We start from the raw sequence: 72,036 nt of genomic DNA on the forward strand, positions 1-72,036 counted from the left end.
TCCATCAGGGTCCCCTCACAAGTCCCTATTCCAAGTTGCAGGCTCCCATTCGTTTCCAATCAAGGCCCTCACTTTAACAGTAGACACCTGGTAAGGCTGTGAATGCACCTTTTGTTGCAGTTCAGCAACTCACATGATAAAAGCTTGTGTCTGTTTTTCCACAATTTCAGCTCTTTCCCTGCAGGAGATAAGGCTCTCACTCCGGGCAATCCTAGCCAATTTGAGGCTCAGTATCAGGTTCTGAAACCAGGAGACAGAATGCTTGAGTTCATCATTTTCTTTCATCACTTTGTTTTGTGAACTTAGGAGCAACCAACTAGGTTCATTATGTTCCTTTGTTCTCCACATATGGTCAAAGGTATTATGTCTAGAGTCACCAAACTCCTTGCCTCTCATGATGATGAATCAGGAGTGTCAAAGGCATTTATTTTGCATAACTCTCTAAACAGTTCATACCAAGGACTATCAGTGTTCTCCATACTATTAGAAGTAGAGTCCTTAGCATTTTAGGGAATAATCATATCAAGCAGCCAACTCCAGGAAACATGAAACCAATGAAATAACTCCATCCTTAATATTGTGTTCCTCTAGAACCACTCCTGTTACCAAAATCTGTATTAGTCAGGGTTCTCTAGAGAAACAGTACTAATGGAATAATACATATATTCTATATATATGAGATTCTATTAAGTATTAACTCACACAATTACAAGGTCACAGAATAGGCCATCTGCAGGCTGAGGAACAAGAAGAGCCAGTCCAAGTTCCAAAACTGAAAAACTTGGAGTCTGATGTTCAAGGGTAGAAAGTATCCAGCATGGGAGAAGATGTAGGCTGGGAGGCTAGGCCAGTCTAGTCTTTTCACATTTTTCTGTCTGCATATATTCTAGCCTTGTTGGTAGCTGATTAGATTCTGCCCACCCAGATTAAGGGGGGGTCTGCCTTTCCCAGCCCTGACTCAAATGTTAATCTTCTTTGGCAACATCCTCACAGACACACCCAGGATCAATACTTAGCATCCTTCAATCCAATCAAGTTGACACTCAGTATTAACCATCACGAGAATGTTTCTTACTAGAATATATAGCCTTTTCTTCTCTTTTTAAAGTTTATCTTATATAATTTATTTATTTAGTTGTTTATTGTTAGACATGTAGGTAATTGCAATTATATATAATATTATGGTCTAAAACAACAAAGGTTAATTTCATTAAACTCTGGATTAACAACCAATTTACAGAAAATATAGAAGACTGAAGATAATCTTGAGATTGATCAAAAACAAAAGAAAACAAAACAAAGTCCGCTGAGGACAAAAAAAAATGGTTTCATGATAAATTTTAATAAATAAAAAGAGAGAAAACATTTTTTTTTTTTGAGATGAAGTTTTGCTCTTGTTGTCCAGGCTGGAGTGCAATGGCGCAATCACGGCTCACTGCAACCTCTGCCTCCAGGGTTCAAGTGATTCTCCCGCCTCAGCCTCCCGAGTAGCTGGGATTACAGGCATGCACCACCACGCCCGGCTAATTTTGTATTTTTTTAGTAGAGATGGAGTTTCTGTGTGTTGGTCAGGCTGGTCTCGAACTCTTAACCTCAGGTGATCCACCCACCTCTGCCTCCCAAGGAGCTGGGATCACAGGCATGAGCCACCACGCCTGGCCAAAAGGAAATTAATTAAAAAGTCTATGAACCAATATCAATTTCGACCTTGTTTGCATACTGATTTCAAAACATATTAACAAAATATTTATGGATCCCATGGACATTGAAAGAACACTAAAGGGATAATATAAGCAACTCCATTTACAAAACGTAGTAAAAAGAAAAATGGACCAACTACTTGAAAGGCACAAACTGCCAAACACACAAAAAGAAATAGAACATCTGAATAATCCTTTACCTATTAAATAAATTGAAACAATAAGTAATAACCTTGAAAAAAACACAAAAGCACCAAACCCAGGTAGTTTCACTGGTAAATTCTACCAAATATTTAATAAAGGAATACATCAAGGCTCCACAATGTCTCCTAGAAAAAGAAAGCAGAAGAAACACTTCCTAACTAATCAATGAAACCAATATTAACTTAATTCCAAACCAAACAAGACATTAAAAGAAAAAAATAGAGATCAGTGTCTGATGGTATCAAGGATGTGAAAATCCTCAACAAAACATTAAAGGCATTTCCAAAAATGTATTAAAAGAATTATACACTACAATGAAATGGAACTTTTTCCATGTGTAAAAAACTAGTTGAACCCTTAAAAAATCAATCAATCTAATCTACCACATCAACAGACTAAAGAAGAAAACTAATAATCAAAACTAATGAAGAAAAATAATTTATTACTTATGAAAAAAGACTCTCAGCAAAGTAGGAATGGATGGTAACTTTCTCAGATAGGGTACAAAAATAGTCCCCTCTTTGATCACTTTGATTCAACATCTTGTTGGAAGACCTAGCTAGCACAATAAGAAAATAAAAAGAAATAAATGTTCACAGATTAGAAAGAAACAAAGCTGTTTATTCACAGATAACATGAATGTCTATAAAGATTATGTTTAAAAACTTTTACAATAGCACTAAAAAGAAATGAAATACTTACATGTTTAGGTATAATTCTAACAAAATAAGTACAGGATCTGTATATTCAAAATTACAAAATTGCAGTAAAATAATGAGATACTGTGTGCTCATGATTTTGAAGACAGTATTGTTAAGATGTCAATTATTCACACATTAATCTTAATTATCACAATAGTTCAATTACATTGAATGTTTATATGGATTTTTGTGGTTTTTCATTGTTGCTATTTTGAAGTTCTCATGCTCTAGAATTAATAAGCAGAAAAAGGCATCACTGGAAAGGCCTGCATAATAAATTATATTTACTAAAGAGTTATTGTGCTGCTACACAATAGGAGGACTATAAATCTAACTTGAGAGACTCACTGGTATATCACTTAACAATGATCTAATTGTTAATTCAGTGGAGGATTACAGGAACCCACTAAAGAGAACATCCCTAAGAATTTAGACTTTTCAGGAAATTTCAGGAAATATTTCTCCTCCAAAAACTATCTAAAATATATATTTTTTGTATTTTGGATAAACCATAAAGTATTTATCCTTGTTTCTATCTCTGTGTTCTGAACTCAGAAATCATTGGAATTGAAAAGAAAATAAACAATTGAGAAGATCAATGAGGAAAAAAGCTTATTTGAAAAATCAACAAAAATAACAACACTCAGGCAAGAATGACAAGGCAAAAAAGAAATACAAATTATTAATAGCAGGACTAAAAGAACCAGTGATACTTACTTGACAAGATTTGGCTGTTTCCCCACCAAAATCTCGTCCTGAATTGTAGCTCCATGAATCCTCATGTATCATGGGAGGGACCCAATGGAAGGGACCCTTTAGTGTTCTTTCAGTGTCTATCACATGCCGCTTTTTTCCCTGTTTATTTTATACCAACCCATTGTCCTAGTTTCTGCACTCAAAGAAGGCAGAAGTCAAAGCCATTGCTGTTGTCTTTGAACATGCTGTCTACTGAAATTTTCTCAACATCCTGTCCTAAACTCTTCCTTACTATAAGAATATTATTTTATATCATTATTCCCTGTGAAGGATTTCTTAATCTTTGAAGTCAGATCTTCAAAATATCTCACAGTAGCCTGTGCTTATTTTTATGTGATTAGTAATTAGTACTGTTACTATATTGTAATTATAGTAAGTATGGCAAATAATTATAGTCATTAATTGATTGATATATGGAAAGTGTCCATTCATACTTTTATTTCTTCATTAAACTAAGAAATATTTATTGATCACATCCAGTGTTAATTCATTATAATGTCAGTATACATATAACCCGACTCCTCATTTCACTCAATTCTACTCCTCAAATGATGTTGACAACGACTGTGTGTCAACCTTTTAATCCTCTGGTAATTCCTAGACCAACTCTTAATAACAACATTCTCTACATCAATTAATTTTCAAGTATCTCACATTCTGATAGCATCTATTTCCACCTACTCCCTCTAGCATCCAAACTGTGAAATTCCTATACTTTCTCCATATCTACAACGCTTTTATCCTACCTCTTAACATGCATGCTCTTACCTCCCTTTTTAATCAAGATAAATTTCTTGTCTAGCCACCAGGCCAACTCCTCTGCATAGTATGAACTCTCTTTCTTGACTTGTGAGGTTAGTAACAAATTAAACTGTCTGCCTAATCAGCACAGCACATTCAGCTAAGCATGTCTAGAGGAAAACACACAACCAAAAAGACTGGTCTTACTTAAAATCATGACCTTGAACCTCAGGTAGACACTTAAGCTTCGTTTTCTGAGTTCTTTAGGGTTAATCTTTAGTTTTCCAGTTGACTACTGCACACCTACTCACTATTTACAGTTTTAGCATCATAAACTCTTCCATTCTCATTCTTAGCTGATGTCCTTATTTCCCATTTTCCTAAGAAAGGAGAACTTACACAGATTTCCACCATCTTCTTCTGTTAATGACCAGCATCTGACCAGACATACTCTGTCTTGTTTCCTCTGATGAAAGGTAAACGCTTCCTCCTGTCTGAGGTCAGTCTTTAATGTATGTACTAGATTCATACCCCTATCAAATGCTTAATATGGCTCTAGCAATTCTATGTTCCAAAATATATAATTTTTTTCTCCAGTAGATTATTTCCAGCGACATAAAGAGATACTGCTACTAACACATTTCTCTGTTCCTCTTTGTTGTAAGAATAGTTGAATTGAATTTTGCTTGATGGCTCACGTTCATCTTCTATTTTCTCTTATATGCATTTCATATCCACTGTACTGATCAGTTTCAGGTGTCAACTTGACTAGGTGTAGGTCATCTCCATTACCCAATCAAGGATTACTTTAGGTGTGGTGAAAGTTGTGGTTTTGTAGCTGCAATAAATGTTGATTTTAGGTAAGGGAGATTATCTTACATAATTGAGATGAGCTTGATTAAATCATTTGAGAGGTCTTACCAGTAGAACTGAGGCTTCCCAGAAGAAATTCTGCCTGTGGATTATAGTCTCAGCTCCTGTTGGTGAGTTCCATCCTGCCCTTCCTTCAAGCCTATCCTATGAATTGTGGATTTGTCTAGTGAGTTCCTACGATTACATAAGCAAATTCCTTGCAATAAGTCTTCTACTGTGCAGTTGACTCTTGAACAACACAAGTTTAAACTATGGAGGTCTATTTATATGCAGATTTTCTTGTGCTTCTGCCATCCCTGAAAATTACGCTTCATTTCAGTTCTCACCTTTATAGTCTTATTAGTAGTATCTGTCATAGTCAAAAAAACTTCCCTTTGATGCAATGTTTTTACTTATGTTTTCCCTCAATTGTCTAGAAAGATGGTGGTTGACACATCTAAAAAAAAATTAGCCATTCTAATGGGTGTGGAAAAATATTTCATTTTGGTTTTAATTAAATTTTTGTAGTAACAAATACTTTTAATATATTTTATGTGCTTTTTACCATCTGTATATATTTGTTAAAATGTCTACATGTATTTTTTCTATTTTCTGTTTGGATATTTTTCTACAGAATTGAGTTTTGAGACTGTATATATCCTAAATATTGACACTTTGTCAGCTCTGTGGTTTGCAAATATTTTTCCCCACCCTAAATGTTGCTGAATTTTGTCAAATGCTTTTTTCTACACCAGTTAATCAGATCATGTGATTTTTCTTCTTTTAGATTACACTGATTTTCAAATATTGATCCAATTTTGCATAGCTGTAATAAAACCTACTAAGTCATAGTGTATAATTCTTTTTACATATTACTGAATTTTCTGTACTAATATTTTGATAAGGATTATTCACGAAGGATATTGGTACGTAGGTTTTCAGGGTTTTTTTGTATGAATTTTGCATGTGTTTAGCATCAGGATACTATTATCTTCATAAAATGAATTAGGAAGTATTTTCTATTTTCTAAAAGGGGTTATATAGAATTGGTGTTACTTACTTCGAAAATGTTTGGTGGTGTATTAGTCCATTCTCATGCTGTTAATAAAGACATACCCAAGACTGGGTAATTTATAAAGAAAACAAGTTTAATGGGCTCACAGTTCCATATGGCTGGGAGGCCTCACAATCATGGTGGAAGGCAAAAGAAGAGCAAAGGGACATCTTATATGGCGACAGGCAAGAAAGCCTGTGAAGGGGAACTTCCTCTTTATAAAACCGTTAGATCTTGTGAGATGTATTCACTATCAAGAGAACAGCATGGGAATAACCCACCCCCAGGATTCAATTACCTTCCACTGCGTCCCACCCATGATATATAAGGATTAACAGAGCTGCAATTCAGGATGAGATTTTGGTGGGGAAACAGCCAAATTATATCAAGTAAGTATCACTGGTTCTTTTAGTCCTGCTTTAATAATCTGTATATATTTTTTTGCTTTGTTAGTCTTGCCTGAGTGTTGTTATTTTTATTGATATTTTCAGATAAGCTTTTTTCCTCATTGATCTTCTCACTTGTTTATTTTCCTTTCAATTCCAGTGATTTCTGCTTGTCTTTATTATCTTTCGCTGCTGCTTGTTTGGGGTTTATTTGGCTCTTTGTTGTTACATTGTAAACTTGATTTGATACATTTCTTTTTTAAGGTGTGCATTTAGTGTTAAATATTTCTTTCTTAGCACTTTTTTGCTTTGTTTCACACAGTTTGACATGTTGTATTTTAATTTTTATTCAGTTCCGTGTATTTTTTAAATTTCCTTTCAGACTTCTACTTAGACCCATGGATGATTTATAAGTATATTGTTTAGTTTCCATGTGTTTAGATATTTTCCTATCTTTCGATTATTGATTTCTAGTTTGATTCTTTTTTTTTTTTTTGAACACACTTGATATGGTTTCGCTGTGTCCCCACCAAAATCTCATCTTGAATTATAGTTCCCATAATCCCCACGTGTAATGTGAGAGATCAGGTGGAGATAATTGAAGCATGGCGGCAGTTTCCCCCATCCTGTTCTTGTGATTGTGAGTTAGTCCTCATGAGATCTGATGGTTTTATATGGGGCTTCCCCCTTCACTGGGCACTCATTCTTCTCCTTCCTGCCTTCATTAAGGAGATTGTGTTTGCTTCCCGTTCCACCATAATCGTAAGTTTCCTGAGGCCTCCACATCCACGCTGAACTGTGAATTAATAGAACTTCTTTCCTTTACCCAGTGTCAGGTATGTTTTTCTTAGCAGCATGAGAACAGATCAATATAATACTTTTATTTATTTTAATTATTTTATATGTTCTGAGCTTATTTTATTGTGGAGGGTATGATGCATTTTGGTATTCGTTCCATAGGCACTTGGAAAGGATGTATATTGTGTCGTTGGGTAGAATGCTCTATAAACGTAGATTGGATTCTGTTGCTGATGGTGTTGCATTCTTCAATGTTGTTGCTGATATTCTGTCTTGTTTTGTCACTTACTGAGAGAAGCTTGTTGAAATCTCTAACATAACTGTGGGTTATCTGTTCTTTCGGTTCTATCATTTTGCTTCAATTTTTGCAGTTCTGTTGTATGTTGCATACACATTACATTTGTTCTGCCTTCTTAGATTGTGTCTCTGTGTCTAGTAATTTTATTTTCTCTGAAGTCTCCTTTATTTAATATCAATATAACCACGACTGCCTTACTTTGTTTGCATGATATAACTTATTTCATCCTTTTACTTTCGACCTGTCTATATTGCTATATTTGATTTGTTTGTAAACAGCATATAGTGAGGCCATATCCTGAAATTTATTCTGCTATGGTCTGTCTTTTAAATGTGTATTTAGACCATTTTTATTTAATAAAATTATTGGTATTCTAGGGCTTAAGTCTGAAATTTTATTTGATTTTTCTATTTGTTTTCTCATTCTCATTCTCTGTTTTACTTCTCTTGCTTTCTGGTGGATTGCTTGAAATTTTTTAAATAATTTCATTTTGATTATAGTGTTTTTGAATATACCTATTTGTTGTTTTTGTAGTGCTATCCCTAAGTATTACATTTATATGCATAACCTGTGAAGTCTACCAGTGTAATGATTTCACCAGTTTGAGTGAAGGATAAAAATTGTACTTCTCTTTCACCCTCCTAATTACTATGTAATTGTTTTTAATACTGTTCCTACATGCATTCCAAACCTTATTACACAGGGTTATAATTTTTTATTCAATCATCAAATAAAATTCACAAGTCACAAGACAAAGAAAAAAAGCCTATTTATTTACCTACATTTATGCTTACCATGTTATTTTTTTTCTTTCCTGGTGTTCTAAGGTTTTTGTTTTTTCTTTTCTTTCTGTTTAGACAACTTCTTTTAGCTGCACTTTTAGCTTAGATCTGCTGGTGACAAATTCACTTAGTTTTGCTTCATTTAAGACTGTCTTGATTTATCTTTCATTCCTAAAAAGCAGCTTTACTGGACATACAGTTCCCAGTTGACCAATGCTTTTCTTCCAGCACTTCGATATATTGTTCCATTTTATTATGGACTTCATGATTTTTGCCATTCAATTTGTTTTTTCCACTATAGGTAAGGTATTTTTTTTTCTGATTGCTTTCAAGTTTATTTGGCTTTAGTTTTTAAAAGTTTAAATATGATGTGCGTTGTTGTGAATTTCTTTGGGTTTAACTTCCTTGATAGATACTCAGCTTCTTAAATCTGCAGGTTTATGTCTCTTGCCAAATGGAGAAGTTTTATCTACTATTTCTTCAAATATTTATATTGTCAGCCTCTTTCTCCTCTCCTTCTGGAACTTCAACAGCGTAACTATTAGAACATTGATAATGGTCTCACAGAACCCTGAAGCTCTGCTTACTGTGTTTTCACTCTATTTCCCCCGTTCAGATTGGGTAATTTCTATTCTTCTGTATTCAAGTTTGCTGATTCTTTCCTGCATCCTATTGATTCTGAAGTTGAGCCCCTCCATAAGCTTATCTTTGGTTACTGTGTTTTTCACTTTATTTCCTATTTCCATTATATTATTCTAGACATATTCTATTCATTGCTGAGATTATTTTTCACTGAGGCTTTCTAGTATTTGTTTCCAGTGTGTTCATCATGGCTGCATTAAAATTTTTGTCTGACGGCTGATATCTCTATAATCTCCATATTGCCTTCCCTTGATTGTTTTCATTAAGTTTGAGATCATCTTGGTGTATAGAAAACAAGACAAAAAACAAAAACAACAACTGTTTTTCTCCCATACTCTCACTCAACACAGAACATTTCTGGTCACCAAAATGTGTATTGGAGTAGGGGGAGATTTTCCACACTAACCAGTTTTTTTTTGTTTGTTTGTTTAATGGAGTCTCCCTCTGTCGCCCAGGCTGGAGTGCAGTGGCGCGATCTCGGCTCACTGCAAGCTCCGCCTCCCGGGTTCACACCATTCTCCTGCCTCAGCCTCCGGAGTAGCTGGGACTACAGGCGCCCACCACCACGCCCGGCTAATTTTTTTGTATTTTTAGTAGAGACGGGGTTTCACCGTGTTAGCCAGGATGGTCTTGATCTCCTGACCTCGTGATCCGCCCACTCGGCTTCCCAAAGTGCTGGGATTTTTTTTTTTTTATAAGCATTAGTGGATAATTTATTATTGACTTACATGGTTTGGCTCTATTATCCCCACCCAAATCTCATCTGGAATTATAATTACCACCTGTTGGGGGAGGGGCATGATGGGAGGTGATTCAATCATGCTGCGGACTTCCCCCTTGCTGTACTTGTGAGAGTTAGTGAGTTCTCACGAGATCTGGTTGTTTGAAAGTCAGTAGCACTTCCTCCATCTCCCCGTCTCTTTCCTGTCCTGCCATGGTAAAGAAGTGCTTGTTTCCCCTTCGCCTTCCACCACGAGTATTTTTCCTGAGGCCTCCCAGTCATGCTTCCTGTTAAGCCTGCAGAACTGTAAGTTAATTACATCTCTTTTCTTCATAAATTACCCAGTCTTGGGTATTTCTTTATAGCAGTCTGAAAACGGAGTAATAACATTGATTCTTAGAGTTATAAATAATAATTACAAACATATTCAAGAGATACAAAAATGATTAAAGTGAAATTCACAGATTATTTCCATTGCCTAACATTTTGACACACATATGTATCATATATACACATACACATATACAATATACATATTTATATTTCACACTTATCTTACACATAAACACAACTTTTATGTGTACACTCTAAATATCTATGTATAATATATCTGAGGAAGAAAAATAGGGAATTAGGATAGATAAGGGTTGAGGCATAAGTAAGCAAAAAATAATAGGTGCAGCCAGTTCTAGGCAAAGGAATAGCAGGTGCAGCCAGTTCTAGGCAAAGGAATAGCAGGTGCCGCCAATTCTAGGCAAAGGACTAGCAGGTGCAGCCAATTCTAGGCAAAGGACTAGCAGGTGCAGCCAGTTCTACGCAAAGGAATAGCAGGTGCAGCCAGTTCTAGGCAAGATTAGGCAGCATACAGGCCACATCTTCGCTCTTGTGATAAGACAGAAGTTTCCCCTTCAGCCTCTGTTGGGTTGCAGGCCCATCTTTCATAGGGTATAACCAATTGGAGGCCACTAAAGGGCACCTAGGGGTGTTGCCAAGTTATTTTGACTTTATAAAAACCCTAATTGGAGAGGCTCTTGATCTGCTTGCTACAGCCGCTCCCACTCTGTGAATTATCTTCAATAAATCTGTGCTTACCTTTCCTTGCTCCATTCTCCAGTTTCTTTGTTTTTCCTTGCTTTTTTCTTTTGTCACTTTGTTTCTGCATTTTGTTCAATTCTTCGTTCAACAGGGCAAGAACCTGGACAACTCTATCCAGTAACATATTTATGTATACCTAATACATCACAAATAGTGCCATAATGTGCATCCTGTTTTTGAACTGCAATTCACTTAACAGTAACTCAGGAAGGGGGAGGTGGAGGACACAGCAAGTAAGACTGAAAAAGTATGGCCAGGAAGCTAAATAAGAATCTAGAGAATAAGGTTGTGTAAGACAAGAATTGAAAGACTTTTCGGAATGGATAATTTATTGTCAAATGCTGCAGAATTAAGAACTGAAACAAGAACTAAGACCTATTGACTGGATTTGGCAATTAGACTAGATGTGACCTCTGCTAGAATAGCTTCAGTGGCATGGCAGGGTGGGAACCTGATTGCTGTGTTGAGACGCAAAGAGGGGGTGTTAATCATGAACTGTTTCTGTGAGAAAGTCCCTTTGAAAAGACAGGGGAAAAACATACTCTTTTCTCCACAGCCTCATCAACATTTGTTATCTTCTGTCTTTTTAATAATAGTCATCCTAAAGGTGTAAGGTGATATTTTATCGTGGTTTAATTTGCATTTCCCTGATGATTAGAGATGTTGAGTACTTTTTCATATGCCTGTTCACTATCTGAATTTCTTCTTTTGATACGTGTTTATTTAAGTACTTTGCCCAATTTTTAATTCAGTTATTTATACTTTTGGTACTGAGTTGTGTAAGTTCTTTATATATTTTGGGTATTAACTTCTTATTAGGTGAATGGTTTGCAAATGCTTTTTCCAATTCCATCAGTTGCCTTTTGATTTAGGTGATTGCTTCCTTTGCTGTGCAGAACTTGTTAGTTTCATGTAATACTGGATATCTATTTTTGCTTTTGTTGCCATATCCAAAAACATATTGCCAAGACCACTGTCAAAAAGCTTTTTCCCTATGTTTTCTTCTAGGAGTTTTACAGTTGCATGTTGTGTTTGAGTCTCTAATTCATTATAGATTGGTTTTTGTATGTGTGTGATAGGGGTTCAATTTAATTCTTTTTTTTGCATGTGGATAACCAGTTTTCCAAACACCATTTTTTTTTTTTCTTAAGGAACTATACCCATTATGTGTTCTTGGCACCCTAGTAGAAGATACATTGACCATAAATGTATGGGCTTATTTCTGGGCTCTCTAGTCTTTTCCACTGATTTAGATGTTTGTTTTTATGACAATACTGTACGGTTTTGATTACTATAGCTTTGTAATATGATTTGAAGTCAAGCAGTGTGATGCTTCCAGCTTTATTCTTTCTTCTTAAAATTGCTTTGGCTATTCAGGGTCTTTTGTAGTTCCATGCGAATTTAGAATTGTTTTTTCTATTTCTGTATAAATTGCCATTGGGATTTTGATAAGGATGACATTGAATCTGTAGATTGCATTGGGTAGTGTGAAAATTTTAACAATTTTAATTTTTCCAATCCATGAACACGGAACGTCTTTCTATTTGTGTCTTTTGAAAAATTTCTTTTGGTAATGTTTTACAATTTTCAGGGTACAGGTCTTTTATTTCTTAATTTCTAAGTATTTCCTTGTTGTTATTGTTGCTAATTTAAATGAGCTTGTTTCTTGGTTTTCCGTTTCTAAAGTTTGTTGTTAGTGTATAGAAACACCACTGATTTTTGTATGTTAACTTTGTATCCTGTAATTTTATTGACTTTTTAAGTTAGTTATAATAGTGTTCTGTGTAGAGTCTTTAGGGATTTCCAGGTATATGATCATATCATCTGCAGAAAAGGATGATTTTTATTTTTCCCTTTCAATTTGGATACTTATTTTTTCTTCTTCTTCTTTTTTTTGGGGGATTACAGGCTTGAGCCACCAAGCCTGGCCCACACTAACCAGTTTTTAAACATCATCTGATTGCCCTACAATTTAACTCAATTCTGACACTCTCTACTTGGAGGTAGCATCAGATGGAACAGATTAACGGCTCAGTCCCACAAGACTGCTTCCCCACTTCGGGGGCCAATCACAAGTCCAGGTTATCTGTGTTTCACCAATCAGCTAGTCATTGAAGTTTTCCACAACCCCTTCCTCAGGCCCAATCATTTGCTAAAAATGACTCACTGAACCCAGGAAAACACTCCACCCTTACCCAGACGATAAAAGGATACATTTCAGAAATAGAAGAAATAGATGTGTAAGACAAGGTATGGGGGGAGGAGTGGAGCGCTTCTCTGTCCTCCCTGGGCACACCACTCTCCATGTGTTTGGCAACCCAGAAATTTTCCACGCCCCAATCTTTTATTTTTCTATGGAGCCCTCACTGCATAGGGTATAATTGATTAAATCATTGGTCATTGGTGATTGGTTCAAGTTTTAGCCCCTCTCCCGTACCTAGAGTCAAAAATGGGACTAAAAAGTTCAAACCCTTTAATCAAATGGTTGATTCTTCAGGCAACACACCCCCATTCTTAGGCTATCAAGGAGGCCTCAGCCATCAGTCATCTCACTAGCGTACAAAAACATCACTTTGGAGATTCTATTGGTTTCAGGAACCATGTGCCAGGAAATGGGGTCAAAGACAAAAATATTTGTTTCTTATTATTTATCACAACATAACTCCTGATTTGAGGTACTTCAAGTAATCTTTGATTGAAACGTGGACATTTTCATGTTAGTTATGAGATTCTACATTATATTTAAACCATCTGTTTGAGCTATTTTTTCATGTCTGCAACAGGTGAATGAATGTCTCATTAATGCGTGGTGGAGGTAGACATCTATTAATAGGTTCCCAATTAAACCTTTGTTGATGCTTAATGGGAAAGAGTTCCTCATCACTGCCAAGTAGAGGTGGGAGTTCTGGCTCCCCAGTGCCGTTTACTCTCATCTTGCTGTGGGGGTGGCTTCATTGCCATTCTGAAATAGCAAAGGTCCAGACTCCCCACCAGGCTGCCTCTGGTGTCATCCAACAGTAGAAAGAAGAGCGTCATTCCTGGCCTGTGGGGATAGAAATTTTGGCTCCCTCTTTGGCCTTCTCTGCTACTACCACGGAGAGTGTCTACGGGCAGTTCTTCACAATTTTACAAGGATAGAAATCCAGGCTCACCAATTAGCCTTTGCTGACATGTAGCAGGTGGGGGAGCACAGCTTTTCCTGATGTGCTTGGGTATGGTACAGTGCAAATGGACTAAAAGTTTTCTGTTTTGCTGTGTTGCCTTTAACCTAGGGTTTGATTATAGAGAAAAGGATTTAGTTGGAGTGCCTGTTGTCATTCCCAGATTGACAGCTTCTTTGACTGTAAGTCTGAGATATATGAAGAAAATAAACAAAGAAAAAAATAAAGAACTGACAACTGTGTCATTCTTGGCTACCTGGTTCCCTTGCTGGCTGTCTTCTCTACAACATTTAGCATTTTGTGTGTGTGTGTGTATATATATATATATATTAGATAGATATAGATAGATAGATAGAGATAGATAGAGATAGATAGAGATAGATAGAGATAGATAGAGATAGATAGAGATAGATAGAGATAGATAGAGATAGAGATAGAGATAGAGATAGAGATAGAGATAGATAGAGAGAGATAGAGATAGAGATAGATAGAGAGAGAGATAGAGCTGGAGAGAGAGATAGAGCTGGAGAGAGAGATAGAGAGAGCTAGAGAGAGAGAGATAGAGAGAGCTAGAGAGAGAGAGCTAGAGAGAGAGAGATAGATAGAGATAGAGAGAGAGAGATAGAGAGAGAGATAGAGAGAGAGATAGAGAGAGAGATAGAGAGAGAGAGATAGAGAGAGAGAGATAGAGAGAGAGATAGAGAGAGAGAGATAGAGAGAGAGAGATAGAGAGAGAGATAGAGAGAGAGATAGAGAGAGAGATAGAGAGAGAGATAGAGAGAGAGATAGAGAGAGAGATAGAGAGAGATAGAGAGAGATAGAGAGAGAGAGAGAGAGAGATAGAGAGAGATAGAGAGAGAGAGAGAGAGAGATAGAGAGAGAGAGAGAGAGAGATAGAGATAGATAGATAGATAGAGATAGATAGATAGAGATAGATAGATAGATAGAGATAGATAGATAGATAGAGATAGATAGATAGATAGAGATAGATAAATCTCTCTGTCTATACAACTGTATCTTTTTTTTTTTTTTTTTGAGATGGAGTCTTGCTCTGTCGCCAGGCTGGATTGCAGTGGCACAATCTCGGCTCACTGTAACCTCTGTCTCCCGAGTTCAAGCGATTCTCCTGCCTCACCCTCCTGAGTAGCTGGGATTACAGGTGCGTGCCACCATGTCCCGCTAATTTTTGTATTTTTAGTAGAGATGGGGTTTCACCATGTTAGCCGGGATGGTCTCGATCTCTTAACCTTGTGATCCACCCACTTCAGCCTCCCAAAGTGCTGGGATTACAGGTGTGAGCCACCGCGCCTGGCCTATTTTATATTTATATAATAACCATGATTGCAAGTTGTAAGTTGTGGGAGGAATATGGAAAAGTACATCTACTCCATTTTCCTGGAAATGGAAGTCCCGTAACTTCATTCTGAAGTTTTAAAAAAAGGAAAAACAAGAAATACAGACATTCATCTTACTTCAACTTTTATATGTAGACATCAGAGCAATAAAAGATCTTCCGTATGTCTTACATTTATAATCTCATTTATTCATACAAGTATATTCTAAAAGATATTTTTATTACTACTTTGTATTTTAGAAAAATGATGTTTACAAAGATTATCTTATAGTAGGCAAGTAGTAAGAAGAGGAGACAATTTGAATCTGGAGAAAGTGACCTTAAATTCTGTTTTATAACCACCACATCATGCGATATTTGTAATTCAAATAGTGGGTATATTTTAATCATGGCACTTATATTTTAATAGCAAATCATAAAGTTGAAGAAATAGAATCAGTGACATTTTCTTAGCATACAAAAGAAAATACTTCTAAGTACAGAAATTCTAAGAGAAACTCTTTGAAGATAAAAATTTTTAATAAAAATATTATATGTAATGTAATTGCATTAGAGCCACATTAACTGATATTATTAAGCCTATCTTATTCTCCTAGAAATATATAATACATTTAAATACAAATGAGTTAGCACAAAATAAGCTTTTAATTAATGAATAAAGGTTACATTAAAGTGATATTCCATATATATTTTCATAAAATACATTTGCATTATAACTAAGATGTATTAGAACCTCCAATCACCATGCTATGTAGTGCAATATTGGAATTTCATTTTTCAAAATATAACACTTTTCAATTACTCATATAATTACGTTTACTAAAAACGTTAGTGACCTGTTTCACCAATAATTTTTTCTAAATCAATTTGGTTGACAAGGATTATTGTTTTCAATTTATAGGTTAAAGTTGTTTTCAATGAAAGCAAAATTAAATAATATAAACCACTAAAGTACAAGTCTTTAAAAATTAACTTTTAAAAAGGAGCCGTAATTTCTCTTTTCCTATTTCTGATTATTCTAAAATGTTGGTAACTCTAGTAAACAGTAATAATGATTAGTAATGTTCCCTCATATAAAGTCAAGAAACCACATTTTGACCTTTAATATTCCTTTTATTCTATCCCTTAGTTTTCCTTCTTTTCTTTCACTGTACTTACTTATAATTTTATAAAGTGGATAATTTTAATTATAAAAGAAAAAAGAATATATGTACCTTATACCTTTTGACACATACATACAATTTGAAACTAAAACTTATCAGACACATAAGATTGTAACTATGGGAAATAGCAGTGTTATTTTTAGAAAGGTGAGAAATAGAAATTTCATCTGAACAATAATTTTATTAATTTTGTGATCCTACCTAAGCATGTTCAATAATAGCTTATGCATTTGCATTTGTTCACTAGTTTACCATGCATTGATAGTGTCAGACATAATGCTAGTTGCTGGGGATATAATTATTAGCAACACATATTTCCATCTCCAAGCCTACAGATGATTTTTAGTCGAAGAAGATTTTTAGTCTAATTGTATTCCAAATTTATTTATTTAAAATAATAATCAGAAGGTTCAAGTATGAATGTATATTAAAATACAGCTGGAGGGTGTTTGTTTTAAACAGGAATAAAAGGCATGCCATCATAAACCGTCTTTTCATCTCTGGTTTCTGTGTCTTTCACAACCTGGAATCATTCCATAGACATGGTTTCTCCAAGTTGCAGAAAAAGGGTAGCCACAATCCCACTAGCTAAACACTCTCCTGCCCTAACAGCTCTGCCCCTTACTTCTTCCCCTTCCTCCCACCCCCCAAAAAAGAGACAATTTCTCTACCAGTGTCCTTGCTTCAATCTTTGTTAAAAACATGTAGTCAGGACCAAAGATTCAGAGACATGTCCTAGGATAACTAGCCTGACTCATGCCATAAGCCATAAGCTAACCCCGCTCAGGGCCAACAGCATTTGGGACTCAGCAGTAATTGGACAAAAATAGGCAAGAGCAGCTCCTAATCTCCTCATAGCCCTGTTTTATGGGGGCCTGATGTTCTCTACTGGATATAAAAGATGTACTAGGGAAATAATAATTTTCCATTCTATTTGCTGTCATAATAAGTAAATGTAAATAGACTCATGTTTCCATATGTAAAACTCCAACATCACTACATTAATTTATCTTTACGTCATAAACTATCAAAATCACTGTCATCTGCAAAAAAAAAAAAAAAAAGGAATTTCATTTTGCTCAGTTACTAGTTCCAGTGTGTCAAGTGCAAGAGCTCTGTGTGAAATGGTGAAATGTATCATTCTCCATACACCTGTGCCTTGGTTTTCATGTGGATCTTCATTATCCAGAAATGCATGCAAAATATTTCTAACTACCTGAGGCAAACATCATGACTGCTGTGTATCCCATGGGGTATTTGATTGTCTGATCTTCAGCCCAACCTAGGATAGCTGGAACAGATAAAAAGGAAGTCTGAATAAAGATGTGAAGAACCATTAGAAGAGCCAACCTGAGCCAAAGTGTGTCCCCTTCCTCCAAAAGCTATTGAATACTGCATAATGAAACACAAATACACCTGTCCTTCACTTTTCTCTATCAAATACCCTAAAGGCACCCAATTGGGTGTGTTACCTAGAAAACAAAGTACCTAGAAAACAAATACCTAGAAAACAAATTAAGGTACAACCTTTCAAACTTTTAGTTTCTAATCATTTGAAAACTTGCATGTCAGGGCTAGAATGGTTGTTGCTACTTTTTGTTCCCTAACTATGTATTTAAATGCCCTCCTGTTAATAATTTCTGTTCATCAGAACACAACTGATTATAAAAAATAATGAAATTCAACTCTGGTTAACCTTGTCAAAAAGGAAATGGGATTTTACAAACCTGTAAAGTCCAGAGATGGATTTGGATTCCAGATTGTTACACTGGATCTATCAGTGTAATAGTGGCATGAAGGCTCCTCTTCACCTCACCTGGCTTTATTTTCCTGTAGATACTCACCAGCCAGAAGGCCAGACAACTGACAGCCCCAGAATAACATTGCTTCTAGTTCAGCTAATTCTTTCCCAGCAGTCCTACATCGGTATCAGGGAAGTCTCTGATTGGTCCTGTTGCTACCACATTCCCGAATCCCAGTCACTGCAGGCTACACAGAGTATGATTTTCTGTTGTGGATTCATAACGTACATGACTCAACAAAGGGGAAGAAGACAGGATATTGATGGTGATAGGCTGAAGACAGTCAGGATGGAAAAGCAACTGGTACACGTTAGAAAAACAGGATGCTAGGCAAAGAAAAAGGCAAAAATAGAAACAAAAAAGCATAGCTATTAAGTTTGTGCAAAAGTAATTGTGGTTTTTGCCATTTTTAAGTAATTGCAAAAACCACATTACTTTTTCACCAACCTAATAATATCCACATCAAAATAAGTCAAAAGTTATGGCAGAGGTATAATTCTATGAGTGTTTATAAAGTCATAACTACTACAGCATATAAAATTGATCTTGAGGGATAAATATCTTGCTAGAAAGAAAAGGGAAGTGAGAAAAGAGGACATTTAAATTTTGAAGGAAAAGCTTGTATAAAAGCATAGAAGAAGGAAGGAATGTGATGTAGTCGGGGAAAATAAAGCAGCTTTGTCTGAGGGGCGATGGCAGAATGGGAAGATAGAATATAGGCGTGGCAGCTATATTTAAGCCTGGAGAAGTCTTCATTGTTCACTAATTTAAGAACGAGTTGTCATAATATATAATACATGATTCGATATGTTCTAAGTGATGTATTGGAAATATGCAAAATAATATTTATGAGCATCATGTAGTTGAAGATACAGAGCTCCAAAACATTTCAAATTTAGAGAACAGTCAGAGAGAACAAAATCTATAGGAAATCATTGAGTTTCTATCTTCATTATTTCATTAGCAACACATTCTGCTAAATGGCAAATGTTTTAACACCAGTTCATCTGGCTGAAGATAAGAAGATTCTGCACATGAAAGTGAAGTTTATTCTTCAACTTGTTCTTGCATACATGTCTTATTTTTTATTTTACATTTAACTTTTAGTACTTGAGCTTGGTTTCACACAGTTAATTTTAAGCCATGCGATGGAGACATGACCCTTTGATCAGAGATAGAATGTGAGGAAGATGTATGGAAAACAATGAAATTATAAACTTGAATGATCCATTGCTGAAAGCCTTTCCTAGCGGAATTTCAGAAACAAGCTTGTCAGCTTGTTTGTTCCCATCAGTGTCTTCTTGATAAAATTATAAAAATATTTAACATAGGCATTTCTCTCCAGCTAGAGTAGATAAAGTTCTGTTTTATTATAAAATGGAGACACAGAATAAATGTTTCATTGCTACTTTCTATAAAATTTGAATGTGAGTATTGATATGTATATCCCAGAATATTTGTTAAAATAAAAAATGAAAGGCTTAAGAAAATGGAGATGTGTAAGTTACATAGTGTTAGAGATTTTTTTTAACGGACATTTTAAGCTTTCAAGTCTGATAAACTTTTTTTTCTTTTGGTCCTGCACTCTCACTCTGTCTAGCTATGCAACAGTAAGCAAAATATTTCACCTCTATGAGCCTCAAGCTCTTCACAAGTAAAATAAGGAAAATAGCAACTCTCTCATAAGCCACTGTGGAAAAAAAAAATGAGATAAACCATACGTTGAACCAGCATTATTTTTTCATTGTTTTTCAAATAGAATCCAAGGATTAATATCTTCCATGAGACTCTTGTGTTTTCATTATAGTAGATCAGTTCTTTCATGCAGTTTTTCACAGTTTAACATTATTAAAAATAAAGTCAAGAAATGTTTAAGTAGTTAATAATATATTTATATTAGGAGGATAGGAAAGAATAAGACCTATTACTTGCTTCCAAATATCTTAAAATCCAGTTGGGAAAGCAGAATTGCCATAAAAAGCAAAAATAGAACATAGAAAAAAGGTATGATGACAGTAAAATTATTAGATGATTACTAAGTAAATTTTATGATATGTAGTGTTATAGAATTTCAGAAGGATGTTTTGATGAGGAGTAGAAAATGCTTTTGTATGGGGGCAAACCTATGAAAGAGGCATTTGAATATTTACAGTGCTTATTTTTTGTTTGTTTTATAAATATAAACACAATTTTAATATTCAACAGCTATTATTATTTGCCTATACATTTGATTTTTAAAAAATTAAAAGTGATAGTATTTCATGATAAATAAAAATAATATCTGGCATTTAGTGATATATGCATCAGGCATTATTCTAAGCTGATTTGCATTATTTTCATAACTATTCTGTGATGAGTTATTGTTTTCCTTATTTCTCAGGAAAGGAAATTGAAACCAGAAAGTTTAAGTAAAATAAACAAATTCATAGAGCTAGGAAATAGTAAAGTCATTCATAAATACTAAATCAAGAGGAAGGGTGTATTACTACAATTAAATCATCTGTACATTTAATTATAATTATGAGACTATATAAGTACTATTCTTATCACTATTTCTTCCATACAGCTACAATGATGAGATTATATAAGTACTATTTATACAATTATTTCTTCCATAGAGCTACCAACACTGGCCCATAAGTGAATTAGAAAAGAATTACTGAGGAAAATTGTGTTAGTTTTTTTATTATTATTATTACCACAAAACATTTGCTGCAAATTTCTCTAGATGAATGACTTTGAATTTATTGTCAGTATTCCTAGTAGCTAACTTAATGCCTGGCGTATAGGTCTGTGTGATACAAATTTGTTGGCCTAATGAAGAGCCTTCTTCAAAGAGATAGTACCAAGGAGCCCCAGAAAGATAAATGCCTTAGTATTTGTTTATCGCCTAATGATAGACAGACAGACAGATAGATAGATAGAATATAAATTACTGCTTTGAGTAAAATACAAAATAAAAACATATTTCATGTCATTTATAGAAAATGTTAAATGTAATCTTAAACATACTAATTAGATTAAAATAGTCTCTTTTATCATGATTTTCAGACTTAGCTTACGCCTCATCTATGTCTAGACACACTTTTGTCGTAAAAAAGCTTATACCATAAGAAGTAAGTTTATGAAATAAAACTAGAGGCAATCAATGAAAAAAACTTATTTTGATTCTATGAAGTGGGTTTCCTGGTTTTATCATTTATGTGGAACTAGTGATAAAATTAATTAAACATTAAGAATGGGTTAAAGCTGAGGCATACAGCTTGATCTTAATTTTGACATTGATCTATCTATATACTATTTCTCTATAATTTAAAAAATAATACAAAGCAATTTCACCCGAAAATAGAGTTGGCATCTTGACACAATTTAAGATGCCAACAAAGTTTGACATCTTAACAAAGTTTATTACAAATTATTTATCTTCAGCCCCTTATTTTTCAAATATATTTTGAAAGAAGTAAGGGAATCATCTTTCCCGTATGTCACTACCTTACATGTTCATGATGAAATGTTCAGTCAGCACAATTTCATTATTGAAGGTTTTCAGATAAGTTAAAAGAAACAAAAAGTTAAATCCTTAAAGGAAGTAAAAATCAATGTTGCTTCTGCTTCCAGAAGGGTGACTCATTCTGGTAATTACTTGTAAACTATCTTATTGCAGGGCTGCAACAGTTTTCAGCTTTCTATTAAGCATTACTTTGGAAAAATTTGGTCACATCAGTGAAAATCAATTCTTAAATCATGCAATTACAGAATAGCTTGAGGCATATCATCAGTGTAATTGAAAACAGAATTTTCAACTGTCAGTATGCTTTTCTATGATACCAGTGCATCTCAACTACAGCCAAAACTTTACAGAACTACTCAAGAACATCATACAAGTCTTAAATTCTTCAGTTCTGTTGTTATAGGGATGTATGCTTTGACAAATTTGATTAATCATAGTGCTGTAACGTATTAGATGTTCAAATAATTTCAATTAACTTAAGAGGATGGTCCCACAGTCTTATTTCTGGACATTCATATTCTATGTTCTGTTCAATAATCATCCCCACTGATAGGAGGCAAGAAAGCATTTGTCGCATATTTTGCAGTGTTTATGCCACATATTGCTTGGTGACATGGACAACCAATAAATAGTCTATCTTCAAGTGACATTACAACATTTCACATATGGCGTAAGAATTTAAAAATATTTACTTTTGTATCTTTCCTCTTATAATTTATGCCATGATGGTCATATAATTTACTTGTACTTATGTTATAGACCTGACAATACATTTTTATTATTGTGTTTACATAGCCATTTATTATTTAAAAGTATTTAGGTAGGAAGGAAATATTTTATATTCAACCCTGTTACTTTTGCCAATGCTATGTAAATTCATCTTTTTACCATGTTTTTTCATTCTGCCAGAAGGACGGCCTATAACATTTCTTATAACGTGGACTGTTGAAGATGAATTTTCAATTGTGTAATTTTTTATTGCCCCTTCAAATTTGAATGATGTTTTTTGTTGGATATGAAATTCCCAGCTGACAAGACTTTTTTGTGTGCTTGCAAGTTTTGTTACATAATTATTGTTTTCTTTGGAATACAAAATTCTAGTTTCGTAATTTTTTTCTTTATCTTAAAAAATATTCCTCCACTCTCTTGCATTCTTTCCAATGCAGAATCTACAGACATTCTCATCTTTTTTTTTTTTTTTTTTTTTTTTTTTCTGTAAAAAACATGTGTTTCCTCTCTGGTCATTTTAAAGATTTTCTCCTTAGTAGAGCCACTTAATTATGATGCCACTCAGTTTAATTTTCTTCATGCTTATTGTGCATGGGAAGTGTTAAACTTCTTGACTCTCTGTGGTTATAACTTTCATCAAATTAGAAAGACGTTTGACCATTATTTTTTAAAATATTTCTCTGCCACTACTCCTCTAGCCTTTTCTTCATGGACTCTATTTACATATATGCTTCCTCAAGATTTCCTACAGTTAAATAATATTCTTAAGTTACTTTTTCTCTTTATATTTTTTCATTGCAATGCCTAAAAGTTCACTTATCTTTTCTGTCTACAATATTGATTCTGTCATTAATTCCAACATTGTATCATTAATCACAAATATTTTATCTTTCCTTTGTAGAATTTTATTATGACTCTGTTTTATATATTGCATACAATAGTTTATGTTTCAAACATTAGAAATACTGTTATGATAAGGGTTTTCATGTCCTATTCTGGTTAATTGAACATCTGTGTAGGCTTTGGTTTAATTTTGATTAATTTTTCAACTCATAATAAATTGAATTTTGCTGATATTTTTAGCCTCATAATCCTCGATTAGATACTAGACATTGTGAATTTTGCTTTTTTTGATATTGAATAGCTTTGTGCTCTTTCCTGGGATGCAAATAAGTCATTAGAACAAGTTTTATCCTTTTAAATCTTGCTTACAAGATATTTTAAGTTGGACCAGTGCGGCATTCAGGTTTAGGCTAATTACTCCCAACTACTGAAGGAATGCCCTTTGAGTACTATATCCAATGCCCTATAAATTCTGAGATAGTCTTGTCTGGTTGGTGGGAACAGGTTCTATACCATGCCCTGTGTGAGACTGCGTACTTCTTCCCTCATCTGAGGCATTTTCCACATGAATGCACCAATCAGTCCTCTGCTGAATACTTCCAGAGGATTCTACACATCCCTTGGGATTTTTCTCTTTACACAGCTCTCTCCTTTCTGGTATTTGTTCTGTGAACCCTAGGAAATTTTCATCCTCAATCTTTCAAGCTTACTCTCCTCAACCCTGGTGGTTTCACATCCTCTCCTACTCTAGAAACTCTCAAGGCTATATGCTTGGTTAATAATAGGACTCAACTTGTTTCTCATCCCAGGAATGATTCTCTGTCACTGCCTGTTCAGTGCATTGATTAACTAATCTTAGGATTTTGGTTTAGGCAGAAGGGTATACTTGTCTACTTTATTCTACTTTCCCAGAATCATGATTGTTAAACATTATTTTATACTTTCCAATTTATTAGAATGTTACACATTGAAGATTAGTAATTTAATATGGTCTCTACTCTTAGTTGTTTCAACTTTTGTGGCATCAGGAATTCTCTATTTTGCTAATGTCAAATCCACAGGATTTAGTATAATATCTTGCATATAGGAGATGCAAATATCTATTATTTATTCATTAATCATGTATTTATGGAATGACACTATGATAAACTATACATTATGGAAATATAATCAAAAATCTGCCCTCATATTTCAGGTAGTACAGAAAATATCTATTATATGCATCCATACATCTGTCCATGCCTATATTAACATAAAGACCAATGAAATAAAAATAGGCTAGGGTTGTAAAGTGTTAAACGTTGTACTTCGCATAACTAATAATAAGAATACTACATTATAAGCCAATAATTGTGAAATACTAGAATTTTATTTAATTTGGCTTAACATTAAAGGTAAATATAATCGGTTAACCTAAACACACTGCCAGAATTTTTACACATATGTTACTCACTTGTCTAGTATTAAGGATTTGTAGGAAAACACAATATGCCAATTCACTTTCTAACAGGAAATTGTATTTTTTAAAGCAATTTGACATTAGAATATTAGAGATACCAGGCATAGTCACCTTACTGATGTAAAGAAAATCTAAGATAGGTTTCAATCACTAATTATACCCTGTATTTCACACGGCCATGCTTTGTGTTCTTTCTTTAATATGTTCATTCTAATGCCCAATTTTATTGGTATATATTGACTTAAAAAGTAGAGGGAGAGTTATAGAATAATCTTCTAGTATTTTTCATTGATATGGAATTTGGAAAGGCCTACAGAAATCAAGCAGTAGTTATAATTCGTAAAGAAATTCAAACCTAGAATTCTAGTATTACATTTTTTGAGATGGAAGATGAAAAAAATCCTGGAAGTCATCCAAAATATAATAATTAATAATGCTACTGGGCATTAAGATGTATATTGAGAAATATAAAATATTACATTTTAGCAAACTTCTGAATCCTTTTTGTATTCCTGTTAAGTAGAGCACTGAGAAGAATTAAATGCCCTTAAAGAGTTATTTCTAGGATGCCTGCTATGTGAACAGAGAGTAAAACTTGAATTCACTTTAAAGTATGTAGACTTGAGCACAGAATGATACTCGAAAACAAAATTTCACATTTAAGGTTTCAAAATAATAAAGCTAAAGAAAATAAAATGTTCCATATTTTTTCTTTTATAGCACATATCCTTCCTAAATATAATTTTCAAAGTCCATATATTATCAATACTCTATACTTATTTAAAAATGAATAATGTTGTATAATTATGAAGTGACAAATAAATCATTATTAAATGACTTGACATTCAGAATTAGGATTATGAAATAATTTTTCCTCAGCATCATGATATAAGTAGTAGCAGTACATGGTCAACATAAATTTGTTGTATAGTATTCTTCTCTGAAGGCATTGTAAGTGCAATTCAAAACTTCATCTTTCTGCAGTTTTTCAGTTGTAAAGACTTCTTCCTGATAGTAATTATATAAAGGTGCTTATGTTAGCAATATGAAACATTTTCACTAGGAATTAATGGCTACTAAAACTTATCCTTACATAAAAGTTTAATTGAAGCGGCTTCCTTAGAGAAAAAATAACATTTTTTATATCAATATTATCTTTAAGTGGCTAACTCTAAGAATAGTTTATTTTTACATTCGCATTTTTATTAATAAATAGCTAAATCAATAACTCACAAATAGATATTGTAAATCTGAATTCAATAGATGAAACAAAAATTGTGCTAGGTGACTCTGTCCAAAAATAAATTTAATATAGGAAGCATGGAGTTCATAAAAATTGTACAATGTTCGAAAAGCATGTTTTAAGTCAGGCCATCTTAGAATTATTCTTAGAAATACATGGAGCAATCTTTCAGACTTTGCCATTGCAGCCTCTGAACACTAATAGGCTGAAGAATGTTCACCTAAAGACAGAATCCTCAGCTTCATGACCCATATGAACAGGCTGCCTCTACAGCCACTGTTTCATCAAATCCAAGACAGGAACTTCATGCAGAATGAGCATCAGAAACTGCTAGAAGAAATTCATGAGCTTGCTAGACGGTTATAACTACCAGCAGTCCCAGAGTGATCACCACCCCACCTCAATTCCACTTTTCAAATCTCTGTAAGTACATCTAATCGGTAGGTACTAATTTATATCCAAGGCTTTATCAGTAAGATAATTGATTAAAAAGAGTTTTTATTTTCTCAAATTCTTTAAAATGTAAAGGTTGAGCAGAAAAATCTCAGTATGTTTTACACCTTTTTTTTATTTACATAACACACACAAACTATGAAGGGTGTTTTGAGATAACTGATATATCCTTAATTCAAAACTAATGTAAAATCATTTTTCATTAGTTGGAATTCCAAATAGTTATTAATTCAAGCAATCGTAGGGCTATATTTAAAATGTATAATGAAGTTCCAGGTGTAAACCTCATGTAAAAATTAAAAGCTAGAAGCGGTGTTCTCATTACACATTCTTTTTCTAATAATCGTAGTACGAATTTATACAAAACAAACAAAGAATCCTTCACCATTCCTAATGCCAGGGAAGTTTCAATCGTAACAATTGGCAAAATAACTCACAAATTATTTGACACACGAAGTAACTTTTAGCATACTTTATTGGATGTTTTTTATTTGTTACTGATATTATAGCAAAGCAGTTTAGATATCTTGGTATATAAAGAAACATGTTTTTGTCCCTCTGAAATCTGTTTTTCAGGAGTTGCCAGGCCACAATTTAGACAGTTCTACTGAACAACATAAATGCTAAAGTTTCCATACAATTGAATGGTGACTCAATTCACAGGACAGTTAACAGATTTTTCTTGCTTTTAAAGTGGCACTTAAGTAATTCTATTCACCCTAGAGTCAGACATGGTATATGTGGTATGAATCAGGTTTGGGCATATATAACAATAAGACTTACATAAAGTATATTGAATAGTGTATATCTTCATTCTTCATGAATATAAACAGGTATATTTATTAAACATATCTAATTATAAAAAGGTATATATAATATTGTATCAAAATATGAATGTGTTAACTAATTCTGAAAATATAAAAATAGATTTATTAGTGATGAATTGCTATACACACAGACATAAGGAATAGTGCTTTGCTACAGATATTAACTTCAACCTGCAATTAATTTGTTTTGATTCAAATTTCAAACGTTTCTTTATTTAAAGAACTACTTCAATAAATAACCAAAGCTAACATCAATTAAACTATAAAGGTAAAACAAAAATTTACATTATGAGAGAACTCTCTCATATGCTAATATTTTATTAATGTACTGCTTATAAATCTAATTTTAGTAACATTTCCATGAAGAACATATGTGAAAGGGAACTTAGAAATCAGGGCAACGCAGCCGGGCACAGTGGCTCACACCTGTAATCCTAGCACTTTGGGAGGCCGGGGCGGGTGGATCACCTGAGGTCAGGAGTTTGAAACCAGTCTGGCCAACATGGCGAAGCTCTGTCACTATTAAAAATACAAAAATTAGCCAGGCGTGGTGGCGTGCACCTATAATCACAGCTACTCGGGAGGCTGAGGCAGGAGAATCACTGAACCCAGTGGGACAAAGGTTGCAGTGAGCCGAGACTGCACAGTTTCATTGCAGCCTGGGAGAAAGAGCGAAACTCCATCTCAAAAAACAAAGAAAGAAAGGAAAAATCATGGAAACTCGTAATGGCTCATTTAATTATTTTTAGGTCCTAGAAAAATTAGTTCTATCACTCTGAGTATTTATTTATTTATTTATAAACTATCAACATGAAGAATGCTTATTAATATCATCTTGAATCTGTGGAAGAGTAAAGATTTTAATCATAATTTATTTTATATATTTGATATATTTTCTCTCTTAAAAATACAAATGTTAGCTAGGTTCAAGGAGTAGTGATATCCAGATGTTTTCATTGTCATATAAAATCTACTTATTCAGGCCGGGCACGGTGGCTCAAGCCTGTAATCCCAGCACTTTGGGAGGCCGAGGCGGGCGGATCACGAGGTCAAGAGATCGAGACCATCCTGGCTAACACGGTGAAACCCCGTCTCTACTAAAAATACAAAAAATTAGCCGAGCGAGGTGGTGGGCGCCTGTAGTCCCAGCTACGCGGGAGGCTGAGGCAGGAGAATGGCGTGAACCCCGGGAGGCGGAGCCTGCAGTGAGCCGAGATCGCGCCACTGCACTCCAGCCTGGGTGAAAGAGCGAGACTCCTTCTCAAAAAAAAAAAAAAATCTACTTATTCCAAGTAAATCACTCTATCTTACATTTCTGAGATTATTTTAAAATAGCAACTTGTGAAAGAGCAATACATGGTCATAGGCATATATCCCTATGTTGCTGGTATATGGTGCACAAAAATAATAAGTAAATGTTTGCAAAAACAATAAGAGGATTCATCTCTGAGGATGTAAAGACATCTACAAATCATCTTCCCCAAAGCTAGTACAAAAATTGTCAAAAAAAAAATTAGTACACTAGACAAAAACCAGGTGAGAGGCATTTATGCATGAAAAATTTCTGAATCTTTGATTAAGTACCACAGGTATGTTTAGCCTTCTTGCTTAGGCCTGCTTCCATCCACCTAATTTCTAGTTAAGTAGGCAGAAATGGTAGTTTTTCCAAGTGGAGATAGCCATGGATGTGAACAACTTTTTGGACAGAGATGGGTGGCTAAGTTAACTTAAAACAACGGTAAAAATTTTCCTCAACATAATTGGTAGGAAAAGTAAAAAAAAACAAAAAAAAAACCACAAAAAATTAAATTGTAGCAAACTATAGTAAACACTTGCAACTCTGGCCTGAATTTGAGGTCCTGGTTGACTTAAATAGCACATAACCCAGAAATGTGTTGAAAGATTAGAAAAATTAGAGATTTTAGTTAGATAAGCTCTCTACATATGTCTGGCCAACTGATGAAGCGTGCGTCTGCATAGAGGAGAAACAAAGCCAGACGGTTAAAGCCGAGCCAACTTGGCAAACTGGCTGTACACTTAATGCACTTCTCACCCTACTGACAGATTAACTGACAGAGGGTGGAAGCTTTACAAACTTGAGTTGATTGAACAGAGACTCATTTCTAATCACTGACTGCTCACTAAGATATACAGAGATAGAAACATCCCTAGGAAGCTGGGATAAAAATGAAAAACAAATTTTAAAAACAGTAACAGAAAAAGGCAAAGAAATCAGTAGCTACACATCATGGAAGGACAAATCCCAAAGTTTTAATCCAGGCAAAACATGAAAAATAAATAAAGTAAAAAGCAACATGGGGGAACATTAGAATCTGGAGTTACTGACTACATATTCTATGATTCACAAATTCTAATAAAAATTAGGGGATATGTAAATATGTACAAAAGAGTGGCTCGTATTCAATAAAAAGTAAGTGTATATAAGCTCACTCTAAATGGGACCAGATATTGAATTTAGCAGCAAAAAAACCCTATAAAATAGTTGTTACTAGCATACCGAAGGAATTAAATAACATTATAATTAAAGATGTAAGAAACATTTGAATAAAATATTTCAATAAATAGGAAATATCCATATAGAAATATAAATTTTTAAAAGAATCACATGAACATTCTAGAACTAAAAATTATGAAAACTATAATTTTTAAAAAATTCTAAAATTAAATCTATTGTCTATAAGGGAGTTAAAATAGCAGAAGGAAGAACAGTGAACTTACACATAGTACAATAAAACTTATCTAATTTAAATAACAGGAAAAATTGAAGAAAAATGAGCAGAGCATGAGAGACCTATAGGACAATATAAAGAATTCCCAGATACATGTAAATAAAGCATCAGATGGAAGGAGAGATAAAAAGTAATAACTGTATTTAAGAAATAACAGCTAAAGTTTCTCAGATTTGATGAGAAACTTTAATACTTAGATCCAAAGAGGTAAAAAAAAAATAGAATATAGTAAAAGAACTATACCTAGACACATCATGAGCTTCTGACATCCAAAAACAAAGACAAATTTTGAAAACAGAAAAGGGGAAAATAGAATTATCAGAACATGGAAGCGGTGCAATTAACCACTTTCTTCTCTTCAGAAACATTGTAGGTTGTAGAGAGTGGAATACCATGTTGAAAATCCTGAAAGCAAAAGATAAAAACAAACAAACAAACACATCAACCAAGAATACTATGCTCATCAAAAATGAAGGTGAGATAAGGCATTTACAGATAAACAAAAACAATAACTCATTGCTAGGTACCACCCTATGGAAGGACAAAAAGAAATTATTTTATATAAAACATATAAAATAGCTCCTGAGAGTAGCTCAAATCCATCAAAGAAATAAAGAATGGCAGAATAATTATTTTAGTAAATATAAATGTTAAGAAACATATGCTATATTTTCCTCTAATTATTCAAAATTAAAATTGCATTGTATGATTACAATAAAACATTTTAAGTGTTATTATAGGTGAGAGAGAGAGAATATGTATGATGATAACAATGTAAAGAAGTGAGTGGAAGTGAAGTTATAATGGGACAGAGCTGCTATATTTTGCTGGAATTAAGTCAATATTTACCCAAAGTAGATTGGCATGAGTTAAAAAGTATATCATAATTCCATAATCAATCACTAAATAAAGAACTAAATATTATGCCATTAAAAAGTCCACAAATAAATTCAAATAGTGCACTAAAATATATTTTTAACAAAGAAACAGCACTAAACAAACACAGATCAAGAAAATAGATGTGAAACATATAGAAAGCAAAAAGGAAAATGGCAGCTATAAAAACCAACAATATCAATAATTACAATAAATGTTAATAGACTAAATAATCAATAGGTAGAGTTCGTCAGGCTAAATCAAAATGTAAGATATAACTAAATACCAGAGAATATTATTCAGCCTTTTGGCCAGGCGCAGTGGCTTATGTCTATAATCCCAATGCTTTGGGAGGCCGAGGCAGGTGGATAACTTGAGGTCAAGAGTTTGATATCAGCCTGGCCAACATGGTGAACCCCCTTTGTACTAAAAATACAAAAATTAGCCAGATATTTTGGTGCACACCTGTAATCCCAGCTACTCAGGAGGCTGAGGCATGAGAATCTCCTGAACCCGGGAGATGGAGGTTTCAGTAAGCCGAGATCATGCCACTGTACTCCAGCCTGAGCGACAGAGTGAGAGTCTGTCTCAAAGAACAATAAAATAAAAAAGAATAGTATTCAGGCTTTAAAAAGAAGGAAATCCTGCCATTTGTGACAACACTGATGAACTTAAAGGACATTATACCAAGTGAAATAAGCCAAAAACAAAAGGAGAATGCTATTATATAATACCACTTACATAATCAACCTGCAATAGTCAAACTCATATAAGCAAAGAGTGGAATAGTAGTTTCCAGGAGTGGAAAACTGAAATTATGTGACACTATTCCAAAAGTAGTAAGTGTCTATTATACAAGATAAATAAGTCCTAGGAATTCACTATATAGCCTAGTGCCTGTATGCTAGGCTACCACTAACACTAAAATTCTACCAATACTGTATTGCATACTTAAAATGTGTCTGAGGGTATATCTTGTGTTCCTATCACACACACAAATAATAATAAAAGGGTGGGGGGACCTTTTTGATGTATAGGTTTAGGGAATCTATTGTGGTAGTTTTACAAGTGTTTACTTACCTCCAAACATTATCAATTTGTATATATTGACTATGTATAACTTTTGGGTGTCAAATAAAAAATTAAATTTAAAAATAAAGGAGACATACAAATTCAAAGACAGGTAGTTAAAAGTAAAAGAATGGAAAAAAATATCAAACGTATAAGAACTACTAGATACAAAAGCAAGTCAGGCACGGTGGCTCACACCTGTAATCCCAGCACTTCCGTAGGCTGAAGTGGGCAGATCACTTGAGTTCAGGAGTAGTAGACAGTCTGGGAAACATGCTGAAAACCTGTCTCTACCAAACAAAACAAAACAAAACAAAAAAATTAGCTAGGCAGCATGGCACGTGCCTATAGTTCCAGGCACTTGGTAGGCTGAGGTTGGGAGGATGGCTTGAGCCCAGAAAGTGGAATTTGCAGTGAGCTGAGATTGCACCACTGCACTCTAGCCTGAATTAAAAAAAAACAGCTGTAGCAGCTATTTTGATTTCAGACAAAATAGACTTAAGAGGAGACACACCATTAGCATCAAATAGCACTACTTTACAATTTTAAAAGGGTCAATGTATCAGCTAGGTATAAAAATTACAAATGTATGTGTACTTAACAATAGAATCCTAAAATCACCGAAGCAAAAACTGAGAGAATTAAAAGTAGAAGTGAAAAAGTCCACAATTAGAGGCTTCAACAATTTACTACTGGTAATTGATATAAGAAGTAGGTCAAAAAGTAAAGAACACCTTTATTTTTACTGACTTCTCTACCTACTTGTTGCTACCGAAAAACACTAACAACCAACTTTGCTGCAACAGACCCTAGACCCATTTCAATGAGAGAAAAGAGTGCCTCCGATCTGTATGGTAGTTTACTGAAAAAGGGTTATTTCACACTCTACTATTCCTTTACCCCTCATGTTCAGAATATAATTTTAAAATATGAAACATAGGCCGGGCGCAGTGGCTCACGCCTGTAATCCCAGCACTTTGGGAGGCCGAGGCAGGTGGATCACGAGGTCAGGAGTTCCAGACCAGCCTGGCCAAGATGGTGAAACCCCATTTCTACTAAAAATACAAAAATTAGCCGGGCACAGCGGCAGGCACCTGTAGTCCCAGCTACTCAGGAGGCTGAGGCAGGAGAATCACTTGAACCCGAGAGGCAGAGGTTGCAGTGAGCAGAGATCGCGCCACTGCACTCCAGCCTGGGTAACAGAGCGAGACTCCATCTCAAAAACAAAACAAAAAACAAACTAAACAAAATGTGAAACATAAAAATAAGCAGAAATATGTGACCTATAATCAAGAGAATCACAGGCGGCAGAAGCAGTTTAACAGAGGACCCACATACTGGAGTCAGTAGATAAGAACTCCAAGTAACTATGAAAAGCATAAATATGATCTATCTTTTTCATTTTCACTTTAAATTCGATCTTTAATTTTAAAGTAAGTTTCTTACGTTGTTTGTAAAATTGTTTAATGATTGGCACCATACTATTGTAAGTTAAAAGTGCATAACGTAAACTCGTATAGAGCAACTACTTAATCGTATAACACACAAATTTCAATAGTGAGAATAATGTGTAACGGTAAAAAGCATTCAATTAACCCAAAAGAAGGCATGAAAGGGGGTACAAGGAAGCAAGGAATAGATAGGAAAAAACAGAAAATATATAGCAAAATGGTAAACTTTAAACCTTTCAATATTTACATGAAAAACAAATTAAATATTCTGGAAAAAAAAGGATATAAACATCTAAAATTGCAAGGATGGAGGAAAGAGAAAAGCCAAGCTTCAGGCTTTTAGAAGACTCTTCAGAATTTAAAAACATGTTTGTATAAGTTTATTAGGCAACACCCTAAATCAAGGGTCCCCAACCCCAGGGCCGCAGACTGGTACCAGTCTGTAGCCTGTTAGGAATGGGTCTGCACAGCAGGAGGTGAGTGGCAGGCCAGTGATCATTACCACCTGAGTTCCATCTCCTGGCAGATCAGTGGTGGCATTAGATTAGGGATCTAGGTTGCATACTCCTTATGAGATCTAACTAATGCCTGATGCTCTGAGATGGAACAGCTTCATCCCCAGCTACCACTCCCACCATTCTGTGGAAAAACTGTCTTCCATGAAACTGGTCCCCAGTTCTAGAAAGGTTGGGGAACACTGCCCTTATCCTTCAGAGGTCTAATCAAAGGGTCTTAGGGCCACACCATATGGTCTACTACATCTAACTTCATTTTCTGTGATTGATTATTTATTCTTTAGTGTTTTGTGTCAGAAGAAAAATTCAAAGATAACAAACATTTCTATGTACCAGAATTTTTACATGTGTTTAACCACTCAAATCTTATCACACACAATAATAGAAATACCTCAATTTCATGTAAAGGAAATTGAGACTATTACAAAAATCAGTTCATAAATAATAATAAATTCACCTAGCATCTTGCCCTTAGAAGGTTTAGCAGATGGTATTTAATTCTTAGACTCTCTACTTCCATATTCTTTATACTTCTATAACATGATCCCTTCGAAAAGCAAGTGTATTGCACTTGAATTGGTAGAGTTAGACAAGGCAGCTGCAAAATATTATTTGTAATGAATTAATTTCTCAATATAAAATATTAATAGACGCCTGAATTAAGAGCAGAAAGGAGTAATAATATTAAACTAGAAAGCATTAATGTGAGGGCTATAAATGATTTTTAAAATATTTTTAAATAGACTGATTTTTCATTATTTTTCTAATTTCTCCATCTATTCATTAGGAAAAGTTTAAAATGTGATTAGAGGGATGATTATAATCAAGCTCAATTATGTAAGCATTCCAACTATACACCACAATTGCTCTCTATTCAACTGTGATCTCAACATTTGCTTCAGGCCACATTCAAAACTACACTGAATAATCATTTCTACCTGTAATACATGTACTAATTGGTAAAATATGTCTTTGTCAATTGAGCTTATTCAAAACTATTTTGCACTCATTAAGTTAAAATATTGAGTTGATTTTCTTCAAATTGCCATAGATTTTCTTAACTTGTTGAAATTTTCAAATTATACCTTTCCTTCCTAAAAAATAATTAATAAACTCCATCACAAACCAAAAGACATCCTCTCACAAATATTGAGAAAACTTTTTCTTATTTATTTGACATGTTTAGAATGAAAACAATAGCAAGTTACATATTTTTAAAATGGTATATATTAATCTTAATAAAATTATTTTATGTATTAATGAGATATTTAAACTGTAGGGATGGGTCAATCAAGTATTATACAAACTTTGCAGATAATTCACACATAATAAAAAGGCATTTTCTATGCATGAATTAAAAACATTTTTTCCTGTTATTAAATGTTGCTTGATATCTTCTTCCATTAGTCTTACTGTTGTGTATAAACATTAAATTCATTTAATATTTCACGATTAATGAATATTAACTAGTTACCAAGCATTGTCTTAAGCACTTAATTCATTTTCTCATTTTATCCTCATAATAATCATTTATTTTACTAACTTCACCCTCATTATTGTGGTGTCAAAGTTATGAAAAAGTCAAATAATTCCTCCAAAGTGACGCAATTACTTTTTTTTGGAGTCAAGATTTGTTCCTCAGCTACTGGAATCGTAACTGGTAAGCTGTGCCTCATGCTTACCAATGACATTTGTCCATTCATTGATGAATTCAAACACTTGTGGAGAAGATTTTACATAGCAGGCCAGAACCAGGCACTGAAAGCAAAATTGATTATGACATGTAAGGAGCCCACTGTTTTCTAGAAAAATAGATTATTCTATAAATAGAGTTAAGCATTACAACTGCTTGGATATATTTGTGCAGAGCTATGTAATATCATAATTAATTTTAGAATGATTTTCATATTCTTAGTATAAGCCAAACAATGAATTAGGCAGAAAAGCTCCCATGTTAACAATATACAGAATTTAGATCCTCATAAAGTGCACTGTCAAGTTGGAGATGTAAAGAGGTAAAAGATAATGAAATTAAGACACTGGAAAGTAAAAGTTTTGAAAACAGAGAAAAAGACAACCTAACCCAAATTTGGGTGTCAGGTAAGGGTTTCAGGAAAAATCATTGCATAGAAATTAGTAAAGACACTAGGTTAAGAGGGATAGGTAGAATGTTCCAGAGAGGATTAAGAGTAGTGCAGAAAACTTAACATAAAATAATAGTTTATCACTGAAAGTAGTTTAGCATGGTTGTCACACAAGATTGCAGTCAGATGAGTTCAGAAAAGGACCTGCTGAAATAGCAGACATCAGGCCACACTTTCATAAAACTATTGTAAATGACATTAATTCCTTAATGTCATTTACAGATTGTTCATTCCAAGTGTATAGAAATGCAACTGATGTTTGTATATTGATTTTATACCCTACAACCTTGCAGAACTTGATTATTAACTTTATTCATCTTAATACTTTAAATTTTTATACTCCCTAGGATTATTTTCTATTCTCTGAGAATAGAGATATAGTTTAACTTCTTCCATTTAAATCTGGATGCCTTTTATTTCTTCCCGATTGCTCTGTGTCCACAGTACAATGTTGAACATAAGAGGCCAGGGCACATATACTTCTCTTGCTCCTGATCTTAGAATAAAAACATCTAGTCTTTCACCATTAAGTATTAAGTTAGCTTATATGAACAACTTTCATTTGCAACTTATATATCTTTTCTTGTTCTTGCCAAATTGCTCTGGATAGGGCTTCTAGTACCATGTGGATAGAATTAGCAAAAGTAGGCACCCTTATTTTATTCCTGATCTCAGAGAAAAAGCTTTAAATCTTTCACCTTTTACAACAGTGCGAGGTTAGCTGTGGGTTTTTCATATATGGCTTTTGTTATGTGGTGTTAATGTTCTTCTCTTCCTAATTTGTTAAGTGTTTAACATAAATATATAATTTGTTAAGTTTTTATGTTAAACACTTAACAAATTAGGACAAGAAAGATTAGGATTTTCGTCAAATACTGTTCCTGTACCTATTGAGAATATCACGTGATTTTTGTATTTTTTTATTCTGTTGATAGTCTCTATCTTTTATTCTATGGAATACTTTGCAGATAATTGTTACTTTTTTTTTTTCTTTTTGAGACGGAGCCTCGCTCTGTTGCCCAGGCTGGAGTACAGTGGCGCCATCTCTGCTCACTGCAAGCTCTGCCTCCCGGGTTCACGCCATTCTCCTGCCTCAGCCTCCCATGTAGCTGGGACTACAGGCACCCGCCACCATGCCCAGCTAATTTTTTGTATTTTTAGTAGAGACGGGGTTTCTTCATGTTAGCCAGGGTGGTCTTGATCTCCTGACCTCCTGATCCGCCCATCTTGGCCTCCCAAAGTGCTGGGATTAGAGGCATGAGCCACTGCGCCCGACCAATTGTTACATAATTTCTTCAGTTATTATGGGTTTATTCAGATTTTCCATTTCTTCTTGAGTCAGTTTTAATAGTTGTTTTCTAGATATTTCACTTTCATCTAAGTTATCTAATTTGTTGCTGTATAATTGTGGATATTATTCCTTTATAATCCTTTTTATTTCTGTAAAGTTGGCAGTAATATTTCCTCTCATTTCTACCTACTAATTTAAGACTTCTCTCTTTTTTCCTCAATCTAACTAAAGATTTTCAATATTTAACTTTACAAAGAACTAGATTTTGGCTTAACTGGTTTTCTCCATTTTATTTTTCACTTATCAATGTTATTCATTTCTGGTTTAATCTATGTATTTCCCTCCTTCTTCTTGCCTTCATTACAATTTATTTTCTTTTTCCAGTGACCTAACATGAAAGACTGGATTATGGATTTTAGATCATTTTTCTTCCTTAATATAGGCATTATATTTATAAACTTAGCTCTAAGAAAGGTTGTAATTTAGTGGACAGAAACACTTAAGTCAAACAATATTTGAAAATGTATTCATTAACTATTGATAAATATGTGTAATTGCTACCACAAAAAATGGAGGAGTTGATTTTACTTAATAATATCTTTAAGAGCTTCATAAACAAGTGCTAACAGAAAAAAAGGAAAAAAAATAGTTATGCCTCCTCTTTATCTTTCCACTTTTTCAGTGAGGGTGACATTGTAATACTAGAAGTTCACACAAAGTATGTGGAAAGGGCTTATAGTTATTAATGTGTAATAATTGCTTATCAGTGAAGAAGGAAAAACAGATTACATGTTTGAGTGGCGGCCATGAAATTGGATTTCAAAGATGGAACATATACATTTCCATAATCTATAAATAAATGGCAAATACAGTTGAATATATGTCCCTGCCAAATCTCATGTTGAATTGTAATCCCCAGTGTTGGAAGTGTGGCCTGATGGGAGGTGTTTGGATCATGGTGGCAGATCTCTCAAGGTTTGGTGTTGCCCTGGCAGTAGTGAGTGAGTTTGCAAGTTCTGGTTATTTAAAAGTGTGGGCACTTCTCTAGGCTTCTTGCTACTCCTGCCATGTGAGACACCTGCTCTCTTTGCCTTCTGCCATGACTGTAAGCCTTCTGACACCTCCCCAGAAGCAAATTCCAGTGCTATGATTCCTGCACAGCCTGCAAGACCATGAGCCAAGTAAACCTTTTCTTATGAATTACCCAGTCTCAGGTGTTTCTTTATAGCAATGCAAGAACGTTATAATACAGTGGACTTAAAAGTGAATTGTGACTAATTTTTGGAAAAATCTTAAGAAGATTACCCCCAAAAATGGAGAATAAAAACATTTTTTTAATTTATTTTTATTTTTTTTATTATACTTTAGGGTTTTAGGGTACATGTGCACAATGTGCAGGTTTGTTACATATGTATCCATGTGCCATGTTGATTTCCTGCACCCATTAACTCGTCATTTAGCATTAGGTGTATCTCCTAATGCCGTCCCTCCCCCCTCCCCCCACCCCACAACAGTCCCCGGAGCGTGATGTTCCCCTTCCTGTGTCCATGAGTTCTCATTGTTCAATTCCCACCTATGAGTGAGAACATGCGGTGTTTGGTTTTTTGTCCTTGCGATAGTTTACTGAGAATGATGTTTTCCAGTTTCATCCATGTCCCTACAAAGGACACGAACTCATCATTTTTTATGGCTGCATAGTATTCCATGGTGTATATGTGCCACATTTTCTTAATCCAGTCTATCGTTGTTGGACATTTGGGTTGGTTCCAACTCTTTGCTATTGTGAATAGTGCCGCAATAAACATATGTGTGCATGTGTCTTTATAGCAGCATGATTTATAGTCCTTTGGGTATATACCCAGTAATGGGATGGCTGGGTCAAATGGTACCATTCAGGACATAGGCGTGGGCAAGGACTTCATGTCTAAAACACCAAAAGCAATGGCAACAAAAGCCAAAATCGACAAATGGGATCTCATTAAACTAAAGAGCTTCTGCACAGCAAAAGAAACTATCATCAGAATGAACAGGCAACCTACACAACGGGAGAAAATTTTTGCAACCTACTCATCTGACAAAGGGCTAATATCCAGAATCTACAATGAACTCGAACAAATTTACAAGAAAAAAACAAACAACCCCATCAAAAAGTGGGCAGAGGACATGAACAGACACTTCTCAAAAGAGGACATTTATGCAGCCAAAAAACACATGAAGAAATGCTCCTCATCACTGGCCATCAGAGAAATGCAAATCAAAACCACAGTGAGATACCATCTCACACCAGTTAGAATGGCCATCATTAAAAAATCAGGAAACAACAGGTGCTGGAGAGGATGTGGAGAAATAGGAACACTTTTACACTGTTGGTGGGACTGTAAACTAGTTCAGGCTCACGCCTGTAATCCCAGCACTTTGGGAGGCCGAGGTGGGTGGATCACGAGGTCAGGATATTGAGACCATCCTGGCTAAAATGGTGAAACCCCATCTCTACTAAAAATACAAAAAATTAGCCGGGCGTGGTGGCGGGCGCCTGTAGTCCCAGCTACTCAGGAGGCTGAGGCAGGAGAATGGCGTGAACCCGGGAGGCAGAGCTTGCGGTGAGCCGAGATCGCGCCACTGCACTCCAGCCTGGGAGACAGATCGAGGCTCCGTCTCAAAAAAAAAAAAAAAAAAAAAAAAAAAAGAGTACTTTGTCTTGCAACTTGGATATCAGCTCAGCCACAGTAGAATACGCCACCAAGAAGAGTCCTGAGAAACCCCTTCTAGGCCCTAGCTTCCTGATGACATTTCTAGACACACTTTGGGCCAGAAGGGAACCCAGTGCCTTGAAGGGAAGGACCAAGTCCTGGCAGAATTCATCACCTGTTGACAAAAAATCCTGTGGGCCCTGAATAATCAGCAGTGGTAGCCAGGCTGAGCTCACCACGGGCCTTGGGTGAGACTCAGAGCTGTGCTGGCTCCAGGTGTGACTCAGTACATTTTCAGCTGTGGTGGCTATAGGAGAGACCCCTTCTGCTTGAGGAAAAGAAAGCATAAAGGAGACTTTGTCCTGCAGCTGAGCCACAGAGAGCTGATAGAGAACAAGGTGGGGGCTCCTGGGATCCCTGATTCCAGGCCTTGATTCCTCAGTGACATTTATGGACCTGCCCTGGGGCAGAACAGAGCCCATGGTCCTGAAAGGACAGACTCAGGCCTGGCAACCTTTTCTAAAGCCGACTGGAGAGCCCTTGGGCCTCAAGTGAACGTCAGGCAGTACTAGCTGTGGGCCAGGGGAGGTGGTAGCCACAGAGAGACTCCTCTGCTTGGGGAAGGGGAAGGAAAGAGTAAGAAGTACTTTGTCATGTGACTTGGGTGCCAGCCCAGCTACAGTAGAATAGAATAACAGGTAGATTCTTAAGTTTCCTGACTCCAGCCAGTCTTTCGCAGGTGGCATCCCCAGACCCACCCTGGGCTGGGGGAAACTCACTACCCTGAATGGAAGGAAAAAAGCCTGGCTGGATTTACCACCTGCTGACTGTAGAGCCCACGGACCTTGAGTGAACATAGGCGGTGATCAGGAAGTGATCAGTACAGGCCTCAGGAAAGACCCAGTGCTGCACTGGCTCCTGATCTTACCTAGCATAGTCCCAGTGGTGCTGATCACAGGAATCCGTGCGTCACCCCAGCTTTAAGCAGCTCAGAAGAGATAGAGAGACCACATTTCTTTGGGGGAAAGTAAGGGAAGAGAATATGAGACCCTGCCTGGTAATCTAGGGAATTCTTCCAGATCTTACACAAGACTGCCAAGATAGCACACCTACGAGTCTCCAAGGGCCACAGCATTACTGAGCTTGGAGTATCTCATAAAGCAAATAAAGCTTCAGTGATCAAAGACTTAGATCACAACACTCAAGTTTTCGAGTCCCTGGAAGGCCTTCCCAAGAAGGATGGGTACAAACAAGCCTGGACTGCAAAGACTACAATAAATACCTAAGTCTTCAATGTGCAGATACTTAAAAACATCCACGAGCATCAAGACAATCCATAACAAAAAAAAATATTACCTCACCAAATGAACTAAATGAGGTACCAGGGACCAATCCTGGAGAGACACAGATATATGATCTTTCAGACAGAGAGCTCAAAATAGCTGTTTTGAGAAATCTCAGTGTAATCCAAGAAAATACGGAGAAGGAATTCAGAATCCTGTACGATAAATTTAACAAAGAGATAAAAATAATTTTTAAAAATTAGGGAGAAATTCTGGAGCTGAACAATGAAATAAACATACTAAAGAAGGTGTCAGGCTTCTTATCAGAATTGATTAAACAGAAGAAAGAGAGGGGCTGAAGACAGGCTATTTGAAAACACACAGTCAGAGGAGACAAAATAAAAAATAATAAAAAACAATAAAGCATACCTACAGGATTCTGACAATATCCTCAAAAGGGCAAATCCAAGAGTTATTGGCCTTAGAGAGGAGGTAGAGAGAGATCTCAAGGCAGAAAGTTTATTCAAAGGGATAATATCAGAGACCATTCCAAACTCGAAGAAATATATCAATATTCAAGTACAAGAAAGTTATAGAACACCAGCAAACTTAACCCAAATAAGACTATCTCAAAACACTTAATAATCAAACTCCCAAAGATCAATGATAAAGAAAGGACCCATATACAAAAATTAAATAAAAATGAATTGAAAATTTAAATCAAAGACCTCAAACTATGAAAGTACTGAAAGCAAAAATTGGAGAAACTTTTCAGGACTTTGGGCTGGTCAAAGATTTCCTAAGTAATACCTCACAAACACAAGCAACCAAAGCAAAAATGGACAAATGGAATCACATCAAGTTAAAAAGTCTTCTGCACAGCAAAAGAAATAATCAAAAAAGTGAACAGACAACCTACAGAATGAGGTTAAGAGACAATATTTGCAAGCTATTTACCTGACAAAAGACTTATAACCATTTTACATAAGGAGCTCAGACAAGTCAATAGGAAAAAAAATCTAATAATTCGATTAAAAAAATGAGCAAAAGAGCTGAATAGATATTTCTCAAAAGAAGACATAAAAATTGCAAACAAGTATATAAAAAGTGTTCAACATCACTGATGATTAGAGAAATGCAACTCAAAAATTCAATAAGATATCATCTCACCCTAGTTAAAATGACTTGTATACAAAAGACAGGTGAGGATGTAGGGAAAAGGGAACTCTCATACCTTTTTGGTGGGGATGTAAATTAGTATAACCACTATGGAGAACAGTTTGGAGATTTCTCAAAAAACTAAAAATAAAACTGCCATAAGATCCAGGAATCCCACTCTTAGGCATATACTTGAAAGAAAATCAGTATATCAAAGAGATATCCACACTCCCATGTTTCTCCCAGCACCATTCACAATAGCCAAGATTTGGAAGCAACCTAAGTGTCCATCAATAGATGAATGGATAACGAAAATATGGTAGACATACACAATTGAATATTATTCAGTCATAAAAAAAACCCTGAGATCCCTCCATTTGCAACAATAGGGGTGGAACTGGAGGTCATTACATTAAGGGAAATAAGCCAGGCACAGAAAGACAAGTTCCACATGTTCTCACTTATTTGTGGGAGCTAAAATAAAATTAAAACAATTGAACTCCTGGACATAGGGAGGAGAATGATAGTTACCAGAGGGTGGGAAGTATAGCGGGTGTTGGAGGAAATGGGGCTGGTTAGTAGGTCCAAGAATAGATAGAATGAATAAGATCTGTATCATGACAGGGTGATTAAGCCATACATAATTTATTGTATATTTTAAATAACTGAAAGAGTATAATGGGATTTTTTTGTAACACAAAGAATGCATAAATGCTTGAAGTGATAGAAACTCCATTTACCTTGATGTGATTATTACCCATCGTATGCCTGTATCAAAATATCTCCTATACCCCGTAAATATACATACCAACTCTGTAACCACCAAAATTGTTTAAAAATAAAATTAGAAAATAAAAATAATAGGACGATTTTAATAAGATTTAAATGGCACATTAAATGTAGTAATATTTTGTGAAGATATAAATATGGAATATAAGAGTGATGTTATTGAGGATGACTTTAATATTGTATTCTTAGTAAACAAGTGAATGCGGTACCATTTACCACTTGTGTATGACAAACATCGTCGTAAAAAACAGTTTGTGAGAAGGAATCAAGAGCTTGATTTCAAACAAAAATCTGTTTGAAGGATTTCTGTTTCAAACAGAAATCTGTTTGAAATATCTATTAGACATTCTATGATTATATCAAGTTATCAGGTTTGAGAGAGAAGTCAGGCTGAAGGTTCAAAGTGAGAGGTCATAAGCTTAAATATTACATTTAATTTCATTGTACTGGAAGAGATCATCCAAAGTATCCAGTAAAAATGGAGAGAGAAAAAAATGAAAAATGACGAAGGGTTGTTTAATAACAACACAAAAGCAAATAATCTGGGGGAAAAAATCCCATGAAGTTTTATAATTTCTTTTTGGCCTATGGACAGCCTTACTTTAATAGAACTATAATTCAAAGTAACAGCAGTATATTACTACTTATGTTTAATAAAAATCAGAAAATAAAGTAAAAATGCATTGAAACAACAAAAATTATATTTATGTATAAAACATTATTTTCATTATACTAATATACACCTGAAGATTTAAATAATTATTTTAAAGAACATGAAATATAAATTTGCAGAAAGTTATACTATTATCAGAATGAAAGTCAACCTATATTTTCTAAGTATGATAATTTTTGAATTTTTAGTATATACTGAGAATAGAAAAAGTAGCCTAATTACATAAATTAATCCAACTCAATAGCAAGTTAACATTCAAGTTAGGTTTATAACATATACTTTTATATCATATTCAACTATTTTTCTTCCAGTAACTTTTTCAAAAGTCAGTGGAATTACATGGTAAGAACTGAGTGCTGGGAAGACCAGAATAATTTATAATGGATATTAAATCTAAAAGATATCACTAGGGCCAAAGTTGACTTCGGCTGTATTTGAAAGACACAAGAAGTATCTCCCATTAGACTAGCTACTCATAGCTTAGCCCCCAGGGGAGTCTTACTTTTGTTCTGCACATTAAAAATCCTCAAATTATGAGTTGGCAAAGCTTGAAAATGTTTTAAGTAAGTTAAAACAAAATACAATCTGACAAATTATGTAAGTTCACATTTAAAGTTTTGCCAGCTTAGGCTGTTTGCTCTTTCTCATTTGTCGTGGGCATTCATAATTGCAGGGTCACACAAAATAATGAAAATTGTTTGAAAGATGTTTCAAAGTTTTCTTTACTGAGAGACCTACCACCCAGAGAGAAATCATGTTACTATATTGAATTTTGTGTAGGATGGAGTTTATTTGAATCTAAAAGATTCATGTCACAAAATAAATGTTAGAATGACCTGAATGTTGGCATATCATTAGGGAAGATGAAATCGTTATTCTCAAAAAGGGCAAATCTTTATAGATAATTGTGAATACCACCAATGTATTTCCATTTTAAAAGCAGAGGTGCTGTTAAAGTTTAAGACAGATTAAAAATTGCTTTTTATAAAATATATTGATGAGGTAATTTAATCTTTAATATATGTTAAAATAATGAAGAAGCTCAGGCCTCTAGGTTTAGTAATAAGGATATGAATCAGGTGAATTCAAGAAAATATAGAGGTCAGAAGAGTTAAAAAACAGACAGGATGAACAATGGGTGTATTCTGAAATAGAATCAGGATAATTTGCCAAAAGCTTAAAAGCATAGGCAGCAGGTAGGCCTGAAAACAAGCTGCACGGTCCACGCTGGTCAGTGTTTCTGACCTCAGCCGGCCACACTGAGACACTCTCCAAACAGGCTTTCATGACCTTGGGCTTCCTCTTTATAACTGTTCTGCATTTGATCTTTACAACCTTTAAAACTAATTTCATCATGTCCTATTACAAACTCCCCTGGGGGTCTTGCTATTATTTTTATTTTCAGTTTATACTGCTAATCCTTTTTTTTTTTCTTTGAGACATGGTCTTGCTCTGTCACCCAGGCTGGAGTGCAGTGGCATGGTCTTGGCTCACTGCAACCTCTGCCTCCCAGGTTCAACTGATTCTCCTGCCTCAGCCTCCCAAGTAGCTGGGATTATAGGCGTGCACCACCAGGCCCAGCTAATTTTTGTATTTTTTAGTAGAGACGGGATTTCACCATGTTCTCCAGGTTGGTCTCAATCTCCTGTCTTTCAGTGATCTGACCTCTTCTGCCTCCCAAACTGGTGGGATTACAGGCGTGAGCCACTGTGCCAGCACTGCTAATTTACTTTCAATAGTAAATAATAATTTACTTTCAATAAATTGCTCCATAATTTGCTAACAAATAACTAGTTCGACATTATCATACCTGCATAATTTCCTACATGCATAACTTCCTTATGTTAATTTGTTAAACACTCACAGTTTAGTATACTTCTTTAATAAACATTTGTTTCTGTGTTCATGCCTATACTCTTTTCACTTTTCTCAGCATTCCTTAGTCTACCTGTAGTATTTGCTTGTATAACAATGTAATTTTAACTGCTATGCATACTACTTTTAAAGGAAGCTACATTACTAATATATAATATTCATACATGTTTATAAATCTGTCTCCATGTTTGAGATGAATTTTACAAATCAATGTTAAAATAACAGCACAAAAATGAAAATATTTCAGAAACAAAATTATTTCAAAGAATACTTTTAGTGTAAAATTGGCTTGTTTTTGAAAAAAGCCTATATAGTTTTCTTAAAATATAATCCTAAGTTTATAAAAATCACCAAAACATGTTTACTACTTTTGTGTGGGAAGTCTTTTTCCTTCAAATCAATTAAGTTATTGGGTTCTAAATAAATACGAAAGCCATATTTATTGCTTTATGGCAATACATTGCACAGTATTATATAAAATGGCTTTTTTATTATATATTTATGCTTGTGATAAATAAAACTTGCTAAATATCTAATATTCTATATGTGTTTTACTGGGCCACATTATTAGAACAATCTTTCTTTTTTCCTAATTTGATAAATCTCACAATTTAGTAATACTGTAATTCTAATTCCATATTCTACCCTAATACTATAAAGCCTGGAATAGGGTATATTCACAATAACATTTAAAACAAATGCCTTTGTCTAGCCATAATAATAATAAAAATGTAAAAAAAGAAAACCGTTTATGAAAATTCTCACTAATATTTATTCAACAATTATCTAGTGTCAAGTCATGAGTCAAGTGTTTTATTTTGGTTAGCTCATTTAATAATTGGTCTAAATATAAATATTAATAGTATTTATCTCCATTTCCTAGTTTAGAGAATTCAGTATTAAATAAGCTATATATTTGCTATAGGTCAAAATGTTACTAAAATAGGTTGTAGTAGAATTTGGATCTAGGTCTATCTTAATGTAAAGGTCAACCCTTACTGTAAACTTTGAACCACAAAATAATTTTAAGGCCAAATAAGTCTGGTCTACACCCCAGTAAAAGTGCCAAAATTTATATTCACGATTTTTTCCTTAAAAAGTGTATCCTTTATTTATTCTAATATTATTCATTTAACTTTCATGATTGTCTTCATCCATTTGTGCTACTATAACAAAATACCTGAAGCTCGGTGATCTTTAAAGAGCAGAAATGTATTTCTCACTGTTCTGGAGGCTCAGGAGTTCAGGATCAGGGCAGATTTGCTATCTCTCGAGGACTGCTCTCTGCCTCCAAGATGGTATCTTGTGGCTGTCCTCACATGGCCAAAGGAAGAAAAGCAAAAGGGTTTAAGCTAATCTTCTCCATCCCGTTCATGAGGCACTAATCTATTTGTGAGGGAGGAACACTCATGATTTAATCACTCCCCAAGAGGCCCCATGTATTAATACTACCACAATGGAGATTAAATTTCAATGTGAATTTTAGAGGGATACATTCAAACCATAGCACTGATATTTCAGCCATATTTCCTAACAAAACTTATTCAATGGTCTTTAATCTGCATTAATTTCCAAGTGATTTATGACAAATTCAAATGTTTTCCACTTTAATTTTCCAAAGAAAATTTTCTAAGAAAACTCACATTTTCAAAAATGCATTTTCATCGTAACGGGAAATCAAACCCAAAACTAAACGTAGGTGTGTTAGTTTGTTCTCATGCTGCTGAAAAGAATACTACCTGAGACAGTGTAATTACAAAGGAAAGAGGATTAATTGACTCAGAGTTCTGCAGGCTTAAAGGGAAGCATGGCCAGGAGGCCTCAGGAAACTTATAATCATGGAAGAAGGCGAAGAGGGAGCAAGCACCTTCTTCACAAGGCAGCAGGAGGGAATGTGTGCAATAACCAGGATGTACCATACTTTCAAACCATCAGCTCTCATGAGAACTCCCTGACTATCATGAAAACAACATGGGGGAAATTGACCCCTGTCCCCTGCCTCCTTGATCCAATCCCCTCTCACCTGGTCCCTCCCCTGACATGTGGGGATTACAATTAGAGATGAGATTTGGGTGGGGACACAGAGCCAAACCATATCAGTAGGTAATCAGATGGAAATCATATATCCAATTGGATGTCAGAGACAATAGGCTTTCTTGTAATTCCTCAAATTTCACACACATATTGCGCCTTATTAGGAAATTCATCTCATCTCTGATGAAGTGTCACATCTACTGAATAAAGTGCATAGTAAGAGTGAGCACTTAGGTACCATCATAGCATCTAATAGAACAAGATTTTCAGGCAGAGAATACATTCTTGTTTAAGATATCACAGTCAAGGTCATCCAGGCAAGTTTACTTCCATATAATTAGGTAAGATTCAGTTCACATTGAGGCAGGATGGGTCGTCAAAGAAGTAACCATGTCCTCCGGAGCCTGCAGCCCTGAAACCTCACCTTTAACACAATAAGCCCCAGCATTTGCATTGTATGTAGTCAACCTCATTCAAGCAAAGCTATCTCCAGTAGGGAATTGCCCCTTTAAACAGCATGTACATTTTGATTGTACCTGCCCTCAGACTGACCCTTTATTCACTATAATAGTAAAAAATACACCACTGGGTAGAGATTTAAGATGCTAATGAGACATGAAATGTGTGAACTAATGTGTACAATGACTGTGCATGGGCACCTAGAGGACCACCCAGAACATGCCTACTGGCAACACCTCATCCCACCCCCTTGTGAAGAATCATGTAAGACTCTCTATAAAAGAGTCTCCCTAGCGTGAGTCTTTGTTGCCTCTCTTCATGAGCAGCCCACTCTGAATTCTCACGGAGTATGCTGTCTCTTCTGCATCTAACCTTCAGAGTATTCTTTCTCCTTTGCAATGAATTGCTCCATGCTGCATCTCCTTTGCTTTGTATTTCTTGTTTAAATTTTTTAAACTAAGAAGACAATAACCAAGGTTTCACAACAGCTGTCAACAACACGTGTGAAGCAGGTTAGGATAATCAAGCCTGAAATGACAATGTCAGTGTAATTTGGTATTTGAGGATTCATTATTTAGTTAAAATTGTGTTAGTAAAAGTTGACCTCTCTAAAATTGTTCACACTACTTGAGTGGTACGATTTACTGCAATTTTTCCACCTCTTGAAGATAATGGAAAAATAATGTGAAGAAATACTTAGAATATAGTTCTATTCACAGTGGGGTTATATGGGAAATACCATATTATAACAAGAGCTGGGAGAGAACAAATGTATCATCAGCAATAATAAACCAGCGTTACCTCATAAAGAGTAGAGGTGAAGTCAGGTTACTATCTCCAACACCATTGACTACCTGGCTGATTCTTGAGTACACAAGGCGTAACTTCATCCCTGAAGACTCGGGAGTGATATTGTCATCATATGGACGGGTGGGTTAAATTAAGAAAGTGGCAGAATGAAGAGGGACACGATCATAAAGAAGGGTTACATAAAAATTATGTATGCTGTAAAATAGGGAGAGACTTAAAGACTGAGTGAAGTTTCAGCTCAGGGATGTGGAAAGCTAAAACGAGCATTTCTCCAATTTTTACGAAAATAAAAAGACTGACAAACTGTAAATTAACAAACTGTAATGTAATAAATATAAGTAACTGTAGTGTAACAAAATGTAACAAATTGTAATTAACAAACTGTAAATGAATCCATTAGAAAACTGAGTTTATGGAGCAAACAACTCTCCTAAAATCTGAAGAAAGAGACTTTCCGTATGTTCTCAATTTTAAGTGGAAGCTAAGCTATGAGGATACACATAGAGTGATATAATGGACTTTGGGGACTGAGATGGGGGTAAGTTGGATGAGGGTTGAGGGATAAAAGACTGCATATTGGTGCACTAAAATCTCAGAATTCACCACTAAAGAAGTCATCCATGTAACTGAAACCCACCTGTACCCCAAACACTATTGAAAAAAAAATGTAAAGAGACCTTTCATGACAAGTAGGACTTTAGTGTTTTTTTACCTTGGAAAAATGCTACAGAATGCCATCAAGCCAGGGAGAAAATTCACCTGGAAATTTGCATCTAATTGCTAAAGACCTGGTGTGGGATGGATGGAAAGGATGAAGACCCTGGAGGCTGCAGCATAGAGGGATTCTGAAGCCCTTGTATGATTTTCCTTCCAGGAAATCCATGTATTGCTGAAGGAAGAAAATCCTGAAAATGATCCTCTCTGGTGCTGGCTAGAGAAAGGGAGCATCAAAGACAGCCAAAATCACCCAGACCCATCTCCAGTGTCTAATCTACAGAATGGAAACCTTAATCTACAAGCACAAGGGAAAGAAAATCTGTAGCCCGAGGGCATTAGTAGAAACCCAGAATAGCTGCTACAGAGAGTTCCCAGCCAACACCAAAACACTACCAGATTCCTCGCCCATATTACTACTACGTGGGTTGTCAGATGAGATTCATGACAACCAGGTAAATTTGAATTTCAGATAAATAACAAATACATTTTTTAGTATAAGAACGTCCTCAAATATTTTATGGGTCATACTTACATTAAACAATTTTTATTTTATTTATATTTATTTATTTATTTTGATAAGGACTCGCTCTGTGGCCCAGGCTGGAGTGCAGTCGCTAAGGCTTTGAATTCCCAGGCTCAAGGGTTCCTTTTACCTCATCCTCAGGACCACAGCCATGCCACCAATGATTATTTCATTATTATTGTTTTTTGTAGAGACAAGGTCTTACTATCTTACCCAGGCTGGTCTCCAACTCCTGGGTTCCAGCTATTCTGTCACCTCAGCCTCCCAAAGTTCTGGGATTACAGATGTGAGCCACTGCCCCCAGCTCTATTCATTGTCGATTTAAAATTCAAATAAGAGAATAACTTATCTTTATATGATCACTTATTTTGTTATATAATTTCTAATTTTACGGTTAGAGTTAATAGTAACCACCAATCATTTTATTACATGTCCATCTCTAAACATATCAATTTTTTTAACTAAAATTTTGTTCAAGAAAACTTGTGTGTGCCAGAATCCCTAGATTATTTTATGACTAACATTGACTCTATTGCTTGATTATTTAAAAAAAAAAAACTTTTATGTATACTTCTCAGACCATATTTCACTTCTCTAGAGTCTTCGAAGTTAATACATGCTATATTATAGCATCAAGTGTTGCTATGAACAAGTCTGGTTTTAAAATTATTTTATCCTCTTTGTATATACTTACTCCATTTTTATATTAAAATTAGATGTATATCACCTAAAACCAAAGTAAATAATTTCAGTCAGATAGAGGTGTATATCTCTAACACAGAAATAAAGAAAAAAGGTATTTAGGGTTGATATTCTGTCTTTGTGGCTATGATCAACCCAAATTTCTTCTATATTTTTATTATAACCAATGTTGTTTCATTACTTTGAAATTTAAGTTTAGCTTATAGTTCAGAATGGATAATGAAACTTCAGCTATTATGTTAGAATTGCATACAGGAAAAAATGTATGGAAGAGCAGAGGCAAAAGAAGCAACCATATGCCAACTGAATGTTAATGTTTATATTTCTCTTATGTTAGTACAAAACAAAGCAAGACGGGACCAGCACACGGGGTCAGGCCATGCAGAGCAGTTATAGCAACATCTAAACTTCTGCGCCACTAACTTTAGTGTGTGGTCCAAGATGCCTGCTGGAATTCTAACATTTAAGATCACAACATAGCAGGAAGAAGAGAAAGTGTGAGAAGAGCAAATGAGAGTAAACGCCAGCCAAGTCAGTTTTATTTCGACAGAGTTTTCCACAAGCCCACCCAACATCTTTGACTTATATTTAAGTGATCACCTGTGACTGCCAGCAAGAATTAGAAATAACATTCTTTAGCTTTCTCCCATGCTACACAGAGTAAAACTGAAGTTTATCACTAAAGAAGAAAAGGAAGCACTAGAGCACACTGCGGGTCTGCTGTATCTGCATATACCTCATGAATGACTTTATAACATTCTTTTAATCTTTGGAGTTTTATACCTTCATAAGTATAAATTTATTAAAAAATTGAGCAGATGCTACCTTGTTTTTGATTCATTTTATATGACAACAGTGTAGCTAAAGGCCTACTCTGTCATAGTTTTAAAACTTGTACTAACTTGACTTTAAGCTGTGACAGTTCCCTTTTCTTTTAATGCAGCAGTCATCACCTTGAGGTAATCTGAAACATTCGTCATCTTTGCCAGAAAGTTCACTGCTTCTGTATGGCAAGGCACCAGTATTATTTCCCACTATATCTGCAGTTTCACGTCCGCAGCTCATAACTGATTCAATATAGATATAGAAGCAATTGGATTTTGCTGAAAATGTTCCAAATTACAGACTCCCTGGCAACTTATTTTGTAAGCCATAGACAGAGAGCTTCTCTCTTGGCAAAGTGGCTTCTCCTTCTAACTCTGTTAGTAGATTGGAAAGATCTAGTCTCAATTTATTTCTCACTGATAGGGTTTCACTGAAAACCAAAAGGAGCCCATGTACACTAACATTCCGAATTTTTCATAAATGTCCTATAATATAACAGCCTCAGGATTCATAGCTCTGCCTTCCAAAATACTGAAGGCAACAGTGTTTTGCCTGTTTGTAACATTGTAAACAATGTTTACTACAAAATGATGGTCACCAGATTTACAGCCTACGGAATTATTTTCCTTATTATACATATCTTCATGTCTAATTAGTCAATTCTATAATCTGGATTCTGCTACTGTGTATTGGCAATACACTACAACTGTTACTCAATTTTGAATAAAATTCTACTACACGGAATTGAAATCCCCCGTAAGTGGTTTAAATAGACACTCAATTCTTTCCCATAAAAAAAAAGTCCAGCTTAGGTAGACATTCTAGAACAAATGTTTTCTACTATCATTAGCACATGGCTTCTATCCTCAATGTTAACCTCTTTCTCTAAGATGGGTGCTGACTTTTCAGTGCCAGCTTCAAGTCTGCATGTTTAGAAAGAAAAAGTACAGAAAGAATAAAAAGGCAAACACCGCATGTTCTCACTCATAGGTGGGAATTGAACAATGAGAACTCATGGACACAGGAAGGGGAACATCACACTCCGGGGACTGTTGTGGGGTGGGGGGAGGGGGGAGGGACAGCATTAGGAGATATACCTAATGCTAAATGACGAGTTAATGGGTGCAGGAAATCAACATGGCACATGGATACATATGAAACAAACCTGCACATTGTGCACATGTACCCTAAAACCCTAACGTATAATTAAAAAAAATAAAAAAAATAAAAAAAAAAAGGCACACACAATCCAGTCACCACAAAGTGCCTCATTAAATACACACCTATTACATTTTATCGGCCTCAAAAGTGGCAAGGGAGTCTCCAAAAGCAATCTTTTTACTAAGCAAACTCTTATCTAAACTTTGGGTTCGTTTTATGATAAAGCAAAAAAAAAAAAAAAAAAGATGCGCCACTAGAGAAAAGGAAATCTATGCCTCTGCTGCTTTGACTTTGTGAATGAAGCTGAGGCTTTTACATTTGAAGAGAAATCACCTTGTGAGTATATGTAATTATATTTATTATTATTATTTTGAGACAGAATCTTGCTCTGTCACCCAGGTTGGACTGCAATGGTGTGATCTCAGCTTATGGCAACCTCTGTCTCCTGGGTTCAAGCAATTCTCCTGCCTCAGCATCCCGAGTAGCTTGGATTACAGGCGCCGGCTACTAGGCCTGGCTAATTTTTGTATTTTTAGTAGAGATGGGGTTTCACCATATTGGCCAGACTGGTTTCAAACTCCTGACCTCAGATGATCCACATGCCTCGGCCTCCCAAAGAATTATATTGTTTTTAATCAAATTAACCTAATATTGTAAACCCTTTTGTATCTTCATACTCAAATATTATATATTTCATTTATATATTCTCCAATTTTTTATAAATTTTATTTCTCTGTTAAAAAAACTTTAGTAATAGCAGAATATTTATGCTGCATCTCCTCTTGTCCTTATTATCTATCAGTTTACCTGGAAATAAAAAAAAATTTGGATGGTATTTAGGAAGCATGCTCATCATGTCTGTGATTTCATTTTTTCATTCATCATTTTTTCTCTTAATAAAGCTTTCTTTCGTCTCTCATTTTATTTTTACCCTATCCTATTCTAAGATTTTCAAATTAGTTTTTAAAGTTTTTTAACATCTGTTTTCTTGGAATTTCCTAGAATACCTCACTATCTTTTCCAACATTCTTTTTTCTCTCTTTTTCTGTTATTTTTTGTGAGATCAATTTGCTTCTATATCTATATTGAATCAGTTATGAGCTGCGGACGTGAAACTGCAGATACAGTGGGAAATAATACTGGTGCCTTGCCATACAGAAGCAGTGAACTTTCTGGCAAAACTTATTATTTCTGTACTTTTTCTTTCTAAACATGCAGACTTGAAGCTGGCACTGGAAAGTCAGCACCCATCTTAGAGAAAGAGGTAAAAGCCTCAGCTTTGTGAGATCACTGAGTCTATAAAAAATGTTTCCATGAATTCTTCCTCTGTTTCTTTGATATATATATATATATTTTTATCTGTTTCCCTTTGTTGATATATTTTGCCAACTTTAAAATGTATAATTCATTAGTTGGTTGCTTTCTCATTATTACCTCCCAATGTAGTTAAAATATAATAGAGAGAGAGAACAAGGGAGAGAGAGAGAAAGAGAGAGAGAGGGAGGGAGAGAGAGACTAGAGCATTTGACCAGCTTTAAGGAAAAACTAAAATGGAAACAATTTTACTCATTATATTGTCTATTTTCTTTAACACAATGACAAGCATTTATTTGGTTTTGATTATTCCATAATTGATTGTGGCTCAGAACTTAGACTTTATGTTATAGGAGCTGTTTCTTCTGATCAAGCGAAAGTTTTCTTTCTCCCTTTATTTCTAGCCAATTTCCTATCTGAAAGTCCGTATGAATTTCATATCTTTGTGAATTTTTAGGGTTTAAAATTGAGTCTCTACAAAAAAGTCTCTTTTATACTTTATTCTTACTACTCTAATACAGTGTTTCTGAACACACATTTAAGCACATTTATTGACATATAATTATCATACCATACAATGCACTCTTTCATACTGTACAAAGAGTTTTTAAAATATTTTAGAGTTGTGCAAACATCACTGTAGTCTATTTTAAAAATGTGTATTTCCTCTTAGGAAAACCAATATAGTTTAGCCATTACTCCACAATCCCCTAAGATCACATTTCTCTCAACCCTAGACAACCACTAATTTAAATTCTGTGCCTATAAATTTGCCCATCCTAGACATTTAACGTAAATGGAATTGTACAATATGGGGCCATTTATATCTGACTTCTACTTAACACAGTGTTTCAAGAATCATGCATGTTATAGCATGTATCATTACTTATTTTCCTTTGATTGCTGAATAAAATTTCATGGTTTAGATACACCACATTTCTTATTCATCTGTTAATTGATGAACATGTTGGTTGTTTCCACTATTTAGCTATTATGAATAATGTTCATATGAATATTTACATACAAGTTTGTGTTAATATATGTTTTTAGTTCTCTTGGATATATATTAAGAAATGGAAACGTGAGTCATATGGTACTTCTATGTTTAATTTTTGAGTTGTACTTTCAAAGTAGTTGCTCCGTTTTACATTATCACCAGCAGCATATGAGGAGTCCAATGTCTTTACAACCTTGCAAACATTCCTTATTATCTTTTTCATTATAGCCATCTAGTGACTGTGGAATGAAATGTATTGTGATTTTGATTTGCCTTTCTTTGGTGGCTCATGATGTTCAGCAACATTTTGAGTTCTCCAAAGGTGGTACACGAGTGGCCCAAAAGCACAAGAAGAGATAAAATGGTTTACATACCTAGATATTTATGGATTAAATAGTATTATTTCAAAATACATTTAAAAATTGACATGACTAAAAGAAGAAGTAGATCAATGTACATAGTTGAAGATTTTAAGTTCATTATCAAATTATTAAAAAAGCAGAAAAACAATCAGTAAATGTATAGGTTTGCACACCATCAACAAAATTGATTTAATTAACATCTTTAACAGGCCAGAAACTACACAACATACATTGCTAAGTGTGAAGTGCATTTGAAATACTAACAAATAATTATTTTGAGGCCCCCAAACCAGTCTTAATGCTGAAATTTTGCAATAATCCACTCTCTGGCCGTAATTACATTAATTAGAAATTGAAAATATTAAGATATAAAGAAAATACACAAATATGTGTAAATAAAGCAAAACACCCCTATATAATCCAGGGTCAAAAAAGGAATCATAAGGGAAATTTTAAAATATTTCGAGTTTAATGAACATGAACAAGAACATACTGCAAATTGTGGGTGGACTTCCACCTCCATTTAAAATAGAGAACGATTTTTAAAAAGTTGTCTCTAACTCAAAAATAAGAGAAAAAAAGATCAGCTTTAATTTTATAATGTTTATTTTTATTGGAAAGCTGAAGTTAGAAGGTAATGAAGAAATCTTAAATACAAAAGGTCTGAATTCTTCTAAATGGTGAAAAGACACACATATCTTCTCCCCCATAACAGAACATAAGCGAATCTGCAGCTGTTCTGGCCACAGTCTAAGCAAGCAAAATTTAACTGAACTGAAAATCAAGTGGGAGCTAATAAATCTGAAGTTGCTGGGGACACTTAGTAATTGCCTTCACTTCATCCTATGAGACTGAATCATTTAAAATCTCATTCCTACTTGATGCTCGCAGGAGAAACTTAGAACAGGGTAAAGAATGAAGAAAGCAAACCTGAGTGACTCAGATGAGTAGAAGGTGACTGACAGCTATTAGGGGATAGGTATGAAACGTTTCCTGCCTCCAGACTGCCTTTTATGCCAAGATTATGTCTTAATCCTCTTCTGGAGGAAGGATGGCAAACTCTTTTTGCCCAGAGAAGGCAAAGAAGCTAATCATAGTCTGCAGACAAGACAAAAGCAATACTGTCTGTTTCTCGAAGATCAAGTGGTTGCATCACTGGGGAAAAAGAAAAAAATCACTGCCTTACACAGTGCTCAAAAGATGTTATCACTTGCTGCAGACACAAAACCCTGTCAATTAGCCCCATACTTCATCCCTATATAGCCAAAAATACAGGAGGAGGAGCAAGACTCAAAAGAGAGGCTAGCACCTATGAAGATGATAAGGCAGTCTGACAGTTCCTCCTTCCACCCTGATATTTTATAGAGCAAATCTTAAGCTTCTGGGGAGGGCCATTAGGGCTCCTCATCTGCAAGGCATAGGCAAAGACTAGGGGTGAAGGAAATTTAAAGGAAATTCTCTACAGCTGATAGATGGGAAAGAATCTAACTCAGACCTAACTCTATTGATATGATTTATATGATATGATCTATATTGATGTGGTCTACCCAGCTGCAGGAGGTACAAGAAATCCCTGCCCAATACCAACTGTCAATATAAGGCTGAGTTGACAGACAAGGAGTTGAAGGTGTGGAAATGCTAAGAAAGATACACCTCCAAGGCACACGTGTACAGAACTTTTCTGAGACAGAGAAAACAGAATACCGGCTGAGAAAACATAGTGAATTCCCCTACACACTACCCAATAACAAGTGTAACAATCTATTTCTGGAAAGGGCAAATGCATAAAGACAGACTTCTGTGAAGCACAGGCATCCAGGGGTGGCTGAAAGCTGGGGATGGAGCCCTACTCTGAGAAAAACACCAGCATTCCAGCCCCAACCTTAATTACTAGTCCATGACTAAAGAAATTTGAAATTCGTAACATTTGGAAAGTTTCCATAGTGACAACAACAGCAAAACAAAGAAAAAAACATCACAATTCCAGACTATATTGACTTGATGACCCAATCCAGGGGCCTGAGAGAATACCTGTGCCCCTTACCAAGCTTCAACAGTGATTACAGTTTTTATCATTCTACAGCAATGACACATTCAGTAAAAAATGTTGAACACAAAACGGAGCAAAAAACTAAATCTGATTTTCAAGAGACGAAACAACTAACAAAATCAGACTCAGAAATAACCAAGACATTGCAACTATGAGGCAGAAACTTCAAAAGAACTATCATTAAAATAAAGTATCTGAAGCTCAAATAAAATGGTCATTACTCCTTGGTTGCATGTTGAATAAACAAAAATTGTATTAATTTAGGAAAAGAGGAAAAATATAATGGAAAGATAACAATGTGTCATACGTAACAACTAAGCCATAGAAAAAAAAGGTACATTTCTGCAACATATGAAATCAAATGTCAATATTGGGAATATGGTTTGAATATCCCTTATATGAATTGCTTGGGATAAGAAGTATTGTAGATTTTAGATTTTTTTTTAAATTTCAAAATATTTCCATATACACAATGATATATATTAGGGATGGAACCCAAGTCTAAACATAAAATTCATTTGTGTGCCATATATACCATCTACATGCAGCCTGAAGGTAATTTTATACAAGATTTTAAAATAATGTTTTGCAAGAAACAAAATTTGTGTACATTGAACTATGGCATACAAAGCTAAGGTGTTGCTGCTAATGGAGCTGTACATGTGAACAGTCTGTGGTTATTTGGCATCACCATCATCACACACACACGCATATATTCACGTTTATATTTTTATATATTTTTGTATATATTTTGTGTACAAACACACACATACAGGTGCACTTCAAAACTAAGAAAAACTTGCTTCTTGGTTCTTCCAAGATCCAGTCTGAAAAATGTAAGTGAAAAATGTAAGTGAAATGTAAGTGAAGGCCTTGGTTAACTCATTTTAGATCAAAATTACAATTCAAGCCCAGAATTTAAACACTATCATTAAGAAACCAGGGTCAAAGTGTTCAACATGGTAGCTGAGAACCAAGTTCTATACATTGAAATTACTTTACTCCCACAGATGAAATAGCTTTGAGTTGTAAAGTCATCTCAAATTATTTCCTGCATCCTCAGAGATTAACAACAAAAACCTTTAATTTTCAAATGCACTTTATATACCTTTTGAAAATCATTGACCTTGGCATGTGAGCAATATAAACATTAAATTCATAAAATAAATATTGCAGCAAAGAAACATAATCACACGGATGGTATGATTACTACCCCGAGTAATGAATATGTGAGTATGTGGGTGTGACAAGTCACTCAACAATACAAATCAAAATATTTTCCTTGAGATGCTGTTGGTGAATTTCTTAAATTAATAATACTTTTCACTTAGGAACTTAATAAAGATAGCACAGTAGTCAACGTACTGTCAAAGCTTAAAGAACAAATAATACGTTACTTGCCTCCCAAAACCATCCCTCCCCTTTAATTTTCACTGAAATAGAAGGTGCACTGTAAGAACGTTCTGTCGTATGTACGCTCTTTTGTGCGAAGTCCGTACCATAGCCAATTCACACATCTGTCATATTTTAGATGGTAGCGTTCACACTGCTGTTGCGGCTGCTTTTGAGGCCTAAAATTACATTTCTTCTGGCAGACGATTACTAACATCTCCCACACCTATTTTAAATCACAGATCATTAGCATAAGCCCAAATTATTTGAAAAACTCAGAGAACATAAATTAAGAGCACAGATGCAGAATTTAGAAACATTCCTAATTATTTTAGAAGTTCATGCATACTGCCCACTGAAAAGAGTTTGGTACATTTTCCCCAGAATGACGCATTAACTCAGAACAGACTGCTGCTAAGTCAAAAATACTGTAGAATATGTATGGTGTTTGTGTGTGCATATCTGTGTTTATGAGTATAAAAGGGAACATTATAGTGGATACCAGTATATTTAGAGTAGTTGTGGCAGCATAACTAGATGGTCACAAAAAGTTATCAAAATCCAGACTATTAGCAAAAAGGTAATTTTCTTTTAATTGTGCATTATTAGGGGTTAATTTTATCATACATATGTTAATGGCTGGTACTGCTTCTTGAACCAGAATTTTCTATATGAAATATACAGTTGGACTTAATTGTAAGTGGCTATTCATTAAGAGTGCTAGATTCCAATTATGAATTGTGACAAAATAGCTTATCTTGTTTTCTATTAAAGATAAAACAAATTACTTTCCCCTCCCCCCACCCCATATTCAATTGAGAGATGACATATAGAGAGAATATAGGGGTTTTATTATTTATTCATGAAATTAATAGCTTTTGTGTTGCTGTTGTATGGCTGCTGTTGTGTTATAGATAGAGGAGGGAAGGAAGAATCAGGGAGTAAGGATTCTTGCCTGCCTGGAACTTATATTCCAGACAGGGAAATGAATATTAAGCATAACATTAAAAACAGCGCATAATTATACTCATGAAAAGTGATATGAATGAAAAGTAGTTGGTGTTGTGAGAGTATAATGACAGGATGAAGCCTAGTTTGGATGTCAAACAAGCAATGACATGCAGGCCGAAATGTGAAGAATGAATTGATTTGAGCTGTTTGCACAGGTGAGAGTGAGGAGGGAGGATTCCGACACATGAAAGTCCTAAAGGAATGAGTAGAAATGTGTTTGAAATAAAAGTGCATGAAAGATTTGCAGGAAGTAGGGGTACTGAGTACACCTTTTTATACATTGAGTAAGTAAGTGGATTGCTTAGACAATTTTGGATATGGCATGTTAGAGGGAACATTATCAGAGAACAAAGGCAGATTGCATTGCCATGGTCTCCTTTGAAAACGAAAAATCCATGAACTTAATAAAACTAGTGGGAGAATGTCACTAAAAATAGTTTACTGGTGCTAGACTTCACAAGAGTTACTCTTTTGCCCTTTTGAATGTCCCTAAGGAAATTTTAGCACTGAAAGTTGTAATGAAAGCATATGAGCATTCAATGCTAAAATAGTTTTGAATTAATTAATTAGTATGTTGACATTAAAGACAAACAGACCTATTCCCCTCTTCTAGTGTTTCTAAGTTTCTAGTGGGTTTAGTGAGCAGTTGTCATGCTCATTAAGTACACATTGGTATTGTTTTTGTATATGTCATCTAAATATTTAGAATTATAGAAAAACTGACAGTAGAAAGAGTAAATGATTTTCCCCTGGAAGAAGAAACTAGTGCTGCCAGAAATTTATCATTTTGACATTAGAATTGATGGATTGAATATAATTCCTGTCCAAAACAATAGGCTAGGAGGTCAAGTAAATTTCCCTAAGCCAAATACCACAGTGGCATAATACAATCCATTGTGTCCTGAGCAAACAAGATGGTAATTTTTTACCTAAGACTCCATCCTTAGGAGTTGCATTTCAATTGTCTTTCATTTTATTCATCTTTTTATTTGTTTAGACCCATCAAAGAACTTGCATTAAAAAGCAAATGTTTATTTAATTGTTATGAGAAGTAGGATATAGGCAAGTCATACGAATACTGGTCATAGGTGAAAAATAGTGAAAATTAGACTTGGACAAATGGCAAATATTTAATTAGATACTGTAAATAAATTCTGTTTGTTACTATTTATATGTAAAACACCAACAATGAAAAAGCATTTCTAGGAAGTTGTTATGCCAAAACATCAAACACTAAAGTACTGTGTTTAATGATTTTATAGAAATGTTTACTATTCATGGTTTTATCCCTCTCTGTTTCCATTTTATATTTGACTATAATTGCCTTAGGATTTCCATCATGGGAAGATACCTTATTTACCTATGGCAGTGATATTAAAGATGTGTGTGTGTGTATTAATTAGAACAAACAGGTTATTAAATAGTTGTGTTTTTGATATTTCATGTAAAAATAAGAAAATACACTTCTTTCAATTGACTTATTTGAAGTATTTTCTCTTTTGCATTAGTGTGAAAGTCTACCTCTTTGTCTTGCTCTATATATACATATATTGTTTACTTATCCATATGTATCTATATAGCTATGCACTCTAAAAATTCACTTTGTCTCATTGATAGGCAGTTGTCTTCTGCCTACAGTACAAAGCTCAAAACTCTTTAAACCATCCATAAGCTGGCCTGGTGTATCTTCTCAGGTTTTTCTCATACAAAAATTCTCTCATGTTTAGTATAATCTCCACACCATTCTCATTAGTGGTTTCACAACAACCCTGACATTGATTTTTTCCTCCTCTAGGTTTTTCATGGTTTTTCCTTATCTGGAAGATCTTCTTCCTTTTAATTTTTGTGACAATAAAATTTTATTCAGAAAAAAAATTCGTATGACAATTAGACTTGGACAAATAGCAAAGATTTAACTAGATGTCTTAAATGAATTCTGTTTGCTATTATTTATATAACAAACTATTTTGTTACTATTTTCAATATGGAACATATACTAATATGTTCTGTATTGCTTCCTTTCTATTTTTTTCTCCCTCCTTTCCTTCTCTTCTTCTTTCTTTCCATCTTTTCTTCATTCCTTCTTTCCTCTATTCCTTCTTCTTTCTTTCACTTTTCATTCAATATTTCAACACATAAATATTGATTCCTTACTGTTTGCTGTTTACTCATCTAGGTTTTTGAACTATACCAGTGGACAAACAAATAGAGATCCCTGCTTTCAAAAATCTTTCTCTAGAGCTTTATGAAGGTAAATTATGTAGTATGTTACAAGGCAAATAACACTGTGAAAAACTATAGAAAAAATAGAAACATGGAATATGGGATGCAATTCTGAATACATGGTAAAATTGAAGGACCTGGCAGAAGGGCCATTCAGATCGAAAGGCAGGAGGGACCTCAAAGACCCAACAATAGAAAAGTGAAAGTATTTGAGGATTTGCAGAAAGTCTGGTGTGGTGACCTGGTGGAAGAGTACAAGAATTAAGCAAGGTCAGATTTGAGGAAATTTGCAAGTCATTATAAGGAATTTTTCATTAACCTTCATAGCATCGCATTTGAAATGTTTTAAATAAATGATTGGCATAATCGTAATTTAATTTGAAAGAAGCATCTGAGATACTATATTAAGAATATACTATTGAGAATTAAACATAGAATCAGAATGACCAGTTAGGAGACTTCCAGTGAATTTCAGTGAGAAATGACTTACACCATGATATGGTTTGGCCATGTCCCCACCCAAATCTCATCTTGAATTGCATCTCCCATAATTCCCATATGTTGTGGGAAGAATCCATCAGGAGATCATTGAATCATAGGGGTGGTTTCCCCGACACTGTTCTCATGGTAGTGAATAAGTCTCACAAGATCTGATGTTTTTATAAGGGGAAAGCTCTTTTTCTTGATTCCCATTCTCCTTTTGCCTACCACCATGTAAGACATGCCTTTTGCCTTCCACCATGATTGTGAGGTGTCCCCAGCCATGTGGAACTGTGAGTCCATTAAGCCTCTTTTTCTTTATAAATTACCCAGTCTTGGGTATGTCTTTATCAGCATCATGAAAATGAATGAATACAGTAAATTGGTACCAGTAGAGTGGAGTGCTGCTGTACCCAAAATTGTGGAAATAACTTTGGAACTGGGCAACAAGGCAGAGGCTGGGACAGTTTGAAGGACTCAGAAGAAGACAGGAAAATGTGGGAAAGTTTGGACCTTCCTAAAGACTTGTTGAATGGTGTTGACCAAAATTCCGATAATTATATGGACAATAAAATTCAGGCTCAGGTGGTCTCGGATGGAGATAAGGAACTTGCTGGAGACTGGAGTAAAGATAACTCTTGCTATGTTTTAGCAAGGAGACTGGAGGCATTTTGCCCCTGCCCTATAGATTTGTGAAACTTTGAGCTTGAGGGAGATGATTTAGGGTATCTGGTGAAAAGAATTTCTAAGCAGCAAAGCATTCAAGAGGTGGCTTTGTTTTTTTAATGTTATTTAAAACATTCAGTTTTAAAAAGGAAACAAAGCATAAAGGTTTGAAAAATTTGCAGCCTGATGATGTGATAGAAAAGAAAAACCCATTTTCTGAGGAGAAAGTCAAGCCAGCTACAGAAATTTGCATATGTTTCAAGGAGTCAAATGTTAATCACCAAGACAATGGAGAAAATGTCTCCAAGGCATGTGAGAGGTCTTCATGGAAGCCCCTCACATCCAGGTCCGGAGGCCTAGGAGGAAAATATTGTTTCATGGACTAGGCACAGTATCACCCTCCTCTGTGCACGTAGAGACTTGGGGTCCTGCATTCCAGCCTCTCTAGCCATGGCTAAAAGAAGCCAAGGTACAGCTTGGGCCATGGTTTCAGAGGATGAAGGCCCCAAGCTTTGGCAACTTCCATGTGATGTTGAGCCTGTGGGTTGACAGAAATCAAGAATTGAGGTTGGGAAACCTCCACTAGTATGGAAATGCCTGGATGTCCAGGCACAAGTTTGCTGCAGGGGTGGGGCCTCATGGAGAATCTCTGCTAGGGCAGTGCAGAAGGGAAATGTGGGGTTGAGGCCCCCACACATTGTCCTAGTGGAGCTGTGAGAAGAGGGCTGCTGTCCTCCAGACCCCAGAATGGTAGATCCACCAACAGCTTGCACCATCCACCTGAAAAATCCACAGACACTCAATGCCAGCCTGTGAAAGCAGCTGGGAGAGAGGCTTTACCCTGCAAAGTCACAGGGGCGGAGCTCACCAACACCATGGGAACCCACCACTTGCATCAGGATGACCTGGATGTAAGACATGGAATCAAAGGAAATCGTTTTGGAGCTTTAAGATGTGACTGCCCTGCTGGATTTTGAACTTGCATGGGGCCTTTAGCCCCTTCATTTTGGCAATTTCTCCCATTTGGAACAGGTATATTTATCCAACATCTGTATGCCTATTGTATCTAGGAAGTAACGAACTTGCTTTTGATTTTACAGGCTCGTAGGAATAAGGGACTTGCCTTGTCTCAGATGAAACTTTTGACTGTGGACTTTTGGGTTAATGCTGAAATGATTAAGATCTAGGGAAGACATGATTGGTTTTAAAATTTGAGGACATGAAATTTGGGAGGGGCCAGGGACAGAATGATGTGATTTGGCTGTGTTGCCACTGAAATCTCATCTTGAGTTGAGCTCCCATAATTTCCATGTGTTGTGGGAAGGATCTGGTAGGGCATAATTGAATCACTGGGGCGGTTTCCTCCATACTGTTGTCATGGTAGTGAATAAGTCTCACAAAATCTGATGTTTTCATAAGGGGAAACCCCTTTCACTTGGTTCTCATTCTGTCTTTGCCTACCACCATGTAAGATGTGCCTTTCACCTTCCACCATCACTGTGAGGCCTGCCCAGCCACGGGGAACTGTGAGTCCATTAAACCTCTTTTTCTTTATAAATTACCCAGTCTCTGGTATGTCTTCATCAGCACTGTAAAAACTGACTAATAGAGACCATAAGGCAACTAGAGTAATTAAGATAAGAAATTGATGTAATTTATACATATATAGAGAGAACATCTCATATCTTTTCTATATAGTCTTTTTTAAACTTATATTTTCCTTCAATATGTTTTCCTTCCTTCAATACGTTTTCTCACAATTTTCACATTTGCAATACTATTTATTTAAAAATATAATTAGCATAAATATTCTTCTTAGTAGAGTTCACTTATGGAAGCAAAGAATATTCTCAACTTGCCGTTTTCTGCACAAATTACTAGCCACAAATTTATTTCCAATTATAAAAGGCAAATTGTGAATATTGTTTAAAATAAGACACAAAGGTACAATTTCCTTTTCAATGATTATTTTGTAAAATATCCAAAAATTCAGAATGGCATAAATAGTCTGATCCTCATATTTTATATAGTATCAAACACTTCTCCTGTGTTTTATGATAAATATCATTTTTATTTCTAAAAAGTAAATCATAATTTGGTGTTGTATTTTAAGTCTGTAGACTTATAAAACTGGACAAAGAATATCTCCACAAAGCTGGCCAATGAATTTGACAGCTTCAGCAGAGCATACCATTCATGATAATTTGGGTGTTATTGTTGTTTGTTTATTAGAAATATGTTTTATAGAAAGTGTGCCAGTCATCTCAAAGTCTTGCTAAAATAACGGATTAGCATACTAATGATCACAGGAGACAGATATAAAATGTCATGAACTATGTGAAAAGAATAAACAAAGAACCAGCACCATACCTCAATTGTTTGTAGTGCAACTGATAAAATTTCATCACAAATAACAGCAAAGTAGTTTGCATAAATTACTAAATCATATGCATACATGAGAATTAGCAATTAAACAGAAAATCTTATTGTGAATTTTCATAATTGGCAGTTACTAAATAAAAAACTTATCAATAATTCAAGATTACATAGATTTTATGACAATTTGGAGTTATTGTTCATAATGCTTCCAAATGTATCCAGCAGGAGTTAATTGTAAGATTGTTTGTTCTGCATGCGTATGCAAGACTTGAGTCATAAACTGCAAAATATAATGAATATAGCATATTTATTATAAAATTATTTTAAATGGCCACAATCAGCATAAGTGTATTGAAATTAACTGGCCGGGCGCGGTGGCTCACGCTTGTAATCCCAGCACTTTGGGAGGCCGAGGCGGGCGGATCACGAGGTCAGGAGATCGAGACCACGGTGAAACCCCGTCTCTACTAAAAATACAAAAAATTAGCCGGGCGCGGTGGCGGGCGCCTGTAGTCCCAGCTACTCGGAGAGGCTGAGGCAGGAGAATGGCGTGAACCCGGGAGGCGGAGCTTGCAGTGAGCCGAGATCGCGCCACTGCACTCTAGCCTGGGCGACAGAGCGAGACTCCGTCTCAAAAAAAAAAAAAAAAAAAGAAAAAAAGAAAAGAAAAGAAAAGAAATTAACTTTAATCAAAGAATACAAATTTCCACTGAAGTTACTCTTGTGTTTGCTACCCAAATACATTTATTATTTCCACCATTAATTTTAGAGTGTATTTCTCTTTGTTTCAATAGATTTTTTTTTTTTTAACAACTAGGATTTACAATACAAAATACAGATTTTGAGGCTGGTGTCATTGAAAATATTTCATGTTTCCCATTGAGAAAATATACCAAAAGAAGCATTTTCTTTATTTAGATTTTTTCTGACAAATTACCAATTATTTCATTGTATTTTAATTTTAAAAATAGATACTTATTTTTGTACTGTATGTCCTAATGGGGAAACTGTTTCATTATCACATATTGTGATACTGAAAATATTAACAAAATATAAGAGACATGTTACCTTATGTATCATAATTACCTAGATTTGGACATTCAATAAACATTAGCAAGTGATGCTGACTTCAGTTACTATGTCTTTAAAAATGTATATAATTGGCATGGCATATATTTTCTTTTGTTTGTTTGTTTATTTGTTTGAGACAGAGCCTTGCTCTGTTGCCCAGCCTAAAGTTCTGTGGTGTGATATTGGCTCACTGCAACTTCCATCTCCCAGGTTCAAGTGATTCTCAGGCCTCAGGCTCCCCAATAGCTGGGACTGCATGCATGCACCACCATGCCCAACTAATTTTTGTATTTTTAATAGAGACAGGTTTCACATATTGACTAGGCTGGTCTCAAATTCCTGACCTCAGGTTATCCGCCCACCTCGGCCTTCCAAATTGCTGGGATTACAGATGTGAGCCACTGTGCTTGGCCTATATTTTCTTTTTGAACACATATAAATTTCTTTCTAACTGTATTATACACTTTTAGTTAGTATATTTACACCCAAAATGCATTTAAAATCCTTATCATAAAATCATATATATATATATAAAATACATATACATGATTTGTGTATTTTATATATATATACACACTTGTTTGGAGACTTTAAAACTACATACAAAGAGGAGAGGAAAGAATTAGCAACTGGTTTTAAAAAATAAGGACATTAAAATTAGGAATTTTTTGTAGCTAAGGTATAATGAGAACATACTATTAAAATATATATAATTATTTTTATTCTAAATAAATATAGCACATATATATGCATGAATTTACATATAGACATGTCAATAATAGGTTTTAATGCACATAATATAAACACATACGGTCTTAAGATCTATCTTATATATAGTAAACCTAAACATGTACTGAAATGCTTGTAAGCATAATGGAAATTTACAATGAGTTTCTAAGTGATTGACCATAAAAAGAATACTATGCGACTGGAAATGCTGGAGTAGATGTGGAAGCGAGGATTTTGCTTTCGCTGTCCAGAGCTATTGTCTGAATGACTTACTAACTGGCAAAGCTATACTTTTCTTTATTTGTACACAACACATATGAGCGTCTTTTTATATTAGACACAGTACGTATGGTTGAGGCCGTGAACAAGCTGATAGGAGGCTAACCCCCATGAATTCTATAATCTAGCTTGGGAAAAAATAGACATAAAGTAAATATGTAAAAAATGTGAACAGTAAATGAAGATGGAATTATGGGGTATTACGAATATAGGCAAATGAGGTATGGGGCACATTCAGTTCATTTTTAGGTCTCCAAATAATGAAATTCCAATTATAGAATAATTGTTTGAATGTTCTCACTTAATAAATGACTCAGAGTTATAGAAGAACCTAAATTTCCATTTTATTGACTAACCTCAATCTCAATCCACTCTTTTCATTTCTGTGTGCCTTCATCCTGTCATTTTTCCATGAGTAGATATTTTCCAAAGAGAAAAGGAAATACTATGTGATTTAACATAAACGGTATACTACTGATATGGTTTGGCTGTGTGTCACCCAAATCTCATCTTGAATTGTAGCTCCCATAATTCCCACATGTAATGTGAGGGAGCTGGTGGGAGATAATTGAATCATGGGGATGGTTTTCCTCTACTGTTTTCATGGTAGTGAATAAGTCTCATGAGATGGGATGGTTTTATAAGGTTTTATAAGTGGTGTCCCCTTTGGCTTGGCTCTCATTCTCTCTTGCTTACCACCATGTAAGACACGCCCTTTGCCTTCTGCCATGATTATGAGGCCTCCCCAGCCATGTGGAACTTTTTGAGTATATTAAATACCTTTTTCTTTATAAATTACCCAGTCTTGGATTGTCTTAGCAGCGTGCAAATGGACTAATACAACTACATAAACATCTGGAGATCTTGCAAGTCAGTATGTAAGCATGGTTCTCAGAATTTTTAAAAATATTATGTAATATTAAGAAAGTATCAGTTTATTTCGCTATTTTCTCATTTATGGGCATTTAATATTTTTGACCATTCTATTATTGCAAACAAAACAGCCATTGATTACTTTTTAATAGCCTGTTAGTACAGATATGCAGATTTTCTAGGATTAAAATTGCCTAATTATAATGTATCTACATTTTATATTATGATAAATATTATTAAACTGTCCTTCAATATTATGTTAATAAGGAACGCAGGAATTTCAATATATCATTATAAATTTTTTTAGAAAGATAAGTTAAATGCATATGTAGGCACAGCATGTTGTCAGTTATTTTAAGACAAATTTATATATTTACATGTCCATATCATTTCATGTGCTACTCTCAATAGATAATAACCAATTATGTTTATAATATATGACACTTAGGTTTACACTAGAAATATCACATTTTAAAAATTAATTTCTTAAACCTCACTGCTCACTGTTTATTTCACATTTTCTTTTTTTTTTTTTTTTTTTTTTTTTTTTGAGACGGAGTCTCGCTCTGTCGCCCAGGCTGGAGTGCAGTGGCGCGATCTCGGCTCACTGCAAGCTCCGCCTCCCGGGTTCGTGCCATTCTCCTGCCTCAGCCTCTCCGAGTAGCTGGGACTACAGGCGCCCGCCACCACGCCCGGCTAATTTTTTTTGTATTTTTAGTAGAGACGGGGTTTCACTGTGGTCTCGATCTCCTGACCTCGTGATCCGCCCGCCTCGGCCTCCCAAAGTGCTGGGATTACAAGCGTGAGCCACCGCGCCCGGCTGTTTCATATTTTCTTAATCATTGGTTGAGCTATTTTTTATTTGTAAGTGTTTTACTTTCATGTATTCTGCAAATAAATACTAATATGCATTGTCATTTTATTACCTGATTAATTGGAAATAATTTTTATGCTGAGAAATGACAGATCATTGAAAGTTTTCCCATTTAATGGCAAATGGGAGAGAACATGGCAAAAGTGTTCTGGGGGTGTGGTAGCATGTACAAACACTAAAATAAGGGAAAGTGTATTGTTCTAGATAAACTGACAGGTTATTATGGCTGAAGATAAGGAAGGCCAAAGAAGAGACCAAGGAGATAAAATACAGTCTGGCCTGATGGACGATGTTTGAAGTTTTATATCTTGGTTTATCTGATTCCAAGAGCTTTCCTTCCACAAAGTTTTCAGGGTGCCTGGTTTAATCTAGATAATGATTCCAGAGGAAACTGGTAACAGGGCTGGAGGTAGGACAGGGTGGATAAGCCAATAAGAGCTGTGTTCTCAACCACATGAATTACCGACATGAGAGTTCCTACTGAGGAACTTTGTCAGGCAGGTTAGAATTGGCCTCGCACTTATTCTTACCAAAGCAAAGGGAAACTGGAGTGTCCATGCACCAACTTCCTTCTGTTATTGGTTGAAGGCTTCTTCCTGGGGCATGAGAATAACTCTCATTTCTTCTGGTGTGCCCTGCACATGGGCCAAGTGTGTTTCCATGACCGGTACATGTGTTTTCAGGTGCAGGGAGTGAGCAGCCTGTGGGGAATGGTGGAAAGTCTTGAGGTCCTCCTAAATCATATTAAATAGGCTTTTCAACTTTTTACTAAGGTTATTGGAAATAAAACATGAACCTACATAGAATCCTGCTGCACATGGAGTGTGGACAAAATCTGCTGCAACTCCGGAGAGAGTCATGGGAATGCCATGTTTAACCTGTCCCCTGTTAAATCTCATTTAACCATAGAATGCAGGAATTTCAATCTGATATATCATTGTTATGAAGTAAAAAAATAAATAATAGGCACAGCATGTTGTCAGCTATTTTAAGACAAGAATATAGATTCACAGGTCTATTACACATTAACAAGGATGAGGAGAGAGCAGAAAAGATGAAGGAGAGAAAGAAAGGACGTAGATTGATAGAAAAAAACACAAATCTTCATGTGTCATTTTAATGCAAAATTTTGAAACAATATTAATATAATGGGAGAGTACTTTATAAGGATAAAAATAATTTAAATCTATTTAAATCTAACTTAAAATTAGGGAAATATTTCTAAAATTGAATTGATATACAATGTATAACTTGCTGGATAATTTTTTCCTAGTTATACTCTTTATATATGAAGATAGAACAGCTTATTTAAATAAGAACATGTGACTTTCGGATACAGTGGTGAGCAAGCAAAACGTTGCCTGCCTATGTAATGTTGATACAAAAGGGAAATGCTTTGATCCAAGAATCTTATCTCAGTAGAGTAAAATAAATGGTCTTAAAACAAAGAGTTCAGGGACACTTTTTAAGTAGAATACCTAAATATATCATATCTACTGCTATGAATAATGTCGTTTCTTATATTTACAGCCATCATGGAGACATAGTTTATAAGTTACTAGGCATACTTTATTCCTTCTAAAATTTTTAATGTAAAACCATCTTTATTTGTATTTATTGAGCTAAATCTAAGTATTGACTTATAAAGGTAAAGCATACCAGCAGAAAGATTTCAAAAGGAGAATATTTGAATTACATATTCTATTCCAATAAATTTTATAAAGTGTGCAATTGAAAGTATTCATCACCATACCAAACTTGTTTTCCATAGTTCGTGTAAAAGACAGAGGTTATTCTAGTGCATATCTGTATTTACAGGGTTATTTTTGTTTGCTTATTTGTTTGCTTTGCTAATTTGAAAAGGAAATCATAAAGAGTCCCTGACTAGGAAAAGCAAAATAATACTGATTTGAAAAATGCAGACTTTGTCTCTTTACCTATCGAGTTAACGGCACTTCACACCAATCTGTATTCAGGCTCATACCCTGGTGCCTTTTACACAGAGATTTAGATATTACGATAAAGTAAGAAGATCCACGGATTTCTTCACATTTACATTTTAGAATGTAAACCACAGTGCCTTCATTTTATGTGCTGCTACATTCACTACAAACCTCACTTGTAATATGTCGAAAGACTCCTGAGGAATGTCCTTGAACTTCTCTAAACAGGGCCCAATGGCATCCAAAATGGTACTGTCCACATTAAAATGTAAATGAGCCCTCTGTAACTGCAAACCAAGATCATTTTACACAGGTGTTTAA

General features: G+C 35.0%; 1 long non-coding RNA gene across 2 annotated transcripts; it reads left to right on the forward strand.

The window, feature by feature from the left end:
- The first annotated feature begins 9,825 nt into the window (after window positions 1-9,825).
- LOC129492098 (uncharacterized) lies at window positions 9,826-51,785 on the forward strand. Of its 2 annotated transcripts, none has more exons than XR_010120403.1 (3): window positions 9,826-9,941; window positions 50,019-50,313; window positions 51,424-51,785. It is a non-coding gene; the product is annotated as an uncharacterized lncRNA (long non-coding RNA). The 2 variants fall into 2 exon arrangements; XR_008660728.2 differs by lacking the exon at window positions 9,826-9,941 and adding an exon at window positions 49,189-49,264.
- The last annotated feature ends 20,251 nt before the right edge of the window (window positions 51,786-72,036 follow it).

The sequence above is a fragment of the Symphalangus syndactylus genome, chromosome 1 (genome assembly GCF_028878055.3).
Source record: "Symphalangus syndactylus isolate Jambi chromosome 1, NHGRI_mSymSyn1-v2.1_pri, whole genome shotgun sequence".
Lineage (NCBI taxonomy): Eukaryota > Metazoa > Chordata > Mammalia > Primates > Hylobatidae > Symphalangus > Symphalangus syndactylus.